Source organism: Pongo pygmaeus, chromosome 3 (assembly GCF_028885625.2).
Source record: "Pongo pygmaeus isolate AG05252 chromosome 3, NHGRI_mPonPyg2-v2.0_pri, whole genome shotgun sequence".
Lineage (NCBI taxonomy): Eukaryota > Metazoa > Chordata > Mammalia > Primates > Hominidae > Pongo > Pongo pygmaeus.
Window position 1 is genome coordinate 60,559,835 of NC_072376.2, and position 63,140 is coordinate 60,622,974.

General features: G+C 43.4%; 1 protein-coding gene, 1 long non-coding RNA gene and 1 pseudogene across 8 annotated transcripts; 1 reads left to right on the forward strand and 2 right to left on the reverse strand.

Moving 5' to 3' along the window:
* Window positions 1-118: 118 nt before the first annotated feature.
* On the reverse strand, window positions 119-671 carry LOC129034888 (large ribosomal subunit protein uL22-like; annotated as a pseudogene).
* Window positions 672-27,410: 26,739 nt separating this feature from the next.
* On the forward strand, window positions 27,411-60,012 carry HOPX (HOP homeobox). 6 transcript variants are annotated; one of them, XM_054484673.2, is made up of 3 exons: window positions 27,411-27,502; window positions 52,021-52,176; window positions 59,213-60,012. In XM_054484673.2, the coding sequence occupies exons 1-3, from the start codon at window positions 27,470-27,472 to the stop codon at window positions 59,288-59,290; spliced, it is 267 nt and encodes an 88-aa protein (XP_054340648.1). In that variant the 5' UTR covers window positions 27,411-27,469; the 3' UTR covers window positions 59,291-60,012. The 6 variants fall into 6 exon arrangements, with proteins under 6 accessions (XP_054340648.1, XP_063520594.1, XP_063520592.1 ...); XM_063664524.1 differs by lacking the exon at window positions 27,411-27,502 and adding an exon at window positions 27,645-27,900; XM_063664522.1 differs by lacking the exon at window positions 27,411-27,502 and adding an exon at window positions 28,068-28,162.
* On the reverse strand, window positions 41,115-50,101 carry LOC129034890 (uncharacterized). Of its 2 annotated transcripts, none has more exons than XR_010126214.1 (3): window positions 49,586-50,101; window positions 44,737-44,888; window positions 41,115-44,552 (listed from the first exon to the last, which is right to left on the reverse strand). It is a non-coding gene; the product is annotated as an uncharacterized LOC129034890 (long non-coding RNA). The 2 variants fall into 2 exon arrangements; XR_008502045.2 differs by lacking the exon at window positions 49,586-50,101 and adding an exon at window positions 45,462-45,559.
* Window positions 60,013-63,140: the final 3,128 nt, after the last annotated feature.

Sequence of the window (63,140 nt, forward strand, 5' to 3'; positions counted from 1 at the left end):
AACAGTTGTAGTGAGGATCTTGAGTGGTGTGGATGAAATTATGGAGAATTTTCCCATTTCTGTAGTGTTCATATTATTATTATTTTTCCTTTTAATTGCATTTATTTTAATGCTGAATTTACTCCTGTGCCATAAGTTTTTGTTTCTTCAGTTTCTTCTGGGATATCTTTTTCTTCTGGGTAACCTCCTTTTCTGGTCTAGGAACAATCTTCATTTTCAGTAAGGATCTTCTCTGTGTGGCAGGGGGAGCTCATGTATGGGTTAATCCAACCATGAGCTCTGTAAGTCCAGCGGCGCATCTTAGGTGCTTTGTTTACTTGGTTATACTCAATGACCAAAGAATCTACATCTAAACACTTGAGTTCAGCATTACTCTCTGCATTTTTAAGCATGTGCAACAAAAATTCGGCACTCTTTTGGGGCCACCGACCTTGTGTCCAGCCCCACTGCTTGGCCTGGACACACCTGCTAACTCCACCATTGTAACGTCAGAACAGTGCGCACTGTTTCTGTAAAGTGATATCTTTCAAATACTTCATGGCTTTTCATATATGCATACCCTTGATGGCCTGGGTAGTTTCACAAGTGTTCTTAAAGTGAACACGAAGATTGGAACCTCTTGATTTGCATGATTTTGTGGGGTTCTCCAGGTCATGTGAATAGCAAACCATTTTCACAGATTACCTCAGGCCACTTAGGGAAAGAGAGCATGTTCAAACTATTACAAACTGTAAAACTCCGTAATAATAAGAGCCAATATTTTATTGAGGGCTTGCTACCAAACACTATCCTCTGTTCTTGGCATGCATTACTGCCTTTAGTTATCTCAGTTGTCCTTTGAAGCAAGTTCTGTTATTTTCTGTGAGGAATATGAGGCATAGGTGAGGTTGAGTGTCAGACAGCAAGACAGTAAGTGGTGGAGTTAAAATTCAAACCCAGATCCTGACTCAATAGCCACTATATTCTGGGGGTTCACACACACACACATTCTCACACACAGAGAGTGCAGTTAAAATCTTTACAAGGGCAATTACAAACAATAAAAATGCCAACGATATAATATTATCTGAAAAAGTGACCCACAAAATGTGTGTGCACTGTGATTTGTGATTGTTCCATACATAATATTCATCTGCAAAAGGACTATAATCATCTGCATTATGGCAATCTTTTTTTTTTATTTGTCAAATTGCAAAAGTAGGCACCAACCACGAGCCGAGAGTTGAGCTCATTCATACACAGTTCAGATGGGCAGGCGGGATCAGCTTTCCTCTTTCCTACACCACCACCCTGGGCTCATCATGCCACAGCATCATTGTCAGTGTCATTGTTAGCCTCCCCAAACAGTACTCCAAATTTTGAGGGAATCGAGGATCAGAGAAGTAAAGTGTCTTGGATAAGGGGGCACAGTGAGGAAGGAGCCAAGCATAGATTTAACCCAAAGATTTTCCAGGTTTGGCTCCAGTTTTTCTAACTCCTACTACAGTTGCTGTTTCATTTCATCATATTTCTTCTTCCTCTATCTAAGAACAGGAGGCTATTCTCTCATATTCTTCTCCGAGTTTCTCTCTCTCCCCTTACTCCTCCTCCCTCTGCACCTCTCCTTTCTCTCTCCTAACCTGGCTCCACTGCTTCATTGCCTTGCACATGCCTACATTGGCCACCCTGGCTCATAATCCACATAATTTAGTATGCACCCGAACTTCACTCCGCTTACATTCCAACTCATGTATTCAAGTCAACCCCTGCATCACATGGGTGTTAGTCAATGAATTCTGATAACACTTGGGCCTATTTTCCATCCCAATCAATACTAAAATATATCTATTACAATGTTTCTTGTTATTACCACAGAAAATTCTATTTATCTATGATACAAATTTCCACAGATTTTTAACAATAGCCTTGTTGGAATCCACTCATAAAAAATTAAAGGGAGGTGGCCGGGCATGGGGACTCACCCCTGTAATCCTAGCACTTTGGGAGGCCGAGATGGGTGGATCACCTGAGGTCAAGTGTTCAAGACCAGCCTGGCCAACATGGTAAAACATGGTAAAACCCGGTCTCTACTAAAAATACAAAAATTAGCCGGGTGTGGTGGATGCCTGTGATCCCAACTACTCAGGAGGCTGAGGCAGGAGAATTGCTTGAACCCAGGAGGTGGAGGTTGCAGTGAGCCAAGATCATGCCACTGCACTTCAGCCTGGGTGGCAGAGTGAGACTCCATCTGAAAAAAAAAAAGAAAAGAAAAAAGAAAAATTAAAGGGATGGGATCATCAGAATGGAATTTTTAATTGTTGAGGGAGAACTAGAAGAGAATAAAATCTCCAAGCATTATTAAACACAGAGTTGCAGATACTCTACTTCAAAGGATTTTGGACAAACTGTCAGGAGGTCAAACATTTCCAGTTTCGGTGGAAACATAATTTAGCTAATTTCCTAGAAAAGAAAGCACATAGCTAATCCAAATCTGCTAATTAATCTAATAGAACACACTGGCTCTTGGTGGCATTTTCCCCTTTGGGAGAGGAAAAAATAACCCTGCTTATAAATTAATGTTTTCTTAAACAGACAGACTGAAATTTATTGAAGCTCTTCGGGATTTTCAGCTTCAATAAACCAGTGGGAAAGTTCTCCCTTGCTTGCATACATATGCTCTGTTGCCCCATTGGCAGAGGCCTCCCTCCCTTACTTTCCCTTCTTCCTCTCTTCCTTCTCCTTTCCTTTTTCCCTTCCTCCTTTCCTTCACTCCTACAACAAATACTTACTGAACACCTACTACGTGCCACATACTGTTATGTCCTGGTATACAGCAGTGAACAAAAAGTAGTAAATAAACATGTTAGATATGTTAAGTACTTTAGGGAAATACGAAGCAAGAAGGGGTCAGGGAGTGCTGGTGGGGTGATATGGTTTGGCCACGTCCCCACCCAAATCTCATCTTGAATTGTAGTTTCTTTCCATAATCCTCAAGTGTCACGGGAGGGACCCAGTGGGAGGTAATTGAATCATGGGGGCAGTTACTGCCATGCTGTTCTCATGATAGTGAGTGAGTTCTCACGAGATCTGATGGTTTTATAAGCGGCTTTTCCTCTTTTGCTTGGCACTTCTCCTGCTGTTGCCATGTGAAGAATGACGCGTTTGCTTCCCCTTCCACCATGTTTGTAAGTTTCCTGAAGCCTCCCTAGCCATGCTGAACTGTGAATCAACTAAACCTTGATAATTTCTTCATAAATTACCCAGTCTTAGGTAGTTCTTTATAGCAGCGTGAGAACGGACTAATACATGAGGGCACTCTGAGATTTTAAATAAATGGCCAGGGAGGATTCATTAAGAAGGCAACATTTGAGCAAAAACCCAAGCAGGTGAGGGAGGAAGATTTTCAGATATCTGGGGCAAAACCAACCAGAAAAGTGCTGCTACTGGAGTGTGGCTGGAAGTTTGAGAGCAGCAAGGATCAGGCCTGGAATTAGAGGGAGGCAGAAAAGGCGAGTTGAGCAAGTGCAGGGTTGGATCTTGTCTTTCTTTCAAATTTTTATGATTTGTATATCATGGATTTTTTTCACATTAATTTTGATATTGCATTAAAATATTACTGATCTTGACTACTGAGGTTTTGGCATCTTGAAGCAAGTACTCACTAGCTTCACTCTAGTTCAGGCCCAAGAGCCAAAGTAGGGGAGTGGAACAGGGGTGAGGGTGTGAGTTAGGGATAGTGGTAGGAAATGAAGTCAGAAAGGAGCAGGGGAAGATGCTGAGAAGCTTGGCTTTTACTCTGAATAGGATGGAAAGTCATTGAAGGGCTGTATTCATTTGCTGCCATAACAAACTACTATGAATTTAGTGGTTTAAGCAACACAAGGCTGGGCGCAGTGGCTTACGCTTGTAATCCAGCACTTTGGGAGGCTGAGGGGGGCAGATCACGAGGTCAGGAGTTCGAGACCAGCCTGACCAACATGGTGAAACCCCGTCTCTACTAAAAATACAAAAATTAGCCAGGTGTGGTGGTGGGTGCCTGTAATCTCAGCTACTCAGGAGGCTGAGGCAGAAGAATCACTTTAACCCAGGAGGTGGAGGTTGCAGTGAGCTGAGATTGAGCCACTGCACTCCAGCCTGGGCGACAGAGCAAGACTCTGTCTCAAAAAAACAAAACAAAACAAAACAAACCCACAAATATGTTATCTTACAGTTCTAGAAACCAGAAGTCCAACACAGGTCTCACCAGGCTAAAATCAAGCTGTTAACAGGGCTGCTTCCTCACTGGGAGCTTTAGATGGGACTCTGTTTCCTGCTCATTAGGTTTGTTCACAGACGTTAGGGCCATGCAGTTGCAGAACTGAGGTCCCCTTTCCCTTGTAGTTGGCTTATGGCTCCCTTCCTCCATTTTCAAAGCCAGCAATGGAGGGTCAGGCTCTTTTCATGTCACATTCCTCTGACCCATTCTTCTGTTTTCCTCTTCTAGTGCTGACGATTCATGTGATTAGACTGGGCTCCCCTGGATAATCCAGGATACTCTCCTCATCTCAAAGTCCATACCCTAAGCACATGTACAAAGTCCCCTTTGCTATGTAAGGTAACATATTCACAGATTCCAAGGATTAGGATGTGAACATCTTTGAGGAACCATCATTCTGTCCACCACAAGGGCTTTGAGCAATGGAGCAACTGCTAGCTCTGCAGCCGAGAATGCGTCACTCTAGTTGCTCTGTTGAAAATAGTTGAGGGTGGGAGGAGGAAGGCCAGGGATGATAGGGCAAGAAGCAGGAAGCTGGTGTAGAGGCTAACACGATAATTCAGGGGAGAAATAATGGTAGTTTCGACCAAGGTGGGGGGTGACTGTGGAAGAGTCAAGGCTAGATAAGGTGACAATAGGTTTTAGGTGTCAAGTTGGCTAAGCTACAGTCCTCAGTTATACAACACCCAGTTAATCTGGGTGTTGCTGTGAAGATATTTTATGGACATGATTAAAGTCCCTAATCAACGGACTTTCAGCCAAGGAGATAATCCTAGATTGAAGGTGGGCCTGATCCAATCCATGGAAAGGCCCTAGAGGACCTGAGGGTTCCCTGATGAAGAAATTCTGCCTGTGGATGGTAACTCCGCTCATGCCCAAGAGTTCCAACCTGCCCTTTCTGACAGCCTGCCCTATGGATTTCCCACTCACCTAACCAGCCCCATGATTATGTGAGGCAGGAGAATTGGGCCTGGAGGCAGGGAACCTCAGGGCTTCCTAGAACTAAATCAAATGGAAACACTTCAGCTATGACAGGAACTATACTTGTCATTTACATAGAATGTACACCAAATAAATAACTTTGTAACCTCACTTTAGCCTCTTCATTTACATAGGGCGTACACCAAGTAACCGATGGAAACCTCTAGACGGTATTTAAACCCCAGAAAATTCTGTAACCGGGCTCTTAAGCCCCTATGCTCAGCCACTCCCACCCCGTGGAGTGTACTTTTGTTTTCAATAAATCTCTGCTTTTGTTTCTCCATTTTTTCCTTGGATTGTTTGTGTGTTTTGTCCAATTATTCGTTCAAGATGCCAAGAACCTGGACACCCCCAACTGGTAACATATGTAGGGCAATTCCTCTTAATATGACTCTCCTACTGGTTCAGTTTCTCTGGTTGAACCCTGCCTGATACATCCTGAATAAGTTTGAATGTGGAGCTGACCGGCTAAGCTAGTGTATTGGAAGTGGGATGTGAGAAAGGGGAGTCCAGGATGATGCCAAAGTTTTTGCCCCGAGCAGCCAGAAGGATGGCTTAGGTATCTCCTTCTAAGGTAGGAATCACGAACACAAAAGCCACCTACAAAAGCCTGTTCAAGGGATGGCAAAGGAAGATGCCCAGTTTTCCCCAAGGAAGCACTTTCAGAGGGGGGATGTGTATAGGCAGGAATGGGTTGGAGTGCCTGGCCAGCACTGATGTGGGCAAGCTCCAATTTAAGGGGGGTGAAATAGGTCACTGCTATGCTCCATGCCACTCATCCAGAAATACTAGGGGTTTTCCAATGCATTCTGGAATCCTCAGGAAATCTGGAGCAGATCTTTTTACTGTTCTTTGCTGTGAACCCCACCTCCCCTGCTGCTGTGTGCTCTGGGAATGAGTTAGCTGAACCCTGAGCCAAAAACTAACAAGGGGTGCTGAATAGAAACTTTATGGAGTTGTTCTGTGGGCTTTTTTTCTTGTGAAGGAACAGGGTGTGCTTGAAAGTAAAAAGTGAGTTCTTTGGTTTTGTTGTTGTTGTTGTTATTGTTTTTTAAATCTTCCGGGAAGGAAGAAAGAAAGAGATAAAAAGGAAAAAAACAGCATTTGTCACTTATAGTGCTCTGGTTAGCACAGTAGCTGGGCCCCTGAACCCTCTCCAGGCCTCCCAAGCTGGCACTGAATAAAATGTGAGAAATGAAAGGAACTTTTCCATGAGTCTGGCAGCGCAGACAGACACTGAGGTGGCAGAGCTGTCTGGTCCCAGTCCACATGCAGAGGCCTGCAGCTCCTCCTTCCAGCCCGCACCCACCAGAGCTTCTCAGATGGGCCGTGCCCTGAGAAGGTTGTTGCCAATGCAGATGTTTGAAAGGCTCACTGATGAACAAATCAACAGAGCAGATTTAATCTGAAGATATCCAAATATTGTGCTTCTTTGGACTCTTAGAAATGGCGAAAGGTTTAACATCAGGGAGTACCTAAGTCAGCTAATTTCTAGAGCCTTCTTCCTCCCTGTCACTTGATTCTAGATTGGATCACCAGTTAGACGTCAGAACCAGATCTTTTTATCCAGAGAAGTACCAGTTGGTTGTTTTTCCTTCCGAAGCCAAGCCCTCGAGTTTCAGATAGACTTCAGTTGATTTCTGCGAGGTCTTTGCTTTCTCTCTGCCAGAATACTCACTGCTGAGGTAACTGCAGACAAGGTCCTTAGCACCTTAGATCGGTGTAGGAAAGAAAATGAAAAATGTTTGTCTCACCTCTTTTTGCTGCTGATCTCTACAGGAAAGCAAAAAGCCCCGAAGAGCCTGGCTTGGAATAAAAACATGCACCATACAAGATTTTTATGAGGATAAAATAACTTGGGCTAAAATATTTTGGAAGCTGCCAAGGGCTCTACAGATGAGCTATACAGAGGCATTTGCTGAAAACTGGCCTGGATTGACAAGCGCAATGCAAACATAAGGAGCTGAACAGCCTCTGCAGTCGCGGGGGGATGGCAGCCAGACAAGGCATGTACGATACTGGGATGATGAGAAAATGGGTGTCTCAAGAGGAGACTAGAAGAGATTCTTGGCCCAGCAAAAAAGCTAAAGAGGGGGAGAAATTGCAGGTATTAAAGTCAAAAGTAATAGTGATGTAAGATCTGTAAGGTTTCCCCTTTCTATTCACTAGGACTGTAGATGTATGAGAGACACATTCAGGGTTAAGGTCTCATTGGAGGGCACATCCCAGAGGCCTGTGGGAAACCAACCCAGAAGGGTCCTTGTTACCTGCATCTCAGAGCACGCACGGGGTGACAGACATGCAGAAGTAGGGGATTTGGGGAGTATAGGGAATTTGGTTTCTAGATGTATTTCCAGACTTTCCATTGGCCAAACTTCTTTTCTGATAATCTGGTGGTATGCAGGCTAGCAAGATACTTGAATTGGCCATGTCTGTCTCACATTTCAGCCATTCCCGGGAGGGCTTGGCAAAGGAAAATGTGGGTGAACAGTTTGACAGCAAATTGCCTTGGAAGCCTGCAGAAGGGTATACTCCTAGGGAGGATGATAATAAAGCTAGTGTGTACTTATTGATTATTATGATGTGGGCTAGGCACTGTTCTAAGTATTTTATGTGTGTCAATCCTTTTGATCCTCAGTACAATCCTATGAAGTAGGATGATTGTTTTTCCCTTTTAATGGATAAGGAAGCTGAGGCACAGAGTAGTTAAGTAATTTCCCCAGGTCATACAGGTAAAGCCAGGTTTCAAACTCAGATGGCCTAGCTGAATCATCTTCCAGTAAGTGGATAGAGCATACTTTCCAATCAGAAAATGGAGCAGTAACATGCTAACAAGGGTGAGTATTTGTTTGGACTAAGGCAGCTTGTAAAGATAGGATGTTGCAGCTTGTAAAGATAGGATGTTACAGCTTAGAATGCTAAAATGCTTTTGGCCACTGCATCAGTAAGGATGCTTTTGGCCGCAAGTAACAGAATAACTAAACAAAAATAGTTCAACAATAAGGACATTTATGATTTCACGTAGCAATAAGCCTGGATACAGTCCAACATTTTAAGGTCAGGGATGTCATCAAGAATCCAGATATTTTCCATCTCTTGACTCTGTATTCCTCAGTATGTCTGCCATGTCTGCCTCACACTTACAAGGTGGCTGCGGCAGTTCCAGGCATCACATGGTAACAAGATCACATCCAGTGAAGACGGAATTTCTCATAAGACAGTCAGCAGACTTTGCAGGTAAATTGGACAAAATCAGGTCTTATATCTGTGTCCTAGCCTCAAGGGAGCTCAAAATGTGAATAGCTAGAATTCTCAACTCTATAGAAAGAATAAGCTACTCCAGCAAGTAAGAAGAAGGTAGGATGAGAGGTGTTGGGCTACTGATTTGACCATTTACTTACTATATTTCTTTTTCCCTTTTATTTACTTTTAAGGTGAAGATACACAAAGGATAGATCAAGGTCATGATTTAATGCAGATGGCTGAATTATGACCAAAAAAAACATCCGTAGTCAGCTCCAGCCATATTTCTGACCTGAGGCTGGGCTTAAGGTCTACACAGCTGGAAACATCCATTTCTGATGCCAGCTACATCATTCCCTGATGGGAACAGTGCCAGCAGTGAACCCCTCACCACTCCCCACACCCAACCCCCACCTCAGTGTTCCCAGGGTATTATGAGTTGTGTCAGCCTAGAGTCTCTGAGTTTGGTCTGGCTCTGCCCCTCCCCCTATCCGTTTAGAAAGAATCTATTTCTGTTTCTCTCTCTCTCTCTCTCATGCTTCAATCTCATGTCCTTCTGCTGACTCTAAAGAGACAGCTGATTGTGGGAAAGATTTAAATTGGGTTATTCTCTCAATATAAGTTTTGTAAAATACCATAAATGAATTTCTTCATGGCCACCAAAGAGAAGTGCTGCTATTTCTAGCACCAGACTGACAGCAATGGTGCCTGTTAGGATTAAGTTAAGCAGCAATGGGAACATTAAATATGGCTTAAACAAGACTGGGCTGTATTTCTTGCTCGTATAAAAGTCCTGGTATTGTCACCAGAAAGGGGTCCTGATGCAGACCCCAAGAGTGGGTTCTTGGATCTTGCACAAGAACCAATTCATGAAGAGTCCACCAAGTAAAGTGAAAGCAAGTTTATTAGAGAAGTAAAGAAACAAAATAATGGCTACTCCATAGACAGAGCTGCCCTGAGGGCTGCCATTTGGCTACTTATATGGTTATTTCTAGATCACATGCTAAACAAGAGGTGACTTAATCATGAGTTTTCCCAAAAAGGGGCAGGCAATTTCCAGAACTGAGGGTTCTTCCCCTTTTTAGACTATATAGGAAAACTTCTAGACGTTGCCCTGGCATTTGTAAACTGTCATGGCACTGGTGGGAGTGTCTTTTAGCATAATAATGCATTATAATTAGCATATAATGAGCAGTGGGGACCATCAGAGGTCACTTTTGTTGCCATCTTGGTTTTAGTGGGTTTTGGCTGGCTTCTTTACCCCATTCTGTTTTATCAGAAGGGTCCTTGTGACCTGTATCTTGTGACATGAGCCCTGCTCACCTCCCATTTCATCCTGTGACTAAGAATGCCTAACCTCCTGGGAATGCAGCCCAGTAGGTTTCGTCTTCATTTTACCCAGCCCCTATTCAAGATGGAGTCACTTTTGTTCGAACGCCTCTGACAGTGTAAGCAGCTTAGGCTGCTCTGGGCTTCTGCTTTGTGGCTGTATCACAGTCCACAGAAGCCCTTCAGTCATCACATCTGCTTTCCAAACAGCAGGATGGGTGAAGGGGGGATGACAGGCCAAACAGCATATGCCTCCTATCATTTAAGGAAATTTCTTGGAAGTTATCACACAGCATTGCCACTTACATTCTGTTGGCCAGAACATGGTCACATGGACACATCTTGCCACAAGGGCAGCTGGGAAATAGCATTGTATTAGTTAGGGTTCCCCCAGAGAAGCAGAACCAATGGATGTGTGTGTGCGTATATATATATAGATAGATAGATGATAAGGAATTGGCTCACATTATTACAGAAGTTAGCAAATCCAAAATCTGCAGGGTGAACAGGCAGGCTGGAGACCCAGGAAAGGCTGGTGTCCTAGTTTTAGTCCTCTGTAGAATAAGAAAGAGCCAGTGCTGCAGATGAAGTCTGAAAGCAGGCTGCTGGAGAATTCTCTCCTCAGGGGAGGAAGATAAAATATTCTATTTTATTCAGGCTTTATGATCTATTCTTTTCTTTTTGGTCTATTCAGGTTTTCAACTGATTGGATGAGGTTCACCTACATTATGGAGGACAGTCTGCTTTACTCAAAGTCCATCAATTTAAATGTTAATGTCATCTAAAAGTACTCTCACAGAAACACCCATAATAATGTTTAACCAAATATCTGGGCACATTGTGGTTCATCCAAGATGACACATAAAATTAACCATCACGGGCATCTTTATTTGAGGCAGCCAGTGGTGTCTGCACTCTAGGAGAAGGGTGGGCAAACTACAGTCCACAGGACAAATCTGTTTTTGTAAATAAAGATTTTGGGAACTCAGCCACACTCATTCATGTACATAATGTCTATGGCTGCTTTTGCACTACCATGCCAAAGCTGAGTGTTCTAATGAGAACATATGGCCTACAAAACCGAAATTATGTACTGCATTTGACTCTGTCTGTACAGAATGGCTGATCCCTGTTTTAGGCATTTATGTGCCCAGTTAAATACTGGGATTATTTAGAGAGAGAGAAAGGAAATTGTGGTAGGCAGATAGCAATCTTGACCCACAGCAGCATAAAGGACTTGCTGCTGGGATCTTCTAAGAAATCTCCCAGCCATTCAGCAGCAATTTTTTGTGCAGTCTATGAGACACTGAAGGAATTATAAAGAAGTACAAGCCATTTCCCCCAATCTCAGGAACTTAGTGGATTAACTTTGTGGAAAGCAATGGTCTTTGGACCCAGAGAGCGCTGAGTTTAGGCTGAATTATTAGCCATGTGATCAAACTTCTCAAAACTTCAGTTTTCTCATCTCTAAAATGAGCATGGCCCTATTACCTCATCAGGTTGCTATATAAATTAAATAAGGTCGTTTATATGGTGTCTAGCATATCATAAACCCTTTCTTCTTGTCTGATAGTGAAAACAATGATGACTAATAGTAATTAAACTTTATCTGTGTGCTGGGCTCTGGGCAAGGGTTCTTCATGTATTAACTCATTTAATCCTCACAACAGCTCTACACGGTAGGAACAATCATTGTCCCCACTGTATGAATGAGAACATTGAGAGACGAGGTATCTTGGCAAAGAGTGCCTAGTTAGAGCAGAGCTGTGATTCAAACCCTGCTTGCCTGATTTCTGAGCCCAAGGGCCTGCCCGCCAGTCTGTCCCACAGCCTTCCCATGTCAGAGCACTCCTGCCATCATCTCCTTCCCCCTCTGGCTGTAAGACATTCATAGTGTAACTGAGAAAGCAGAGCACATTCAAATAAAAAGCAAATTCATAACATAAGGCAGTGGAGGTGAAGTGCCAAGTGCACTGAGTGAGCAGTATCACTCAGATACAGAGAGGTTCCAGTCCCCCACAGCGGTCAGGGGAGGTATCAGAGCAGGGATAGGGCCATGTTGGGTCATGATGGACCTACAGGATTTAGAAGACAGGAAGGCACTGTGCAGCCATGGGGAGTGGAGTGGGTAAGGCTTGGAGGTGGGAAAGAAATAGCACAATTAAGGAATAACAAGTAAATAATCCTGGCTAAATCACAGGATTCTTACTGGGAGTCCCGAGAGAGCAATTTGGAAATGAAGATTAGAATTAAATGAAGGAGCTTGGATGTCTGTCTAAAAAGCTTCACTGTATTTGGTAGACACTGAGTAGTCATTGGAAGGTTTTGAATGGTGAAATCATGTGATGGCAGCAGTGTCTTTAGGAACAACGTGGTGGTTTTGGGAGTGATGACTGAGGCCCGGGGGCTGGGAGACTAGTTGAGAGGCTTTTGAAATGATCTAGACATGACGTAATGAGAACTTGAAGTGGAGTGTTAGCACAGGCATGGATGGAATGGCAGGAAGGTAGGAGACATCACATGAGCAGAACAGGGGCACTTGGTGACTTCGTCTGGGAGTGAGGAGGGGGAGGGACAGGATGACTGCCAGGCTTTCAGCCTGGGTGATGGGAGAATTTTATTCTAAACAGAAGCAGAAGAGGTAGAGGGGAGCTCCATCTGCCACCCCACCTCCATGAGGTCTCTGTCTCCACTGAGCATCTTCACTTACTAGCTGTCACCAGATACCTGTGAGCAGCCAGCCATCTCCTCTTTCTTCTTTGCTGCAAGGTGCCACTTCCATCAGAGAAGAACCTAGGGCAGTGAGGAAGCATGGCCTTTGGGTCAAAGAGGTAGGAATTTACATCTGCTCTGTCCGTCGCTGGCACTGTAACCTTGAGCACAACTCAACTGCCCTGAGATTTAGTCTCTTTAAACTAGGGATGACAATACTTACTTGATAGAGTACTTGCGAGTTATATAACAAACTCAAATCATTTAGTATTGTGGCTGGCACGTAGTAGATGCTCAATCATAATGGCTAACACACTGTGCTTGAAACAGGCACTGCTCTAACTGCTTTACGTCGATTCACTCAGCTACTCCTCTCAACAATCCTGCAAGGTGGATACCACTCTTACCTTCAGCGCACAAAGAAAGGAGGTATACAGAAGACACAGAACTCACCAAAGTCAACTAGGTGAGGATGAACCAGGCTGCATCCAAGCAGCCCAGCTTCAGGGTCTGTATTCTTTGCCACTACCCAGAACTTTTATCAATAAGCAAAGCTATTGTTTGCAATAACAGGAAGCAAAAATAGCAAAAAGTTCCCTCTAAGGGGGAGTGTTATAGTATACTTAACAATCAGAATGGCTAAAGCACTGATCTGTGAGAGTGGCTACTGGTCATAGCCTGGAGCTGGTCTTTTAGGTCCTCTTTGGTTACTGGATCCTGGGAGGATGGATGAGGAAGTGGTCCCAGGCAAGGGGTGGAGTTAAGTGGCTGTGGAAGGTACTTTGGAGGCTCAGGCAGCAGCTTTTTTTCCCCTTAAACGTTTAAGTTCTAGGGTACATGTGCAGGATGTGCAGTTTACATAGGTAAACGTGTGCCATGGTGGTTTGCTGCACAGAACAAACCATCACTCAGGTATTATTAAGCCCAGCACCCATTAGCTATTCTTTCTGATGCTTTCCCTCTCCCAACCCCACCCAACAGGCCCCAGTGTGTGTTGTTCCCCTCCCTCTGTTCTCATTGTTCAGCTCCCACTTATAAGTGAGAACATGTGGTGTTTGGTTTTCTGTTCCTGCGTTAGTTTGCTGAGGATAACAGCTTCCAGCTCCAACCATGTCCCTGCAAAGGACATGATCCGATTCCTTGTTATGGCTGCATAGTATTCCATGGTGTATATGTACCACATTTTCTTTATCCAGTCTATTGTTGATGCACATTTGGGTTGATTCCATGCCTTTGCTATTGTAAATAGTGTTGCAATGAACATACATCTTTATATATGAATATATATGTAACTTTATAATAGAATGATTTATATTCTTTTGGGTATATACCCAGTAATAAGATTGCTGGGTCAAATGGTATTTCCGCTTCTAGATCTTTGAGGAATTGCCACACTGTCTTTCACCATGGTTGAACTAATTTACATTCCCACCAACAGTGTAAAAATGTTCCTTTTTCTCCATAACTTTGCCAACATCTGCAGTTTCTTGACTTTTTAATAATTGCCATTCTGACTGGCGTGAGATGGTATCTCATTTTGGTTTTGATTTGCATTTCTCTGATGATCAGTGATGTTGAGCTTTTTTTTTTTTTTTTTTTTTGAGACGGAGTCTTGCTCTGTCACTCAGGCTGGAGTGCAGTGGCACACAATCTCGGCTCACTGCAACCTCTGAGCCCCCCTCCGTCAGGTTCAAGCGATTCTCCTGCCTCAGCCTCTTGAGTAGCTGGGATTACAGGCACCTGCCACCATGCCCAGCTAATTTTTGTATTTTGAGTAGAGACAGGGTTCACCATCTTGGCCAGACTGGTCTTGAACTCCTGACCTCGTGATCCACCCGCCTTGGCCTTCCAAAGTGTTGGGATTACAGGCGTGAGCCACCGCACCCGGCCTGAGCTTTTTTTTAATGTTTGTTGGCCGCATTAATGTTTTATTTCGAGAAGTGTCTGTTCATGTCCTTTAGGGCAGCAGCTTTAAACAACTCATACAGAAAGTTCAATATCTTAACTTCCAGTGTGGCAGGATGGGTGTGCCCTGGGTGAATACCAGAACTGGTTGTCATTTTTCAGTGTTTCCTGATCAACCTGTGGACAAAACAAACTGATTTTTAAGGACATTCTCATTGTTGAATGTTATATTGATTTTAAAAATATATTTTATTATTAATACCATGCTTAAATTGTTTTTTAAAAAGACTTAAGGCAGCTTGTAGTTTAAAAAACCCCTTACAAATAAAGTCATTAAGATATGGATCATAATAAAAGTTGTATATGTAAAAGTTTTTGTTATGGGCTAAATGCTTGTGTCCCGCAAAATTCATAGATTGAGATTCTAACCCCCCAAAGTGATAGAAGTGGGAGATGGGGCATTAGGGAGGTAAGTCAGTCGCAAGGTTGGAATGCTATGAATAAGATTAGTGTCCTTATAAAAGAGACCTGGAGAGTTCTCTAGCCCTCATTTTGCCATATGAAGACACAGTAAGAGGATAGCTCTCTAGGAGCCAGGAAATGGCCCTCACCACACACTGAATATTCTAATAATTTGATCTTACACTTTCTAGCTTCCAGAACCGAGAGAAATAAACGTTTATTGCTTATGCCACTCAGTTGATGGTATTCTGTCACTGCAGCCTGAACTAAGACAGTTTATGCTTGAAAACAAACTAAGAATGCATAGTGAAACTGAGCACTAAATTTGACTCTGAGATTCCTAATGGCCAAGATTAAATGAGAAATAGGATGAGTTTCTTAGTTTTGACTATGCAAATAAACCTAAACGCTTCGATCTTTATGCCTAGGATTTAGGGGTGCAGGACCAAGATGGCATTTTGATGTGAAAAAGACAAGCTTCAAATTACTATATTCTTGCCCCAAAAGGGGTCCACTTTGTCTTTTACTCCACATGAGAATCATATTACCAAAGCAAAACACAACACACCTCACCAGCTATGCCTTTGCTGAGTGAAAGACCAATCCCAGCTTTAAAGTAAATGAGTAGTCTGGGCACGGTGGCTCACGCCTGTAATCCCAGCACTTTGGGAGGCTGAGGCGGGTACATCACTTGAGGTCAGGAGTTCGAGACCAGCCTGGCCAACATGGTAAAACCCCGTCTCTACTAAACATATAAAAATTAACCGGGCATGGTGACACGCCTGTAATTCCAGCTACTCGGGAGGCCGAGGCAGGAGAATCGCTTGAATTTGGGAGGCAGAGGTTGCAGTGAGCCGAGATTGCACTGCTGCATTCTAGCCTAGGCGACAGAGAACGACTCCATCTCAAAAAAAATTAAAAAAGGAATAAATAAAAAAGTAAATGAGTAAAGAAAAAATTAGGGAAAGAGAAGTTTGGTATCAGGAGAGGAGAATGTGATTTTGAGGATGAATTTTGCTTCAGTGACCTGCCTAAGTGTAAAATGCTGGTCTAGGTGAGCACCTTAAATAAGATAATTTCCATCCCATTGAATTCCCCTTCACTCAAGTATAAGACCAGCCAATTACATGCAATTTTTTTTCACCAGAGGAAAAAAAAAATGAGAGCTTTGCAAACACTGAAAGGTGGTCTGGTGCCTCCCAGCATTTCTGGGGAGGCAGCCACATTAATGCCTATGATTCTTTCTTGTAGCATCTTCCTAGAGTTAAGGAAAGTCCTTCTATTAATGCCTCCTGGCTTAAGACGAGACTGAAGGATTTCAGGGAGCTTGTTTCTAATAAATCCTATGATCAAGAGGATTACAGTTTAGGACCAGAAGGAATACCTTCCACATCTTTTTCATTATTGTTCATGTGACCCAAATTTCCCAGATCTTACCACTCTGTAGTACAAAAGAGATTGCTTTGGAGTCCCATCCTCTGACTCAGAGTTTAATGTCCCAAAAGTTCGCCTTAAGATTTCTGAGATCTCCAGGGAGCTTTACAAGCACTAACAACATGCCTGCTCCCAGTGGGCATCTGCTGGCCATGGTCCTTGTGTGCTTGGCGTCTGCTCACGCTTGCCTGTGTGCTGCTCCTTGAAGGACTCCAGAGCAAGGGGAAAAGTGGGCGTTTGGCTTTCGGGAAGAGGAGAAAGGGATAAGGCTGTGACAGCCTGTCTCTGGGTTTACACAGGACAAACTTTTAGTTCATAAAATGCAGCCACCTGGGTCTGCTTCTGATTTGTTCTGTCACCTTGCGCAGGTCACCTTGGTGCTTTCTACTTCAATTTCCTTTACTGAAAATGGCAAGAATTCTCATATCTCACAAAGATGTAGTGGGAACAGGCTATTTAATGATTAGTTGGTATTTTGAAAACATCAAGTACAAGATAAGTGCCAGGGCAGGAAAGCCAAGTATTTGTGGCTTACCCAGTGAGCAGTTGGTTGTGCTTTTCTTTTTTTTCTATAAACATTCAAAGGAAATAAATTGAGAGAGAACAATCTCCAATCCCCAAAGCCAATAAATTGCTCTTTAAGCCTCTTTACTAAACTAGGTTGCTGCATAGGTGAATCCCAAGTTACGAGGGGATAGTCATAAAAAAAATCCCATGCAACCTGAAGTTATTTAACTAGGGGCACTAGGACTATGGAAAGTTTGGGAAGGGATGAGGCCCCATAACCAACATTTGATAATTACATTTTAATTAAAGGAACATTTAATCCTAAAATACTCTAATGACATTAATCACCTTAATGAAAACCTTTACTTAAAATGTAAAGAAGGTATTTAGGAGGCTGGAGAGAATGTCAAGTGTCATGAAAAGGAAAAGACAGATATAAAATTGGAAAATTTTACCTATTCCAATTCATGTTCCCAGAAACCATATCAAAAGAAGCTTCTTCCTTCAGAAAATAAGAGACACGTTATGGGTCACATTGGGTCCCTTTAAAAATCATTATGTTGAAGTCCTAAAACACTAATACCTCAGAATGTGACGTTACTTGTAAATAGGGCCATTGCAGATGTAATTAGTTGAGTTGAGATTATACTGAACTAGGCTGGGCCCCTCATCTGATATGACTGGTGTTTTTATATAAAGGGAAAATTTGGACACAGATGTACACATTCCGGGAGTACGCCCTGTGAAGATGAAGGCAGAGATCAGGGAGATGATTTTACAGAACAAGGAATGCCAAAGATTACAAGTAAACCACAGAAGATAAGGAATAGACATGGCTTCTCTCACAGCCCTAGAAAGAAGCAACCCTGACAGCACCTTGATCTCAGACTTCAAGCCTCCAGAGCTGTGGGACAATACATTTCTACTGCTTAAGTCTCTGGGTCTGTGGTACTTTGTTATGGCAGCCCTAGGAGACTTATATTACATCCAGTTGTTCTAGTCTAAAGAATCAGAGGTGGCCGAGCACAGTGGCTCACGCCTGTAATCCCAGCACTTTAGGAGGCTGAGGCAGGCAGATCATTTGAGGTTGAGCCTGAGCAACATGGAGAAACCCCGTCTCCACTAAAAATACAAAATTATCCTGGTGTGGTGGCACATGCCTGTAATCTCAGCTACTCGGGAGTCTGAGGCAGGAGAATCACTTGAACCCAGGAGGCGGAGGTTGTGGTGAGCCAAGATAGTGCCATTGCACTCTAGCCTGGGCAACAAGAGCAAAACTCAATCTCAAAAAAAAAAAAAAGGTAATGAGAAGAAGGGATTGAAGGCAGTTGACACAGGTTCTTCAATACCTATTCTACTAGTTTAAAGATTTGCTTGGGTTAATATATTATTTTCTTAAAATATAAATATTTCCTTAAAAGATTATGATCATCAATTATTTATACCTGATTGCATATTGTATTTTCAAGAGATGGCCACAGTGATATCTCTTACCCCACATTGCCCCTCTAGAATATCACCATTCTCTATTAAGAAGTCACATCAAATTCCCCTTCTCTTGAATCTAAGTGGGCTTGTAACTCCCTTGTAACCAACAGAAACTTCTGAGGCCGGGTCATGAAAGTTGATGCAGCTGCTGTGTTGGGAGCTGAAATACTTGCACTGGAGCATTTCACTACTCTGAGGCTGCCACATAGTGAAGAGGCTCAAACTAGCTCTTATAGAGAGACCACATGGAGAGACCATCTGTGAAGACAGAGGTGCCTAGCAAGACTGCAGCTTCTTCAGCCCCTCTGCTGTTCTGGCTCCAGCCTTTCTTCTGACAACCACTTGGGAGACTCCAAACCAGAATCTCCCCACTGAGCCCTCTCTGAATGCCTGACCCACAGAAACTGGGAGAGGTTAAAAATGACTGTTGTTACGTCACTGTGTTTTTGGGTGATTTATTAGGCAGCAATGGATAGCGGACACACCTTAATGCATTATTCTGATAATGAAATTTCTTGACTTCTAAATTAACTGTTCTAGAATTTAATTTTCTCTAGGAAAGGATGGAAAGCACAAGAAAAGAAGATGACTTTCGTAACCTAGAGACACCTACTTTGCAGACTTCCCCACGGACTCGTGGGCAATTTTCTATGGCACTAAGCACCATCAGTGTTGCTCCCCTTGGCATTCTGCCCTATTTATTATCAATTAGAATGTGAATGACAAGGAAGTAACTTAAGAGTTAAAACCACTAATCACACTAATGTTTATGTAAATCAGTCAATTCCAGATTGGAGGGTCCTTTTTTACTCCCTACTTCCAAAGGTGTTCTAATTATGCAAAATTGTGTCATCAACTGCCGTGGCCAAGAACAAGTTCATTATCACTTGTGCCAGTCTTGCATGTTGAATTTGCCAACTTCTGAAGACCTCTATTTTCAGTCAGAATCTGGCACTGATTCTAATGATTCTTACTTCATTTGTGATGGGGGTGGGAGGACCAGGATAATAAAGGTGTTTGCACTTTGAATAATCCCCAACCCTTGGCGCATAGCTCTGACATGGCTCCGCTCAATTATAAAAAGGCCATTTCCCCTAGTCATTTCCTTTCCTTTAGCAAAAGCCTGGATCCTTTTGACACTCTCATGTTCCAAATATTCCCTATCTGCCTGTGGCTTGTTTTCTATGGTGTCTTTGATTAGGCCTTCTTCTATCAGGGCATTTGAATAAATAATCCCCCTGCCTCTCTTTTGTTAAGGGAGTTCTTGCCTGCCACTTCTGGTCTCCAAGACAGCCCTCAGCCATTACTGCCAGGAATTAAGATGCCTGTGAAATCCACTCGCGCCCTGCAACTGCCTTGCAATGGAGTTCTTAGAAAACATTGACTTCTTTTCATTTTTCAACCATGAAACAGTGGTTTCTGGAAAACAGTCATTCTGAACATGGCTATTAGTTAAGAATCTCTGCAGACAGTAGCCAAGGGGCAATAAAGAAGCCTAAAAGAAAAGATTTCATAATCTCTTATTTGTGATTTGCAAGTGGTAGCTGCTAAAAGTGACTTCTGCAAGCAGGCAGTTGCTTCTGCCATTTACACTTAACCACATAATCCTAGAGCTGGGAGAGCCCTTAATTCATGCTCTGCAATTGCCAGGGCCTGCAAGGCTTCCTGAAGAGTGTTCCAGAATCCTCAAGTGCTGTCCTCACACCTCCACTTGAAACAGTCAAAACACACCGGGGAGAGGAGACATCTACTCCTTCTCAGAACAGAAACAGAAAGACCATTTTGTCACCTAAACTTCTAACTTTCTTGATGAACAATCTTTGAATGCATATTGACCCTAGTCCTCAAATACCATTTGATGTTGTTATCATTCCCCTAATTTCACATATGAGGAAACTAAGGCTCAAAGAAGGGAAATGACTGGCTAAGGCCTGAAAGAGCTAGAATAGGGTGACCAAGCATCTGGGTTTGCCCAGGACTTAGGAATTTTCTGGGATTTAGGACTTGCAGTGCTAAAGTGAGGACAGTTATGGGAAAATTAAGAAAGTTGATCACCCTAGGTTTGAACCAGGTCCAACTTGTCCCCAAAGCCTTTTCCTCTGAACCCTGACACCATACTAAGTTGTCTTCAGTCTGAGATTTGGCTCTGGCACAGATGGGGCATTGAACGGCTGCACCATGAAGAGTCCATTTCCCTCTGTCAGAGAACAAAGTCAGGGGTGTCAGCCTCACAGGATCAACCCAGGACCCTCTTGCAGGTTATTCAGAGCCCACTAGAAAGACTAGTTTGGGAGCTGACTCTCTAGAGAGGTGAAAGCCAGATGCAAGCATGTGCACCACCATTTATATAATGTGCCACATCAGAAGACATTCTACAAGGGACCCTAAATTATCACCCACAGAACTGCCAGGGCTTGCCTGGTTGCAGAAACCTCAGAGATGGCCACAAAGGAGTCAGGGTTTTCCTGAAATACACAGAAAAGAATTTCACTGAATTAGTTAACAAAAGCTGACCACAGCATATTTTTGCCAAAAGCAGAAATCAAAACCTTTAGACATTTTTCAAGGATGATTTATAGTTCCTTCTCTCCCTCCTTCCCTCCCTCCCTCTGTCCCTCCTTCCCTCCCTCCCTCTCTCCTCCTTCCCTCCCTCCCTCTCTCCCTTCCTCCCTCCCTCCTCCTTCTTTCCTCTTCCCCCTCCCTCCTTCCCTTCCTCCCTCCCTCCTTCCTTCCCTCCTTCCTTCCCTCCTTCCTTCCCTCCTTCCTTCCTTCCTTGTTTCCTCTCCACCTCCCTCCCTCTCCCCCTCCCTCCCTTCCTTCCTCCCCCTCCCTCCTTCCCTTCCTCCCTCCCGCCTTTTTTCCTTCCTTCCTTCCTTCCTCTTCCCCCTCCCTCCTTCCCTCCCTCCCTCCTTCCTTCTTTCCTTCCTTCCTTCCTTCCTTTCTCTCCACCTCCCTCCCTCTCTCTCTCCCTCCCTCACTCCCTTCCTTCCTTCCTTCTTTACTAGCCCACTCCAGTTCTCCCTTTCAGGATGTCTCCCTGGTCTGCAGTGAAAAGGCAGGCACTGAGCAAACACACTGTTAAGAGGGTTGTGGCTGGAGCAGATCCTGGTTGCCCGCTTCCCTGCACACACAACTGTGCCAGGTATTGTCCTCTAGTTCCTGGACCCTAAAAGGTCTGGGGAAGGCCAGGTGGTTGGGGAGAGAACTGGGAGGGAGGCATGGGGGCAGAAGTAGTGTTTCAATGTTGGAACAAACAGTTGGGAAAGCTGCACTTGTGCATTAGGCTTTCTTAGCCCTGAATGGGAGCAGCTGTCCTGCTCATGTGGCCGCTCTGAGGCCCTCCTCCACATTCACCTGCCCCTGACCCTCTCCCCTTGGAGGACAAGAGATTAAAACTGAATGGATCTCAGAGACATCACCTCTTGTTCATCAACTGGCTCAACCTTTTCCTTATACAGATGAGGGGCTGAGACATGGAGAGGAAATGTGAGATTTTCTAGGTCACCCATGAGCCTTGTGAGTCTTCCTTAGTGCTCTGGGGTAGAGGACGGAGGAAGAAAAGAGTCTAGACTCAAATCAAAACTCTTTTTCTTCCTTCAGCTTCTCCATGATGTTAGTCCAAATAATTTTCAACCCTTTCTTTCTCCACTGTGTCATGTCAGGCACACAGGTTTTTCTTTTCTTTTGTTTTGTCTTCAAACTATGTTTTTGTTAGCTCAGTCCTCCTTTCCTTCCCCTCTCTCTATCCAAGTAAAATCATTCACAGAAGTCAGTGTCTTAAATAAACAGTACTTGGGGTTGGGGGCACACCATGCAGAGGAGGTGGTACCTACTCTTCCCTCCTACCTGGGGCTCCTGTGACACTGTCAGAAGTAGCTACAAAGGCCATGCAGTGCAGTGATTAGACCATGGACTGTGAAACCAGAGTGCCTGGGTTTGGTGCCCAGTCAAGCAAGCTTTTTAACCAAATGATTTTGTTTTTCTTGTCCCCAGCTCCCCACCCCCTGCTTTCTACTAGCACAGGGCCCATCCCTGAAATTTCAGTAGTGGGTGTGAGGACTCTGTCCTCACCCTATGTGTTAGGGGATTACAATCAGGCCAGGTGGCCCCAGTCTGCAACATCTTTCCATCAGTCATGGAAGAGGCCACCTCTTAGGTGAGGCACCGCCCCCACCCCTCCTGAGAATGTCACCACACTGCTTCTCAGGCAGCCCCAGCTGACAGCAGTGAAGTGAAGCATTCATTCATGAGTAAAGAAAGAGGCCTCCTCCCCAACTCCTTCCACAGATGAGTGACGCCCGCCTACCCCCTGCCTCACAATTGCCAAGGGCCATCCCCTTCTCTAGCCAATCACAGGAAGGGAATCAGTAAGGAAAACCATACTTGAGGCCTCCTCATTCATTAAACCCTGGATGAATCTAAATGGAATGAGAAGAAACTGTGTTTCTTAAGTAGAAGAACAAACGCAACAGGGGCCACACCAGATGCGACAACCCTACCCAGGCACAGACGCTGTTGATGGGACGCAACATCTAACTCCCAGTCACCAACTCACTTAACACTCCATAGGACCACAAATGAATTAGAAAGATGGTAGGATCCACACTTAGAATCTACTATATACAGTAGGCCAGGTGCAGTGGCTCATGCCTGTAATCCCAGCACTTTGGGAGGCCAAGGGGGGGGCGGATCATTTGAGGCCAGGAGTTCAAGGCCAGCATGACCAACATAGTGAAACCTTGTTCCCATTAAAAATACTATATATATATATATATATATATATATAAATATTATATATGTTATATATATTATATATATTATATATGTGTGTGTGTGTATATACATATATGTATATACATAGAAAACTATTTTAGCTGGACATGCTGGTGGAGGTTGCAGTGAGCCCAGATTGCACCACTGCACTCCAGCCTGGGTGACAGAGCGAGACTGTCTCAAAAAAAGAATCTAGTACATACAGTGCACCGAAAGGATGATCTAATTAATTACCATGCCTACAACAAACTACAAAGAATACAGAGTGTGATTATGTCATAACTTCCACTCCCTTCTCACCAGGAAACCTGAGAAATCCTTTGCCGGGAGGAGCCAAGGGAAACGTCTCCATCCTCAGTCGGTTGGTATCCTTTTCTTTGTCCAGGTTCTCTGCCATTGGCTGATCCTCTTCTGCTTCCCACACCGTTCTACGTCCCAGCCAGGTTGGGCCAGGAAGGGCTCTCTGGGAGTTCGAACTGCCACAGCATCTGCAGAATTCTCGGCCTCTCTGCTTGCAAGTTCACACCTTGGGGGCAGAATTCTCAGCAAGCTCACCTCTATCCTCTGGCTACCTCTTCCTCATTTGTTTCTGTATAGGTCAGATTTGGGCCCTTGGGAGGCTTAGTTGGAGTCTTCATTGTGAATTTACCGAAATGTCCTTTGTAGTTTTGTGTTCCCCAAGGAATGGCTTCTCTCTCTTTGCATCATTTCTCAGGTCCGCATGCTCCCTATTCGTAAATCAACTTCCTGTACTTCAATAATCTCTAGCTTTTGGTAGGAAGAGAATAGCTGTCCCCACTATCCAGACATCCCTGCGTTATATGTGGCTCTACCAATGCCCTGTTTGCTGTGGCACCTGGAGGTTTTGGGTTTAACTATTTTGCGTGGGTTCCACAAAGATGACCAAGGATGGGAAAATCCAGCTTCTTCTTGTAACTATTAGCAGTAGCTACCCATTTATGGAGCGCCTACTATGTTCTGGGTATTATGCTAAGTGCTTTACATATCTTTAGTCCTTACAACGAACTTGTGAGATAATTCTCATCGGTCCCATATTACAGATGAGAAAACAGAGAGAAGTTATATAAGTTACCCTTGATCAAATTGGTGGTAAGCAGAAGTAGTGGGACTTCATGCAAGTCTGCAGGATTGAGAAGCCCACACTCTTTCCTTTCCACCATTTGTCCAGTCACAGTAAACACTTACTGAGCCCCTTTCCTCCCCCAGGCATTGTTCCTCTCTTGTGGAGGAACATCTCATGACCCCATTCTTCCTCCTAATTCTCTTGATTTGAGCCAATGAAGAAAAGAGTTCCCAAAACCTGTGTCAAGGAAAAGGTTTAGAACAGCAAATAGAAGAAAAATAACACTTACTGTGGGTGGTAATTTGAAGTTTGTTAATCACCAGGAGAAAAAGAACTATGTGAGAATTACCATCTCAGCCATATGTCTCTAGTTTACATAACCCAGGCAGTAGCTGGAGCTCTCAGGCAGAGGCAGAGGCAAAAATGTGGGATTCTGGAATTCCACTGAAATATAATAGACAACAGGAGGAGCAGGAAAATGAGTCATGTTTTTATAATTAGTTGTGGTATTGGATCCAACTTCTCTAAGAAATCAACAGCATCATCCAATCCCATCTGGCACAGGAGAAGACAAGAGGCTGACAGGTTGTGTGACAGTCCCTGGAAATCAGTGGTGATATAAAGACCTAGGATCTAAACCTGCAGGAAAAAAATTAGTGGCCAGCTACCTCCCTTATTTGCAAGCTGTTGAAATACTCTAAATTTTACTGAGAGCCAAAGCAACCTTATCTCACTGGGAAAAAAAAAAAAAGCATAGAAAGAGAGAACTGATATAGTAAAACCCAATTGCCATGGCTCGACTGGTGCCCAAGCATGAAAGCAGTTTAGGTTATTGTATTTTAAAGGATCTCTTAGATTGGCAAAACTGTGGGTAGCACTTTTCTGCTTCTTCACTAATAAATGAATCTTGATTTTGTTCAGATGATCAGAGCAATTTGTCTGGAGAAGGTGGATTCTTCCCTTAGGCCCAGGAGAGGGACCATGATCAGCCTGATCCCTTTCCTCTTTGCAAATGATGGATTTAGCCAATTTGTTGGCTAACATAACCCAGTGCTCAGCAAGGAGACATAAGTGAAAGACTCCTAGTGACTTCTGAAAAGGTTTTCCTCTCTAACAAAGAAAGACACTGAGGAGAAAGAAAGCCTGGGCCACTTTTTACCTGTCTTTGGATATTTTGTTTAAAGATATGATGAATGGAGCTACTGTAGCCATCTTACCACCATGAGAAGAGACAATGCTGTCACACTGAGAGCTACAAAATGAAAGATAGAAGAAGCTAGAGGTCTTGGTTTCATCATTGCACCCCCAAACAACCGGAATCATATACCTGCTACCTGCAGAGTCAAGTGATGTAAAAACTGCTTCATAGTTTCAACCACTTTTTGTTTAATCTCCATGATACACTGGATAAAGAGAAATAGCTTGAAGCTGACACATTATGCAAGAGAAAAAGAAATGTGTCATCTGAACCAGGATGAGACTCTGTTGATGCCAGGACCTCTATCTGTTGGGCTCTACTGCCTCCACAGGAATTTAGAAACTGAACAAACGGCACACGTTTATTGAGCACCTACCAAGTACCAGGCACTGTGCTGGATCACAGGAGTAAACAATGCAGAAAGGTCATTGTTGTCATGGAAATCACATTCTGGAAGACAGATGATAAACAAAAACACAATTAAAGATAGGTGAAAACACTCTTAGGCAACTTTCTAAGTATTGGTTCAAGCCAGTCCTGAGTGAAACCCTGACTCTAGAATCAGATAGAACTGGATTCAAATTCCACCCCCAGCATTCACTGTGACCTTGGGAAAGTTATTTAGTCTTTCTGAGTATCAGTTCCCTCATCTGTAAAATAACGATAATAAAAAAACTCACTCAGCCGGGCGTGGTGACTCACAGCTGTAATCCCAGCACTTTGGGAGGCTGAGGCAGGAGGATCTCTTGAGCCCAGGAGTTTGAGACCAGCCTGGGCAACATGGTGTAATACTGTCTTTACAAAAAATACAAAAAATTAGCCATGTGTGATGGTGCGTGCCTGTGGTCCCAGCTACTCAGGAGACTGAGGTGGGAGAATCATCTCAGCCCAGGAGGTCAAGGCTGCAGTGAGCCAAGATCGTGTCACTGCACTCCAGCCTGAGTGAAAAACAAAAAACAAAAAACCTCATAGGGTTGTTGTATTACATATTAAATAAGCAAACAAACTCTCTGTACAGTGCCTTACATGGAGCCTGACACACAGTCAGTCTTACTAGATTATGGATCATCACCATTGTCATCATCATCATAATTTGTGCTGTCATAATAATAATTTGTGCAACAACAATAATAATAATAATAATAATAATAATGCTGTAGGTATCAAATGATAAACAAGACATAGACCCTGCCCATTCAAAAAATCGTGGCAGCAAGCATCCATATTTGGCCATAGAATGGTCAGAAGTTAGGCAATGAATTAGGCAGGAAACAAAAGAATTCCTCTGGTAACCAAGGTTGGGTTAACCTGGGCCCCCTGTCTCTGCTCTTTCCCACACATGTTTTATAACCGTCACCCTCTTTTCCAAGAGGGAAAGAGGTATTCTGAATGAGCGCTGCTCTTCTTTCACATATGGCTACTGTTCCCAAGAGACTCAAGTGGGCTTTCTCTTTCTCTGGTGAAGTGAAAAATATAGGGTGTGGCTCTCTGGATGGCACTTGGTAGGTTTGTGCTACAAACCAGCAAATACACACAGATACTCCCATAGATGATCTCACCAGATCTTGTCTCCCTTCCCTCATTCCCTCAAAATCATACCCACCTAATGTTTAGTGTACTGCAATTGAGTATTAGCTCCCGTATCTAGCTAATAAAATACATAAACATCCAACGGTCGGGTCCTCACACCCACACACATACCCTCACCTTTAGAAACATTTCCACGGATTGTCACACGAGCCCCTAAACTCTCTGTCACACTCTGCATGCATCTTCCCACAGACTTGCTCACACACTGGCTTTTTATTTGCAAGCCCATGGGGAATCTTTCACCTCTTAGACAGGAAGTTCATTAGCGAAGGGGAGGGGATGGTAAGAGGAAAGTATAGATGCAGGGGAAATAAATGAGAATAGTTTTTGAGGGAGACCTAAAATTGTATCATCCTAGCCTGAATCTCTCCCTTTTAACTGTTCTTTATGTGTACATTCTGTGCCCAAAAGAAAACAACCTTTCATTAATTGGGCAATTGTCCAGGCTCTTAGCTTGGCGTCCAGGCTCTTAGCTTGGCATCCAGCTCTCAGAGCTGTGAAATCAACCGCACCAGATCTACGCTTTGAAATGAGGCAACATCTAACTGGAAACCCGCTCAAAGTAAGGAAGTGGGTGAAAAGACTCAGGGTCCCTTTTCTCTTCCCCGTCTTCTCTCAGCCACATCTCTCTTATCCTATCTTGGTGAAGAAGCTTGCTTGGCTAGGAGAGAGGTCAGGGACGAGAAGATAGTGATGAGAAAGTTCCATGAGACTCTCAGAAGTCCCAGCCTGAACATCAAACCTGAATAACCAGGAGAGACGTAACCTCGGCATACTTTCAGTGGTTTACCTCCTGCCCACGCTGCAGGTTTTTCAGGTCCTTGCTCGAGTGTGCGCTCACAGGCGTAAATAAACGTGCTATCAGCAGCCTGCGTCAGCCAGCCCAGCTATTTAAGCAGGCTGGCATCAGCAAACACAGCTTCCAAACCCAGGGCTTGCGCTTGCCTTTGCCTCTTCCACGTAAGTACCTTTCAAAGGTCTGCCTTTTATGCAGAGGAATGAGTTTGTGCAGGAACTAGACCAAAATGCTATCGTTACCGTATTTGCTCTTCTGTTGGAAAACAGTAGAGGTGAAAGGCAGAGTAGGAATGAAAAGCTTACCCCCAAGCAGAAGCTAGGAAATGCTGCTGGGTGTAAGACATCAGTCCCTTACAAACAAAACTGCGTGGGGTCGAGGGGAATTTGGAGGAAGGGGAGTCGGTGTTGGTCTTTTGGCCAGCAGGTAAGATGTTTTTCTACTCGCTTCTATTTTGGAAAGATAACTTTGAAACCAGCATTTATCAGATGCCTATGATTTTCTCATTTAGAAGCAGATTATTGTTATTCTACATCCCAGACTTTTATCTAAAATCAGACATAGTATCATTTTAAAATATGTTTTATGTTTGACAAGGGGAAATGAGGGAGGTGTCTCTGGATTGATAAGTGGCTTGATTTTGAATTTGCAGTTTATTGTTACTTCTGGTTCTCATAATACTTATTTATAACAACAAAAACAGTGATTTTTTTTTTTTGAGATGAAAAGGAATCCCAGGCTCTGGGATTTAGAGAAAATACAGGTTTGTGATATGTGAGTGGCATCCAAGTATTCAGGGTAAACTGTTAAGTAAAGTGGAATAAGAATCATTGAATAAAAAGGTACAATCTATCACATAGTTCAGATGAGAAGCTCTTAAACAGAAGAGGAATGCAAACAGTTCCCATGAAGTGGCACTGCCACTGGACAGGGCCCTGTAGTGTGTTTAGTTAAGTAGGGTTAAGTATAACCAGGGCAGGCGGAGAACAAAACAAAGGTGCTGGGGAGGTGGGAAGGGAGGAGAAGGGAGGAGCAGATAGTAAAGGATTTATAATTAAACAACAGATTCATAAAAAGCAGATAGGAATAGAGCAGGGCATTAATTCCATAGTCTATCCCTTTGTATCAAGAATCTGGTGAAAGCCAAGGACCTTTCTCAGGTCCCCGCATCCTGAGCCTCCCCTTCCACCCCACACCCCAACCCACACCTTGACCCTCACTTTCTGGACTCCTAGAAGTCCACGGACCTAAATGAAGCTCATGTGCTTATTATTATTTTTTTTTTAACTGGGCTGAAGCTGCCGACTGAGGAACCTCTCCAGAAGTGGTGGCGAGTTAAAAACCTTCAACATGGCAGGCACTTCTTAGCCACCAAACTGAAGCTTGGTTTTAAGTTCCTGAAGGTCTTATGTCAATCAAGCAAATAATGATTAAGGGATATATCTGAGAACAGATAAGTTGAAGGCCAAGAGGAAGAGAAAAGAAAAAGTGGATCTTGTTCTCAAAGAGCTTGAAATCTGAAGTCCAGGGAGATAATTAGAAGTTATGTCCATGCACAAAATAGGATGTGTTGAGTGATTACATTTGTATAAAATGATAGAAAATGCAAACTAATCTATAGCAAAAAGAAAGTGGCTGGGTGTGGTGGCCCACGCCTGCAATCCCAGCACTTTGGGAGGTCGAGGCGAGCAGATCACTTGAGGTCAGGAGTTTGAGACCAGCCTGGCCAACATGGTGAAACCCCGTCTCTACTAAAAATACAAAAATTAGGCGGGCATGGTGGGCACCTGTAATCCCAGCTACTCGGGAAGCTGAGACAGGATAATTGCTTGAACCTGGGAGGCGGAGGTTGCAGTGAGCTGAGATTGTACCACTGCACTCCAGCCTGGGCGACAGAGCAAGACTCTGTCTCAAGAAAAAAAAAAAAAAAAAAGGAAAGAAAGAAGATCCATGGTTACTTGGGAAGGTAGGGGCAGGAGAAAAAATGTTTGGGGGGATTCCCAAGGGACACAGGAAAATTTTGAGGGTGATGGATATGTTCATTATTGTGACTGTGACCATTTCTTATATGGGAAGATTTATCAAATTGTGTACTTTAAACATTCAGTATTATAGCTGATTATGCCCAACAAACAATACTTTAACAACATTATTTTTATTTTTATTTTTTTGAGATAGGATCTCACTCTGTCACCCAGGCTGGAGTGCAGTAGCGTGATCTCAGCTCACTGCAGCCTCTGCCTCCCAGGCTCAAGCAATCCTCCCACCTCAGCCTCCCGAGTAGCTGGGACCACAGACTTGTGCTACCACACCCAGCTGTAGAGATGGGGTTTCGCCATGTTGCCCAGGCTGGTCCCAAACTCCTGAGCTCAAGCAATCTTCCTGCCTCGGCCTCCCAAAGTGCTGGGATTACAGGTGTGAGCCACTGCGCCTAACCAACAATATAATTTTTAAATAAGTAAAAGCATTTCTAAAAATCAGCCTATGTAACACACTGAACATAAAAGATGAGTATTTATGGAGAAAAAAATAAATTCAGTAAAGCACAGAGACCAGACAGTAAGGATCATAGACTTTTATAGAACTAGGAGGGTCCCTGGAGATAATCTAACCTAGTGGTTGTGGGGCCTGGAGAACTTAAAAAAAAAAAAATTCAGTGACTGGTGCAGGGTGTGGTGGTTCATGCCTGTAACCCCAGCACTTTGAGAGGCTGAGGTGGGTGGATCACCTAAGGTCAGGAGTTCGAGACCAGCTTGACCAACATGGTGAATCCCCATCTTTACTAAAATACAAAAATCAGTCTGGGCATTGTGTTGAGCACCTGTAATCCCAGCTACTCGGGAGGCTGAGGCAGGAAAATTGCTTGAACCTGGGAGGCAGAGGTTGCAGTGAGCGGAGATCGTGCCACTGCACTCCTGCCTGGGTGACAAAGCAAGACTCCATCTCAAAAAAAAAAAAAAAAAAAAAATTAGTGACTGGGCCCCACCCTGGACCAATTAAATCAGAATCCCCAGGTATGCAGCCCTGGGATTGGTTTTTAAAGTTCCCCAGGTTAGTCTAATGTGCAGCTAGGGATGAAAACCAGTGAAATCAAAACCATTCACTTGACAGATAAGGACAGTAAGGGCCAAAGAGAGGATGTGGATGGCCCCATGCCACCTGGCCACCAAGTCCGAGGGCAGGATGAGGCTTGGGAGGCTCAGGGAACACAGCAACAGAAGCTCAGAGGTAAAGAAAGAGGCTGCTTCTGGATACTCCCAGCTCCAGCGAGGACGGGTTATCCAGCACCTTCCAAGCGAATCCTTGGAACCCAGACATGCTGCAGAGCAGCAAACTAGAATTACTCAGGGCCTCCAAGGTGCATTATTAAAGGATTGTGCTAATGAGTGAGAAGGGATGTTTCAAAACTAAAGCTTCCTTTTGTTCCCGATTAATATCTGGCATAAGCAGAGGATTCTAATTATTGAAAGGAATCCCAGTGTACACACCAGGCACTCTGTTCTGGGGGACAGCCAAGTTGTTCTTTCAAGAAATAGCATGTGTGCATTCCCAGCATTGGGATGAGTCTATCTGGCAGTCCAGGGTCTTTTAATTAGGACTTCCAGGTCAGGCACAGGCAAAAGCATGAGTGGGTGAAGTTTGTCTTTGTGACTCCTGTCCTTCCTGTGTGTGGCTCCTTAGCTCTCCCTCAGCACCTGTATGGGTGCAGGTGTCAGTTCAGAGGTGTCTGTGGGACCACAGAGCCTCACTGGCTCCACCCTGGCCATGTTTCCAATTGGTTTTTACCTCTCCTTCAATCCAAATGTGCCACTTTCCAGGTCTCATTCTCTCAGGGCTTGTTTTCCCCATCTCTGGAAAACTAATTAAAATTAGGATGTTAATAGACAATAATTGTTTAATGAATTATGTCCCTCCCTGGTATAGTAAGTAGGTTCCAGCAAGATAACATATCTAGGAGTTCCTTGAAATGTTATATAAATATAGTTACCATTTGAATTTTTAAATGGGGCAATCAGGCGAATCAAAGTTTTATGCAAAATATGTCCTCCTTATTGGTCAGAATTCCAAGCAACTTGCTGGGCAAAAATATACCAAGATTGCGGGTTTTCAGTATAATTTTTCAAACCATATCCAGTAGGCAACCATCTATAGGTTGTGGGCCCTGTTAGATTGTTTTTTCTGAATTAGTCCATTTTTTGTCAATGCAGTCGAACTCATCAGAAGTAGCTGCATTTCCTGTGTCTTTCTGAAAAATGGAGAGCCACCTTAAGGTTACTATAATGGAGACAAAATGTCAAGAAATTCTGCTCGTAGGGATTTTAAAATATTACCTGCTTCTTTCTCGGGAGCAGAAGGCTGGCACCAGCAGAGTAGCTTGCCTAGTCTTAGTGGCCAGGAGCCTCAATCTTTGGGGACCCAGTTTTGCAGCTGGGGCAGCCCCCCCTCCCCTTCAGTGCATGTGGCCACGGGCCCATTCCGGCACTTTTGCCCAGTTTGAAAACCAGATTGCGGCAGCTCTTGAAAACAAGTGGCAGCTGCCCTTGGCCAGTCCTGTCTCTGAAGAGGGGCGTGGCCAGGTGTGTAATTAACATCCCTTCTGGGGAGGCAGTCTGCAGGCAGTCGGAGCCCAGAGCAGCCCTGAAGCCAGAGGACACATTGTGACAGCAGCAGTGGGGAGGAGAGGGTGAAGACGAGCTCCATCTTGAGTCCCTGGGAGCCCTGGCACTCTAGCTCTGGGGAACGGATTAGGCCGTTGGCATCAGGGCAGCAGTCAACACCAGTTTAATGCCCCTATTTGGAAGCCAAATGCTTTTTCCTGTTATTCAGAGTTTCTCCAAAATAAAAAAAAAAAGAAAAGAAAAACAAATGACAAGTTTGCAAGACTGATAAAACAGGTTTGTATGACCGATAGAATTTCTTCCTTCCTTGGATGACTTTTCTTTGAATAGTTCTCCTTCACCTTCATTTCCAAATTCTCTCATTATACAATGACTTAGTTCAAGAGGTCACTTGGACATTTTTTAAGGCTGTGTTATGACCTAACTCAGCTTAATTTCTGGATGTTGTTGATGGCTTCCTTAGACTTTTTGTTGTTTTTGAGACAGAGTCTCACTGTCACCCAGGCTGGAGTACAGTGGCACGATGTCGGCTCACTGCAACCTCCACCTCCCAGGCTCAAGCAATCCTCCCACCTCAGCCTCTAGAGTAGCTGGGACCACAGACACACACCACCACGCCTGGCTAATTTTTTGTAGTTTTGGTAGAGACAGGGTTTCACCATGTTGCCAAGGCTGGTCTTGAACTCCTGAGCTCAAATGATCCATCCACCTTGGCCTCCCAAAATGCTGCCATTACAGGCATGAGCCACCACACCCGGCCGGCTTCCTTTGACTTTTAAAACATCAAGTGAATAGGGACCATGGACTGTGCTATAGAAAGATGACATTGTTGGTAGAAGGATAACCTATGGCTTGGAGTGGTTTATAAAGCAGTAACCTGCCCTTTTAAAACCCAACACCTGGGGATCCTGAAGCAGCCCCAGCTCTGTCCTGGACCATACCCATCCTGCCCACTCACTTGGGGAACAGGGGAACAGGTTTGATAGAGGGGCAGCAAGCCTGATGCTGCAAATGTAAGGCTCATGTCTCCTGGTGCAGGAGGTGCATGTATCTGCTGTCTTCCTGGGCAAGGGCCCTGATGTGTTTTTGGCCTTCCAGTGCTGTTGATTTTGAACACACAGTGCAATAAAGCAGGTGCAGGTCAGGCTGTCCTTTTTATTTGCTGGGAAAGTGCCTACATCTATCTTTTACAATATGCTGAACAATCTTCCCCAGAACTCCAGGATGAGCTATCTCCTGCCAGGGGAGCAGAGGACAGGTCTGGTGAGCAGGAACCTGGGTCCTATTTTCTCAGCTGTAATGGAATTTTAAAGCAGCTGTGAGCCTGAAAGATTCATTGTCCCAGTGGAATTATTAATAGCACCCCCTTTTACTCTAAAAAATACCTGGCCTGAGCAATAAACTATATGGTCATCTGTGAGTACAATCTACTTTATGCAAGAGCATAAAATGACTTGCTTGGAATCTTAGGATGAGCTGGTATCTGAGCTGGCTCTTGAACTTAGGCAGCCCGAGTCCTCATTCTGACCTCCGTGCCAAGTCATTTACTCTCCCCGTGACTCAGGGTTCCTGTGGGAAGCATTGTATCCCTCCCGCCCAGGCTGAGAACTGGTATATTTATGTTGGCTAAACCAAAAAGAAGTTCAGTATAAATGTTGGGCATTCAAGGAATTGTTCATCACAAGGTCAGGTGCTTCAGCCTCTTATTTAGCCACGCTTAGGTAGCAATAGAAGCTCTTTTAAATGTAGAGAAGTTGGCTGGGCATGGTGGTTTGTGCCTATAATCCCAGCACTTTGTGAGGCAGAGGTGGAAGGATTGTTTGAGCCTCATCTCTACATTTTCTTTTTTTTTTTTTGGTTAGCCAGACATAGTGGCACACACTTGTAGTTTTAGCTACTTGGGAGACTGAGGCGGGAAGGTTGCTTGAGCCCAGAAGTTCGAGGCTGCAGTGAGCTATGATCACAACGCCACTGTACTCTAGTCTGGGCAACAGAGCAAGACCCCATCTCTAAAACAAACAAATAAATAAAAAGTAGAGAAGTTAATTTTACCCATCTCCACATAATTTCTTGTAATTTGCTTCTGGTAGTTTTGATAAAATGTGACCAAATGTGAAAACACTGCCAGATCTTTCACAAATGATCTACTCTGTCCTTGTATGTTCAGAACGAAATGAAACAAAAACCTGAGGCAGACATTGATCAGTTCTAATCTCTTAGTGTATACTGGGCAGGAAACTAGTGGCAGTCATTTTGGCTGTTAGATCTAGTCATTCCATCTAGGATCATGAGGAAAATTTCCTAGGATTCTTAAGGTCATGACAGATCTGCTTAGATAGTCTAGTCGTTGTTGATGTATTTTCACTTCTTCCTTGTGGCTTCTCCCTAAGGAAATGTACATAAACAATCTTCCTTAGCCCTGATATCCCCATCAACCCTTTCCAGATTTTCAGTTTGCTGGTGCCAGCAGTGAAATCTGTTATACAAAAAACTTTAATTCAGTGGCTAATATTTAATTCAATAACTAATGTTGGAAGTATCTATCACTTTATTATATATGCCTTACCCTCTTCGTGGGACATAGACTAGCATCTTTGGAGATGGCTGGAACTGGGATTTATGAAACAGGAGGGAAGAAAGCAGGAGGCCACCCCTACTTTCATTAATACGCTGTACCTGGCTCAGGGTTCCACAGTTGAAAAGGGAGGAGAGTCCTTGGAACTAACTCAAGAGTTAAACAACAGTTGACTAAACAATGGTAAAATTAGGGCTGGGTGCAGTGGCTCATGCCTGTAATCCCAGCACTTTGGGAGGATGAGGTGGCCGGATCACCTGAGGTCAGGAGTTCAAGACCAGCCTGGCCAACATGGTGAAACCCCGTCTCTACTAAAAATCCAAAAATTAGATGGGCATGTTGGTGCATGCCTGTAATCCCAGCTACTCGGGAGGCTGAGGCAGGAAAATCGCTTGAACCCGGGAGGCGAAGGCTGCAGGGAGCCAAGATCACAGCACTGCACTCCAGCCTGGGTGACAGAGCGAGACTATGTATAGTCTCTACTAAAAATACAAAAATTAGACAGGTGAGACTCCATCTCAAATAATAATAACAATAATTTTTTAGCCAATCAAATTTAGCAGTGGGGGGTTGCATTCATGTCATCTTCTTTTCTTTCTTTTCTTTTTTTTTTAAGACAAAGTTTTGCTCTGTCGCCCAGGCTGGAGTGCAGTGGCATCATCTCGGCTCACTGCAACCTCCACTTCTCGGGTTCAAGCGATTCTTGTCCCTCAGCGTCCAGAGCAGCTGGGATTACAGGTGTGTGCCACCATGCCTGGCTAATTTTTGTATTTTTAGTAGAGACGGGGTTTCTCCCTGTTGCCTAGGCTGGTCTCGAACTCCTGGCCTCAAGTGATCCTCCCACCTCAGCCTCCCAAAGTGCTGGGATTACAGGCATGAACCACTGTAACCAGCCAAATGTAATTTTCTTAAACTTGGCTTTATAAATTCTAGAAGCATTTTATTTCTCGATATTGGTTATTGATTACCCAGAAAAAGCAAATGAAATGTTCTAAGAAATCTTATTAGTCATGAGGTTGAGTGAAGTTTCTAAAACGTTTTGCCATTTTAATGATTGCAAAACCTGATGTCATTTAGTTGCCCAATTATATCCTGAGTCACTGGGAATGCTGGATTAGAACCTTAATAATGGTATCTTGTATTTATGTAGTGTTGATAATTTATAGTGCCATTCATAAACATAATCCATCTCATTGAATCCTACAACATTGTGTGACAGGTGGAGCAGGTTAATAGCTTCAATAGTAGATGATGAAATGGACGTCTAAAGCAAATAAGAGAGTTATCCAAAGTTACCTGGAGACTATGTGATAGAGCTGGAAGGAGACTCCGGGTCTTCTGAAGCTTCACTCAATCTCTTTCTGCAGTATCACAGCTGATGCTCAGAAAGTGATCTATTGTAGGTTCAAAGCTGTCCCCTGAGCTGGACATTCTGGTGTATCTGTCCTTTTCAATTATTTCGTGATGTTAATGAGCTGGCTAAAGCTGCACACCCTCTGTTTGTCCTATTAGCTGAACACCTGCTCATAAAAACCACTCAATTGGGGAAAAAAATCAGGTCCATATCACTGAGTAGCATGGCAACAAGCAGCATGGGTGGTTGGACTTTGGCATAATTTGGAGCTCTGCAAGGTACCAGCTGTGGGTCATTTTATCCATGACCTAATTATAGTCATAAAATAAGAATGGTAGTTGGACCATAAAAATAATAATCTATTAATATATATTTATGCAAAGAGATAATTCCATTCTGTCAAAGACTCTTTTCTGGACTTTTCAAAATACACAACTAACCTGAGAAAGTTCTGTCTGCTTGCAGTAGACGGTCTAATGCCCTAAGGAAAGGCATGTGATTGGGCAGCTGAAAATCTAGCCATGGTGCATGTGCAACACCACACACGTCTCTAATGTATCTTGCTATGTAATTTGAGCTCAGGCAAAAATACTGTAGAACCCAGCATATATTTTCAAAAAAACCAATCATGATGTCACATCCCCAAAATTACAAATGAACAGTTCTTTTCAGAGTCAGGCACTGGGAATGAGAACATTTTTAGAAAGAATATTTTAATGTTCTAAAGTGATTGGATGTCTACAGAGCAATATGCCAATTTTATCTACTTGATTCTCCATTGTATGTGTAGCTTATCTGTATTTGATTTCTTTTTTTTTTCACCCAGGCTGGAGTGCAATGGCACAATCTCGGCTCACTGCAACCTCCGCCTCCCGGCTTCAAGTGATTCTCCTGCCTCAGCCTCCCGAGTAGCTGAGATTGCAGGCGCCCACCACCATGCCTGGCTAATTTTTGTATTTTTAGTAGAGCCAGGGTTTCACCATGTTGGTCAGGCTGGTCTCGAACTCCTGACCTCAAGTAATCCGCTCACCTCAGCCTCCCAAAGTGCTGGGATTACAGGCATGAGCCACTGCGCTCGGCCTGTATTAGATTTTTTTAAATTACCAAACTGATTTCTATTATCATTTAAGTTTTCGAGCACCCTTCCTCTTCCATGCAACAAATACATCTCTCTATCCTTCAGCGTATTGACCTAATTAATCTAATTAATATTCTCCTAAACAAAAGAAGTTAAATGGGCAATCAAAAAGTAATAACATACTCCAAAACACAAAAGGAATATTTATTAGCTGTCATTTAAACTTATTTGAGCCATTTTTCCTCTCTACAAACTATTTAGAAAGTTGATCCTTTTGTTATTTGCTTCCAAGCTTAGTAGTACACATTTCTCTTCTGGTTTAAAGGTTCTCTTTAGAAAATATTGAGACATTTTCTCCATATCAGAAATCTATTTGCCTCATTTCTTGGTGTATTAGGACATTAGACATTTTCAAAGAGATCTGATAATTCAATTTGTTTGACAAATCTGACCCCTTCTCTATTATCTGGTTTGAAAAGCCCTGAGTGCGTGGCTGTGCCACATGGAAATCTCTAGGACAAACCGTTTTTGTTTCTCTGTTTATATTTGATCACAGGACTGACTGTTGGAGATGTAATGGATATTCGCACTTACTGAGCATTAGCACAACCATATTGACGATAACCAAAGCAGGCAGAGGCCCAAGCATAACTCAGGCTACCAGACAGATTCCTATCCTACATATTCAAATTGCAATAAAAATGAAAGATCAGGAAATTTGAAGCTATTTTCCTCTTACCTTTAACCGCAGAGCTGCAACACTATGTGTTTTTAAGAGTGAAAAACAGCCTCCTGTTCATCACTGTGGTTAAGTATATGTTGTTCTTTCCTCCAACATCCTAACAGACCTGCATTTTGCTAATCCCTAACAGCAGTAGTGATACCTAGGTGCAACCGGAGCATTTTTACTATTCTCTACCTGAGAGAGAAATTTAACATTTTATGTATAATAAGGGGACCAGATATCCAGGTTTGCCTGGGACACTTCTGATGTGTGCCTGTTGTACTGGTGTTATTATTATTATTATTATTTTGAGACAGAGTCCTGCTCTATCACCCGGGTTGGAGTGCAGTGGTGTGATCTCGGATCACTGCAACCTCTGCCTCCTGGGTTCAAGTAATTCTCCTGCCTCAGCCTCCTGAGTAGCTGGGACTACAGGCCCCCACCACCTCATCTGGCTAATTTTTGTATTTTTAGTAGAGATGGGGTTTTGCCATGTTGGCCAGGCTGCTCTTGAACGCCTGACCTTAGGTGATCCACCTGCCTCGGCCTCTCCTGTTGTAATTATTAATAGCACTCCTTTTATTCTTCAGTGTTCTAGGTTAGGTGACAAATTATATGATCACATTAACTCAACAGCCAGGTTGAATACTAACAAGCACCTTGGTTCCTAGTGTTTCATGGGTTCCTCTGTTGTCCCTTGAAGTAGAAACTAGGCACAAAGTGTTCAGCAAATCAGGAGCAGAGCCTAGAATAGGCCTCTGTGTTCTTTCTTGAATCAGCGACATCAGCAAACTGTTGATGAGGAAGAACATGATCACTTAAAACCTAGGCCACTCTGACTGTCAGAATTTGAGAAGAGAAACTCCCTCAGAAGTCATCTGGCCTACACCTTCACTTTTCTAGATTAAGAGGTAAGTATAACACTTCGGGAAATGCATATGCCATTTTACACTAGAAAAGTGCAAGGTTGTTTCATGAGCATAATCTCACTGGATCACAACTGGAGTAAAGAGGCAAGGAAGGACATTCTTAGCCACATTTTACAGAGAAGAGAACTAGATTTTAAATAAGTTAAATAAAGCAGCCAAGGATATGTGAGTATGAAGTGGAGGCGTTAGAACTGAAATCCAGCCCTGACTCCATACCCAGTGCCCTTCCTATGACTCCATACCAGTTTAATATTTTCATTCATTAGTGAGGATTTAAAGTGTATTTCCTACATATAATTTATCCATTACAGATACACAAACATTCCCTCTGCAACTAATGCCATATACTCAAGAGTATCTTCTTTCAGAGCCAGGCATAATGGCTCAGACCTGCAATTTCAATGACTTGGAAGGATCGCTTGAGGCCAGGAGTTCAAGACCAGCCTGGGCAACACAGCAAGGCCCCATCTCTAAAAAAACTAAAAAAAGAACAGGCACTTTATTTCTACTTCTCTGTCTTCCCATATGCCAAGAGCTCTGGCCAGCAACTAAACTGTTCCTGCCTGACAGCACCACTTGGTGGTTGGGTAGGGAAATGAGAGGCCAAAATCTTTCTATCTCCTTTCTGGTGCCTTGGGTAGAAGGATGAGAAGAAAATGCAAAGTAACTCCTGCTTTTTCTTTATTGTTCACAATTAACAACATTAATCGTTTCTCAACCTATTTCTCACATTGATATTTCCATTCTCCTTTGTTCGCTTTCTTTATTTCATCTATGACACAAGTATATAAATAGAATCAGTTTGGCCGGGTGTGGTGGCTCACTCCTGTTAATCTCAGCACTTTAGGAGGCCAAGGCGGGTGGATCACCTGAGGTCGGGAGTTCGAGACCAGTCTGGCCAACATGGCAAAACCCCGACTCTACTAAAAATACAAAAATTAGCCGGGTATGATGGTGGGCGCCTGCAGTCCCAGTTACTTAGGAGGCTGAGGCACAAGAATCACTTGAACCTGGGAGGCAGAGGTTGCAGTGAGCCGAGATCGCACCACTGCACTCCATCCTGGATGACAGAGTGAGACTCCATCTCGAAATTATTAATAATTACACCAGTACAACAGGCACACATCAGAAGTGTCCCAGGCAAACCTGGATATCTGGTCCCTTTATTATACATAAAATGTTAAATTTCTCGCTTAGGTAGAGAATAGTAAAAATGCTCCGGTTGCACCTAGGTATCACTACTGCTATTAGGGATTAGCAAAATGCAGGTCTGTTAGGATGTTGGAGGAAAGAACAACATATACTTAACCACAGTGATGCACAGGAGGCTGTTTTTCACTCTTAAAAATGCAGTGCTGCAGCTCTGTGGTTAAAGGTAAGAGGAAACATTTTAGTTTCAAATTTCCCAATCTTTCATTTTTATTGCAACTTGAATACGTAGGATAGGCATCTGTCTGGTAGGCTGAGTTATGCTTGGGCCTCTGCCTGCTTTGGTTATTGTCAATATGGTTGTGCTAATGCTTAGTAAGTGCGAATATCCATTACATCTCCAACAGAGTCAGTCCTGTGACCAAATATAAACAGAGACACAAAAACAGTTTGTCCTAGAGATTTCTATGGGGCACAGCCACGCACTCAGGGCTTTTCAAACCAGATAATAGAGAAGAGGCCAGATTTGTCAAACAAATTGAATTATCAAATCTCTTTGAAAATGTCTAATGTCCTAATACACCAAGAAATGAGGCAAATAGATTTCTGATATCGGGGGGGAATATCAGTGTTTTCTAAAGAGAACCTTATGCTTTTATGTCAAGATAAAGGAAAGTCATACTTCTTGAAGGGAAGATGAAATTCAATCAACATGCATTTAATAGATATTCACTGAGTACCTACCAATGTTTCAGTGACAATTCTGGATACCTGGACACGTTGAAGTTGTGCTATAAATCTGTACAGTCCTCAACAGTTCCTTGAAACCCTCTTCAATATCTGCACCAAAACCTCATTTCCCTAAGCAAGATTTTAATTAAAACTGAATTTTCTTAAGTATTTTCTTTTAAATAACTTCTTATTAAATTTCACCAGGATATTTCAATAGGATTATTTTATACTTTTTTCCATTACAGATATATAGCAGTTTAGTATCTATGTAACCTTTAGTGTGTTAGCCTGGGATCTTATCTACACACTTGCAATATTCTTTCTCGGGAAAACTTTTTCTGAATTCATAACAATCATCATAGAGTTACACTAGACCTTTAGAAAAGCAACCTGTTTACAAAATGGAGATCTCCTATATGGAAATTATGGAAATGGAATTGCTTTCTTTTGTTTGCCCATTTATTTCTACGAAAGTAGACTAAATACTCCACTTATTTCATAGCACATTCAAAGAAGAAGCCTAAGGTTTTAATGAGCATCTTTCACTATTTCCCCAGGTTTCCACATACAAGATTAGAACACGAATTGGGCTATCAATAAAAAGAACTCAGGGCATATGCAGAGTTTTATGTCCAGGGTTGACTAATCATTCATTCACTGCTGGAAGTCATTCACAGACACCCTTTCCTCCAATGGCTTTTCATAATACCTTCCTGTTTTCAGTAAGTGGCTACAGAAAGTCTGGACTACTGAGAGACTTGTTTCAACAACAGTTTCAGGAGGATCCTTAATTCTACAAAACTCTGTACCTCTAGGGATTAAGTGGCAGCAATCATCACTGAGCTCCAGCTGGTCTGGTTGAAGCCAGCCTTTCTATTTTATCAGATGCTGTAATGTTTCTTGTTTGTATTCTGTATTATTCACATAATGCCATCTTTCAATGATGTCTGCATCAATTGAAGAAGAGCGTGTGGGGAAGGAAAGCCAGCCTGGCTGGTAGTGCTGGTGGTTTTAACTGAAATCACTGTGCTAATCCATTGAGCTAGAGCAGAGCCATGTCTGGTCACCAACATTGAGAAATATGCCGCAGGGAGGGAAGTACTCAGACTGGCCCCACCCCACAGGGAGCCAGGGCAGACACAGGGCACTGCCTTTCTTCTGTTCCTTGAGCCCATCTGGCTCTACTGCCCCTTTTACCACAACTTCCCATCAAGGATCTGCTGTCTGCAGAACTATTCAGTGCAAAGAGGAAAGATGGTGTAGTGATTAAGAAAATGGATGCAGAAGTTAGATTTTCTGGGTTGGATCTCTGCTCTGTCACATACTAGATTTGTGATTTGGAGGAAGTAATATCCATCTCCTTGGGAAGGGTATATAAGTTTCCATCTATATAAGTTTCTACATATATAAAATGAAAATAATAAGAGCACACAGTGTTGCTGCTCCTCTGATGATAAAGTGAATGAATGCATCTAAGTCACTTAGACAGGACCTGGCACATAGTAATTATTCAATAAATATGTTGTCACTATTGTTATAATAACAGAGGTGAGGTTTCTGTAGGTGATTCAGCAATAGGAATCAACTCTGTGTTGTTTGGGGGCACTGAGGATGATATCAAAAGGCTAGAGTGTTATTTTCTCCAGTTTTACATTTTGGCTAGTCCTTGTTGAACACAGAGCAGTATTTTCCGAAGTTATGTCCTAAATCAAGTCATGTCAAATGCCATTTAGGTTCAGTTCAACAGCCATCCAATGAGCACATATTAAGTGCCAGACTCTCCTAATGAATACTGGGGAGATTTAAATGTACAAGAAATGACACATCCCCCATAGAAGTGCATATAATTTACTGGGGAAGACAGGCTCATGAACAAATTATTTCAAAACAATTTCAGCCAGGCATGGTGGCTCATGCCTATAATCCCAGCACTTTGGGAGGCCAAGGCATGAGGACTGTGCTGAGCTCAGGAGTTTGAGACCAGCCTGGGTAACATAGCGAGATCCCATCTCTACTAAAAATAAAGAAAATCAGCTTGGCATCGGGGTGCTTACGTGTAGTCCCGCCTACTCAGGAGGCTGAGGTGGGAAGATCGCTTGAGCCCTGCAGTTGAGGCTGCAGTGAGCCATGATTGGGCCATTGCACTCCAGCCTGGGTGACAGAGCAAGACCCTGTCTCCAACAAAACAAAACAAAGAATTTCCATTTGGTCATTACTCTCATAGGCCATGACAATCTCAAAAAATTGACTCACCAATTCATAAAATATGTGTTCCTCCTTGTTATCACCTTCCTCACTACTCATCTTCTGTCCTATTTATGCCTCCTCATTAAGAGATGAGAGGAGAGGAGGAACTGGGGAGTGGTGGTGAGGAAGGAGCAGAGAAATTATTATTTTAGTGAAAATGCTAACAACTAAGTATAAACCAATGCGCAGTGTTCAAGTGCATAATGAGAAAACATGCTTAAGATATCACATCCCTCCCTGCCATGCCATTCTTGAGAAGTGCCACGCAGGGATACATGTTATGATAAAGCAATGTACAGCATTGGATTTTTTTTTAAAGGGGTCTAATTTCAACCATTGTGCTTTACCATTCCAGAAAGATAAGAGATTGTAACCCAGAAGAAGTGAAATTTATAAGCTCTTCTTACTGGTTTGCCATCCAGGGGATACTTTACTGAAAGCCTAGCTCATAGCTATTTAATAGTAATATCAGGCTGGGCATGGTGGCTCACACCTGTAACCTCAGCAGTTTGGGAGGCTGAGGTGGGTGGATAACTTGAGGCTAGGAATTTGAGAACAGCCTGGCCAACATGGCAAAACACTGTCTCTACTAAAAAAAAAAAAATTAGCTAGGCATGGTAGCACACGTTTGTAATCCCAGCTACTAGGGAGGCTGAGGCAGGAGAATCGCTTGAACCCGGGAGGTAGAAGTTTTGGTGAGCTGAGATCGCGCCACTGCACTCCAACCTGGGCAATAGTGTGAGAGTCCATCTCAAAAATATATATATATATATATATATATATCTTCCAAGCAAGCACTTTACAATTGAAAGACATGTTCCCTATAATAACATCATAAGAACTTTACCATAAAGCTGTGAACTAGGTAAAGGTAGACATTATTATATTCCTTCTTTACATAAATGAAATGGAGGCTCAGCAAAGTGACCTTTCAGGTAATTAGTACAGAAGACTTCTCATTATTTGACCTTTTTTCTATGTTAATTCTAATTTCATTTTGTTCTTAATTCTGCCGTGTTTCTAAAACAGAGTGGTTCCTAAGGCAAGAGGAAAGCCAACCTAGAAAGGAGGACCTGGGAAATAGCAAGCTGGTTTAGCAACTACACAGAGCACCTACAAAGGCACACATCAGGCAGGGCACCATGACTCACGCCTGTAATCCCAGCACTTTGGGAGGCCGAGGCAGGCAGATCATGAGGTCAGGAATTCATCACCAGCCTGGCCAACATAGTGAAACCCCGTTTCTACTCAAAATACAAAAAATTAGCCGGGCGTGGTGGCAGGTGCCTGTAATCCTAGCTAATCAGGAGTCTGAGGAAGGAGAATCACTTGAACCCGGGAGGCGGAGGTTGCAGCGAACTGAGATTGTGCCACTGCACACCAGCCTGTGCGACAGTGCGAGACTCCATCTAAAAAAAAAAAAAAGGCACACATCACATATGCAGAACTGAAAAATTTCAAAAGGCAGCACTTTGTATTTTGAAGAGGTGGATTAACTACTGAGATATATACCATCCCGTAGCAGGGCTGAAACATCAAGAATCAAACCTGATGACACCTTGACCTGACAAAACTTGTAGGAATAAGAGGTACCTAGGAGGGTGTGGTCACTGGTGACCAGTGGGAATGGCATGAATTCAAGTATAGTTGTCATCTCAGTCTTCCTGCCTCATCAAGTCAAGTGCAGTGTGTTCTAGGAGAACAGCATGCTTGCTTGTCCTGACAGCAAGTGGTTCGGCATGTACCTGTAATTGTTACATGGGGTCAAAAGTTAAGAGCTTGGACTTTACAGAACAAAGGAACAAACTGCCCAAATCATCTGCATTTCAGTTTACTCATGTGAAAAATGGAATCAGAACAAAACTTGAAACGAGAGATTCCATTATCTTTATTGCCTAATGTCAAGTAGATGTTAGGGCTTTTTGAAGAGATGCATGAAAGTCTGAAAGAATGTCACCCCAGTAGCCAAGTAATGAAGCAGGAAAAGGTTAACAATGGCCTATATCCCACAGTGGGAAAGAAAAGACGGGCTGCCTCCAGCGCCAACTCTTCGCTAAAGGGATCCACGATGATTAAGTTAGAGCTTAAAGAGTCAAATAGGTGATTTGGTGATATCTTAGAACCTCTGACATCAATAGAGCATAAGAAAAATGTATCTGGGGGCCAGGCACAGTGGCTCATGCCTGTAATCCCAGCACTTTGGGAGGCGGAGGCGGGCAGGTCACTTGAGGTTAGGAGTTCCAGACCAGCCTGGCCAACATGGCAAAACCCCGTCTCTACTAAAAATACAAAAATTAGCAGGGTGTGGTGGTGTGCACCTGTAATCCCAGCTACTCAGGAGGCTGAAGTAGGAGAATCGCTTGAACCCAGGGGGCAGAGGTGAGCCAAGATCATACCACCGCACTCCAGCCTGGGCAACAGAGTGAGACTCTGTCTAAAAAAAGAAAGAAAGAAAGAAAATAATACATTTGGATGAATGAATCAATCTTGATGCTCATGAAATCAAGAGCCTTTACTGCTATAGCCAGAATAAAAGGTAAAATTCTGAGTCTTCCTCTGATGCTGTAGACAATTTAACTCTTTAAAAAAAACCTCAAAATAGAACTAACTCCATTCTGATTTCTAAGAGAGAATTGTGAGAGAAATGAAAATAACTAATAGCAAACTGGTTTTGAACTGGCACTTAGCTGTTTAAACATGTAAGCGCATTATTTGAGTTTACATGGATATCCTAGTTTAAACCCACAGCCTAACAGCTTTCTGTCCATCTTTCTTTCACACTTTCTTTTCATTTTTCTGTTACACTTTCCATCTCTCCCTTATTTCTTCTTCTTTAATTGGTCATTTTCAATCTATCTCTGTGGTTTTCATTTGGAGACTTTGATATTTACTTTTGTGGGAGGGACCAATAATTATATGGCTAACATATTTTAAAGTGCAAAATCAAATCCTGACTCCCAGGAGTTCTGTAGAAGGGAAAATGGTAACATTTTTAGCATGATACAGACAAAGGGTCTTAGTAATTAGTTTTCCATACATTATATTTGTATTGTTCTTGGTGACCAATGGAAATAACTGGGCTAGCCTGGAAACAGAGTCCATAACTCTCACAAAATACCTCAACTCCCGTTTTGGGCTGCAACAGGAAATATTTTTACACAGTAAACAGTAAACATGTGGAAACTTTTAGCCCCAAGATGTCATCATGCAGGCTGAAAACATAAATAGCTTCAAGAAGGCCTAGATACTATTCATGGATAAAAAGAACACACAACAACTTTGGCAAAAACTAAGTTTGACCGTACAAGTGTTGATAAGAATTTGGAGCAAAGGAAATGCTATACACTGATGGTAAGGGGGGTAGTTTTGTTCAACAACTTTAAAATACAGGTTGACATTATATTGTAAAGCTAAACAGCACACACTCTATAAACCAGGAGTTCTACCCCTACTGTATACCCTAGAGAAATCCTCATAGAGAGGCTGCAGAAGGCATATACAAGAGTGTTCAGAGAGGCAGTGTTCAAATAGAAAAAAATCTGGAAACAACCTAGATATCCACCAGTAGGAAAAGACATCTACTACATAAATTGTATATTCACAAAATAAAAACAGCATTGAATATGAATGAACTTCTGTATATGCAGAATGTGGATTTGTTTTGGAAACACTGTCGAGTGAAAAAGGCAATTTGCAGAAAAATTATATATGGTATGACACCATTTTTAAACAACTCAAGAGCAAAACTAAAAAAAAAAGTTCTTTCAGGGATCCATACATATGCGATAGAACTAATTTAAAAAGCAGTGGCTGGACGCAGTGGCTCATACCTGTAATCCTAGCTACTCAGGAGACTGAGGCCTGAGGATTACTTGAGCCCAGGAGTTACAGTGAGCTATGATCGCACCACTGCACTCCAACCTGAGGGTGACAGCGAGATCCTGCCTCTAAAAAATTGAAATAAAATGAAAAGCAAAGGAATGATTAATACAAAATTCAGAATTGTGTTTTTTTTCTGGGGGCAGGTCAGCAAGGGGATGGGACTCGGGGAGAAAAACGGATAGCTTCCATAGTCTTGGTAATGCTTTAATTCTTAAATTGAGCGGGGTTCACTAGTGTTTATTTAATTTACGCTTCATAACTTGCATGTACATTACATATATCTATTTGATACCTAATAATATTTGCATGAAAAATGAAAATATTTACTTCCCTAATCTTCTAAATAGTCTTGGAGAACAACTCTCACACTTTTCCAAAAATGCTATTTGGTACCAATAATCAAATAAAACTTTGAGCAAGGTGGACAACTGGTCTGATTGAGGACATTGTTATATAGGGGAAAAAAATTTTTTTTTCAAATCCCAAAGTCATAAATGCTTATTATAGAAAATTTGAAAAAGCAGAAAAATATAAAGAAGAAAATGTTTTAGATTGTGCAAATCCATAGCTGCACGATCTAGATATAACCACTGTTAACATTTTGTGGTATTTCTCTCCAGTTTTTTTAAATATGTAAAGTTGTAATCAATATAACATTTTAAAATGCATTTTCCTATTTAGATTTGGGATCTTGTTCCCGTAAAGGTAGCAATGATGCTATGTATTTGGTATGTATTCAGAGTAATGTTTGGTTCTAAGTTCTATTAAATATGTTTTGTACATAAATAATAACTTAAATTTTAGCATTTTTCTCATTGGGAAATTTAAGGAATTAGAGGAGAACAGTAATACTTAAGACTGTCAAATCTTTGTGACTTTTGGCATCTAAGTCATTTACTTAAAATGTGTGTGATGAACTGGAAGGAGTTTTCCTTTCAATGATTTGCTTTCTTAAACTGTGATCTCAACACAAGAATGCATTTTTTCTGAAAGGTTTTTAAAAGGGTTTTATTTCATTTCTGAACTTTTGAAAGCATTGGAGAATATCTGTTTTCTTTTGCTAATTTATAATTTTAAAGGCATTTTCCCCATTTCTGACCACATATACAAAAGATTAATAGCATTAGGTTTAAATTAGTCATTCTAATATCTACTTCTAAAAGCTTATTCCTTTAAAATGACTTCAACCTACCATCTACTTAAATGTTAAGATGATATACAGTATTAGAGCAGGTATAAGGCATAAGAATATTTAGAATTGATTTTAATGATTAAATTGCAAATCTTTTTAAGAGCTGAAATACTTTTTGTGTCTCTCTCGTGCTAGGTTTCTAAAATGCATTTCTGGTTCAAGAGGTCTATGGTGGGCTTAGACATTTCCACAGGTAATTCTGAAGCCCATCCAGGCTTGAGAAGCACTGCTGTTAGCTTAAAGACACCAATCTCCAAGTTTATACTTAAAAGAACAATTCTCTCTCTCTCTCTCTCCTTCCAGCTCTTGTGCTAGCCTGGAGAGGCAGATGAATACTCGACTTCTGTTTTTCAATTTCTGGGGGGCCTTGACAGCTTGGGCAATGCCCCCTTCTACCCCCTTCAGAGTAACTGAATAAGTGACGAAGGGGAAGACCCCATCCCCTTCCAAAGACCCACCACTTCTCTTGCGGAAGTGGCCACACATCATTTTCCTCACTTAGGAAAATACAAAATGTTTCAAGAGCCCATTGCTTCCAGGAAGTTCACAGTGAACATAAAAGAAATATAGGCTAAAGAATAATCCACTGGCTTGTTTCCCTTTTGGCCAACTCACCACAGGACTCTGGGTTTATTTGGAGAATCTGCCATTGATAACCTTTTGTTCTTGGTTTGATATTAGCGCTATTACAAAGAGGTCAGAACGGCTGGGAGAGGGAGGATAAGATGACAAATGTGAGCCCAAAGCAATTTTTTGGTTACTACAGAGGTAACCAAAGATTCCCAGTTGATAGTGCTTTTTGTGAGCTAGTTTATAAAGGTAGATATTTTTAAAATAAATGATTACACGATTAGGGGACAAAAGTAGAACCATTGGGTTGACACAACTGTCTACCCCAAGCATTGGAATTAATTTAGAAAAAAGCCAGCAGTTTGCATTTAACATCTTGAAAACGCTTATGCAATGTCTTCCCAAAAACACAAAGGAAAAATATAACCACAGGACAAATTACTCCTTGAATGTTTGATGAGATATGAATAGCCACAACAATAAAACTTGTGCTAAGATTAACGTCTGAGTAGCTTTAAAGTATTTTTAGTTCTTTTAATCTGAAATTGTTTAGACTATCTTCAGAGAAACTTCTCAACTGTTTTTTTACTGGAAATAGTTGAAAAGCTTTATAAGGCCAAGGTTACCCAGGCAGTTTGATTTATATCTTCTTTAAGAGAGACAGAGTGAGAGAAGAAACGAAGTAACAGCAAGCATTTGTCAAGCCAAGGGCTGAGAGCTTTGCAGAGAAATAACAGATACATTTGACTATAGAGATCTTCCACCTTCGTTTCTAGAAATCAGGTTTGCTTGGTGTACCTTGGAGAAGTAGGCGCTTTCAAATGGTCCTCCCACAAGTCTCAGCAGCCAACCAAAGCCAATGGTTCTCAGCCAACTAACCCAAGGAGTTCTTTAAAGTTAACCAGGACCTCTCCACAAAATCTCATACAAAGTCCTGTAACAAGAAGCCACAGAAATCTCATAAAATAAAATGCACTAAATTAAATGTAAGACCAGTAGCAGCCCTTGAGTTTTATAACAGGAATTAAATAACCAAAAAAGAGGGGAAAGTATATGCAGAACAGTCAGTTTAGAAATTAATATTTCTGAAGGACTGAGGATTCTTCAAAGAAAAAGCCAAAATTTTCATGGAAGAGCCGGCACAACTATGTTACACAAAATTAGCTGGAACCTTTCTAAGGCAAGAAGTAAAATCAGAGGCAGCTGTCTCCCAGCCCTTGTTTTCTTTCAAGCAAAGCAAGCAGTGGTGGGTGGTTCCCGTGGGCAACTTTGGCTAGAATTGATGTCCTACTAGGACAGTCTATGCCCATTCAAAATGGCAATGAGCTCCTGCCTGCATTATGACTACTGCCCTCCTGATTTTTCCTACCAGACTAATGACAGACTGCCCCACTGAGAGGGGTCTAGTGGAGCACAGGTCACCAGAAAGTTAGTCTAACATTCAGAAAGTTAGTCTTCCTATGCTCATTTTCCTGGGCTGTTAGAGAAGAAGGTTCTTCCCAGCTCTGAAGTTGTGTGTCAAAGGTACGGGCAATGGGTGCACACAGAAGAGGAAGTGTTTCTGACCTGGTGTGACCCTCTCCTTCCTAGCACCGTGACGGGAATCAGTGCTACGATTTTTAGGTGGGAAAGCACAGAATCTCCTAAAAACATGGGATTTCATGGTGGCTTGGAAAGTGACTTGAGCCAGACTCTCACAGTAGAATGAATTCCCGTTGTGCCTGAAAGCCCCTTCAAAGTGACCCAAAGGAGAGGTAAAGACATTTGTTTAGGAAGTAGAAGATGCAGGTCACAGTGGAGAAGGTTATAACAGCATTGGGTACATTCTGCCGGCACATCAGTGAAGTGTGGCTCATCCCAGGTACAAACCACATCACAACCTACTCGGGATTGTGCTGGATGATTTTGCAATTGTTTGTTAAAACAACAAACCAACGTGATTCCCACACTTGCCCTTGTCTTTTACTGTCAGCGACAGTCAAGTCCTGACAGGTGTGCCAAACCCACAGCCAAGGATATCTTGAAGACTCCAACTTTCTATACCTTCATGCATCTTAAATTAGCAGAAGGAGGTGGATGGGGTTACATCTGCCAATTTTTAAAATTTTTAAGTTTTTGGTCCCAATTCAGAGACTTTGTAGGTATGGAGAGAACCCAGCAGGAAGTCATGTTGCTTCAAATTTGCTAGAGTAATGGTTGGCTCTAAAGTAAGGAGATACAAGAGATCTTGAAGCTTGTGATGGGCCCATTTTCCTGACTTTATAGTAAATTTTAGTACAATCACAGGGAAGTCTGAAATTTTAAAAGACAGCTGACTGGATCCTCTTCAGTTGGATTTTGGCTCCACCTTGGAAGTCCTCCCCTCGGGGAGCACACAGTGAGGCAGGCTCTTTACCGTAAATCGTGGAATAGCGGCCTGGTGACTGCAGGCCGGGGACTCACTAAAGCATACGTAGAAAGAGCGGGGGCGGAGGGTTGAAGGAGGAGGTTGCAGAGCGGCAGAGTGGCACATGCAAGCCCACAGGTGGAAGTTTCTCCCGTGTCTCAATTCCCCGCCTTAAATTACTTCTCTGCGGACCTATCTCCATCTCTGTAAAATAGAAAGACATTAAAAGCACGGCCTCCATCTCCCCAACTTTGTCTTGAGAAGTAACTTTTCTTGCGGGGAACTTTTTTGGAGGAAGGGTGGGGTGTGCAGCCCTGCCTGGAGAGGGCCCCAAAGCGCCAACCCACTGCAGAGAGAAGGCTGCCTACCGGGAGGGCCGGCTAGCCGCGGACTCGGGCGAACCCACCCTCGCGATCTGTCAAGTCTGTCCCCAGGGGAGGTCCCCCTTTCGGGAGGAAGTTTTTAAGGGGATTTCTCAAAATCACCTCCGCGCTTCCTTCATTCCTTCCTTAGAGCCGGCGGGCGGTGAGGGCCCGCGAAGTCATTTCGCCCCCGTCGCAGGCAGGGATCCAGTTGCTGCAAGGGGTCCCGGGGGCGCGGGAGGCGCAGGGCGCTAGGCTCTGCAGTCAGCCCGCAACAGCGCTCTGTCAGGGGAGGGGGGCCCGGGTGGGGGGCGGCCGTAAGCCCCCGCTCAGCCTGCAGCCGCCGGGGACTTGCGCGGCCGTGGCACCGCGGGAGGGGGCGGCCCGGGGCTGGGGCTGCCAGGCGGCGCCGCGACCGTCTCCCTTCGCTGCGTCCCGCCCGCCCCACGCCTCGCTCACCGCCGCCGCTTCTCCCTGCCCCGCAGCGCGCAGGGACCATGTCGGCGGAGACCGCGAGCGGCCCCACGGAGGACCAGGTGGAAATCCTGGAGTACAACTTCAACAAGGTCGACAAGCACCCGGATTCCACCACGCTGTGCCTCATCGCGGCCGAGGCCGGCCTTTCCGAGGAGGAGACCCAGGTGCGTCCCCACACGCGCCAAGCGCGCCCCGACCCCTGCCTGGGCTGAGCCTTCTCGCGGCTGGGCGGTCCTGGTCGTCCGCGCCTCCAGCCGGGCTGGCCTCCCCCCGCCGATCTCCCATCGCTTCTGCCCGCATCCCAGGGGCCCAGACCCTGCATGGCTCCCGCCGCCGCCTCCCCGCTTCCCCGCTCCCATGGGCGCCCGGTCTCCCCGCCACCCCCATCCAGCCGTGGTTCCCCGGGAGCTGCGCAGAAACCCCTCGGTCACCAGTCCTTGCCTTTCCACTCTCCCCGGCAGCCCGGGATACACGCTTTCTCCCTCTGTGAGTTGGGAGCAGCGTCTCTCGCCTGTCCCTGTCTCGCCTTCCCGGCTCTGTCCCCTCTGGTCTGTCTGCGAAACCTTCGGGAAGATCTGTTCTAGGCGGGAATGTCAGAGCTGGAAGGCGCCCCAGAGACCAGCTAGCCATAAATTCAGTCCTCCGGTTTGGCGAACCAGGAGGCTGAGGCCGGGAGGGAGGGCGCTGTCAGGATGGCAGGAGCCGTGAAGCATGCTCTCTCCACCACATCACACTGCAGCGTCCCCCGAGCTGCAGAACTCACACTGCACGAAGCCAGGGAGATTTGGTTCCGATTTTTAAAAAAATTCCCCAGCTCTAAGATTTAGAGGTTTTTCCTGGCGTTTTAAAGACGGTAGATAGCTGACATTTCAGCTGACGGGAGCGGCAGCCGATGTCCCCCTAAGTGCATTCATTGACTTATCTATTTTTTAAATGCTCCTGTATTATCCCGAAAAATGCCAGGTAAAGAATGCAACACTGCCTGTGGTTGTTAACCACAGGTACAATGTTGGAGCCTTTAGCTGACTTTTAAAACCCTGTCTAAACTCCGACTTCTCTTTTCCCTTTGGTCATGGAAAGACAATCCTTTTGCATGATAGACTACTTGGAACTGATCTAGCATCTCTCCTGTGGGTCCCCAAAGCACTTCACACTTCTAACCTCAACTCTAAAGCAGAGACATTCTTATTTTTCCTATTTTATATACCAGAGCATCAGGCACTTGTCCTGTCACCATGAACCATGCTCAGTTGAGGTTTAGAAGCTTGTAATGGATCCAAGTAGATCCTAGGACCGAGACCCTGGACCCCAAGTCCAAAATTATTTTTACTAATTAAGCCAGGGGCACTCTTTGGAGAGTTTGTCCATAGATGATCCTGTCATTTACAGGTCAAATAGAAAGGCAAACATATCTATTTTTAGCAAATGGAACAGCTGTCTGGCCAACCAGAACCAGAACTTAAAGGAAGGTGACTTACTGTAACCTAAGTCTAACAGCTCATGTTTCTTGGCATCCCCTGAGAAGGCAGCCTGCTGAAATTTTATCATTTGAAATCCCACACTGTGCTTAGAAAAGAGGAGTGATCGTGGAGACAACTTATCTTTTAAAAAACAAAGCTGTGAAATATTGTGGGCACAGCACCAACAAGAGGTCCAACCCCTTCTCGGCCTCTGATTGTGCCTGGCGAGTTGCCATCAGTCACCTTACCTATAAAGCAGCATAATTACGTAGACCTTTGTAATGGCTAATACTTGCCAGGCATTTTTCCAGGCACTGTCCAAGTAGTAAATCATTTATTTGTCACAACAATGCTGTGAGGGTAGATACTATTAGCCCACTTGTCCAGATAAGGCAACTGAGGCACAGAAAGATTAAATATACTTGCCCAAGACTGCAGCCAGAAGGCAGCAGGACCAGGATTTGGACCCTGGAAGCCCAGACTCTTAACCACCATGCTATGCTCTCTCCACAAAGGAGGCATAGAAATCACTAGATGAGCAGGAGGAAAGAACTGACAACTCACTTGGTGCTATCTTTCCTCTGCATTAGGCAACAGTCCTCCCAGGCTATATTCAACCTTTCCTCAAGATTCACATGATACTAGAGAATTGAAATAAAATCTGGCTAGGGGTAGGAAGAAGAAAAGGGCACCTGGTTTTTTTCTGTGACTGAGTTCAGCCAATTCAGACCTCTGCATAGCAGGTTCTTCTGCACCTCTCAGGCAGTCCTCCCATTTCCCCCCTTCTGCCATTCTCAAATAAACAAGTGATAGACCCAGCCCCAAAATGAGTGGATGTGGGGTGAGTCAACCTCTTAGCAGGGCCCCTGGCTTCCTCTTCCTGCCACAGGACCGACACCTTCTTCCTCCCTACGGCTACCACAGCTTGGCTCGCCCCTCTGTCTTCCTGCCTTGACCTGCAGGGAAGCATCTGGAACCCCAGAGCTTGGAGACAGGCAGCACTTAGCAAGCTCAGAGAAAGAGACTTCCTGGGAACCACAGGCTGTCTGCTTGCCCTTACTGGATTGGGTCTCATCTTTCAATTTCCCATTCTTGCCCCTCTCACCCCACTACCCCCATGGGTACTGGTGAATGAGAATGATTTCTTCTTTCATCTTCTCAAACAACATTTATATTTTTAAAGAGTATCTCCTATGAAAAGGAAAGTATCCGGCTGGGCACAGTAGCTCACACCCGTAATCCCCGCACTTTGAGAGGCTGAGGCAGGAAGATTGCTTGAGGCTAGGAGTTTCAGACCAGCCTGGGCAACATGGCAAGACCTTGCCCATCTCTACAAAATATAAAAAATAAAAAAATTAAAAAATCAGCCAGGTGTGCTGGTGCGTGCCTGTAGTCCCAGCTACTCTGAAGGCTAAGGCAAGAGAATCCCTTGAGCCCAGGAGTTCAAGGCTGCAGTGAGCTATGATCATGCCACTGCGCCACCTAGCCTGGGTAACAGAGGGAGAACCTGTCTCAAAATAAATAAGTAAATAAAAATAAAAATATTAAATATTTAAAAATATTACAAAAAGAAAGTGTCTTCTGGAGACATATGCCCAATGATGAGCTTTCAGTCATTACAATTATTTTTGTTTATAGCAGGTCTTGAGGACCCTTTAAATAACTCCATGAGGCTAGGGCCTGCTGGGCCTACATATAAGTAGTGTCTGGTATTGACACTTCCCCTGTTTCTTTTTCTTTCTTTCTTTCTTTTTTTTTTCTTTTTTGGAGAGAGTGTCTCACTCTGTCATTCAGGCTGGAGTACAGTGGCACGACCATGGCTCACCTCGTCCTTGGCCTCCCAGCCTCAGGCAATCCTTCTACCTCAGCCTCCCAAGTAGCTGGGACTATAGGCATGTGCTACCACCACATCTGGCTAATTTTTAAGCTAATTTTTAAATTGTTTGTAGAGATGGGGGTCTCATTATGTTGCCTGAGCTTGTTTCGAACTCTTGGTCTCAAGCAATCCTCTTGCCTTGGCCTCCCAAAGTACTGGGATTACAAGCATGAGCCATCGCACCCAGCCTCCCCTATCTCTGTTCTTACTAGTGTTGCTCCTTTCCGTGGGAAAGGGTCACTAAAGCCAAACTAACATTTGTTTCATATGCCTGAGTCCTCATCCCACCCCAACACCACCCATCTCCAGAAATGGAATCATATTCTTAACTTCCCTAGAACAAGTAATACTTCAGTACAACAAAAAGAAGCCTGAGCTGCCCAGTGCTCTTGCAAGATAGTTACCAGAACTGATTCACAGGGCTGATACTTGGGCAGGGACAAGCGGGACTAAGAAGTTGAAACATTCTCTGTCTTGGGAGATTTGCTGACCTCTTTGTAACTGTCCCACTTCAAGACAAAATTCTCTGTGGGGGTGGAGGTGGCACCCATAAGAACTCAAAGTAAAGTGAAGGGTGCTGTAATTGAAATAACTTTCTAAGTTGCATTTACTGGGATGTTAGAATGGGTTTTTCTCATAACAGTAAATATCTCCTAGATTTAAATTAGATGAAAACTTACAGAATCCCAGCCCTATGTCTTTTATTTTGAAGTCAGTTTTAGAAGAGGCTGGGAAAGCTCCTTCCTCAGCCCCCTGGGAGGTTGGGATGATCTGGTGTTTTCTATTATTTCAAACACACACACACACACTCTCTGTCTCTCTCTCTCTTCAATTCAAGCACAATGTAATTGGAATTGGTTCTTAGGGAGGTCTCCAAGTATTTTTATCTCCTCTTGATGTCCTGAGCTTGTTCCCAGAACCCAGTGGTTTTAGTCACTGGATGTTTTATCGGTGGAATAAAGACCTCTAAAGATCTCTTCCTGAAAAGAATGAAATGTTAGTTACTAGAGAAAAGGACAGGAACAATGTTCCTTTGCCCCAGCCCCTTCCCATCACAGTGTCTAATTATCATCTGTTTACTCAGAGTAAATAAATCTCCATCAATGGGCAAGCCTAATGAGGGCATTCATTTATAAGCAAGCAAAGGAGGAATGTCTTTCCCAGTGGATGACTGAAACAAAGAAGAGAAGGATAAAGCCAGGTGGAAAATTAGCACTGATGTGACTGAGATTGATAAGATATAGCTCTAAAGGGAAAAAAGCAAGCAAGGTATTTAATGATTTCTGTTGGATTGCAACTGGTTTTGCTAAATTATTATATATATACTTGATTTAAAATATGCATCTTCAAAAAATAGTCGAGCTTTTCTTGAGCTCTTCCCATCCCCCAATGTTAGGGCTCAGTTTGTTAAGCATTTGGATACCAACTCACAAAACCACAAATGTGGTCCCTGCTGAAGTTATTTTCAGTAACAGTCCATCAATATTCTGCTTCATTACATAGTGTAAAGATGTGGGTGGCTCTTTTAAATGAGACCAGCTCAACCATTTTGTCTTAAATGAAATCTGATAGAAAGTGAGATTTTCCTCCTCCAGATTTTAATTAGTCAGTCTTTACAATGCTGCCATTTATTCAGCTGTAGTAACTGGAAATCCTATTTAATCAGACCTTGTATCCTTGAAACCCCCCACAGAGCCACCTCATTAATGAAACTGGAACCTTGCTGCTCTCATACCAGAATCCAGAGTTAACTAAACACACGCACACAGGTTACAGAAGAAAATGGGCCCACCCTTAGCAGTAGAATTTCGATTGAAGCTGCCAAAGTTACATGAGTTCTCTCTTCTCATGAAGGGTAGTGATCTCCAGGAGCAAAATATGGCACCCAGAAAGTAGCCCCCAAAGAGAAGTCTACCCCCATGATAGTCTGCTGTGCTTGGCTTTAGATTACTTTTCTCTACTGCCGCCCCAGTGTAAAGGTATGTAAGATCTTGACAACTGTGTAAGGCATTTCGGTGTGTAAACTCTGCTGTACAGGTGGGTGAGGTGTAGGTGTGTTCCCATGCTATTTGGCCAGCTTAGCATTGATGTGGAGCCCAAAGCAGTCCTGCAGAGCCTTACCCCCATTCAAGCTCAACAGCCTCTCCTCTAGGCCTTGCTCCTTCTCCCCCTGTGATTCTCACACTTTCTTCTGATCTTGGGCTTATATACTGAATTCCCTTTCAGCTTCCTAGAGCCCATCCTGTTCATTCTGAGTATCTGTATAGGCATCAAGCCATGCTATGTGGGGAGCCCTCCAGAGGTTTCTCATCATCCCATCTCCATCAGCACATCCCAGATCTGGCATCTCACAGCTGTGCTCTTTCTGCTTCCTTCCTGTTCCTCGTCTCCTTACCCCTAGAACAGGTGAATTATAGAAATACCAGAAGGGACAGTAGAAACCCCCTAAGCTTACGTTTTTATTTACAGATGATTGGTGCTCTATTTTTAGGGACTTCCTCAAGTTCTCATAGCCAATTAGTTACTCTAGAGCTTCCTGTTGGCAGAGCCCAGGACTGCAGAGCCCTGGGGGGTCACCTACCACACAGCCTGCCTATATACCAGTGACACACAAATATCGTCCTTCTCAGTGTACCCCATGACATGTGAATGGTTGGGAAGCACAGGAGAACAGAGCTTGAGGGAGGTGCTGACTTCCCATAGAGCTCTCTCCTCATCCTTTCCAATGTAGGTCAATGCTTGCTTGTCTGTTTCCTCACTAGTCTCTCTTCAAAGTTGTTTTGCTTTGTTTTTTATTCCCAGTTTCCTCTTGATCAACCTGGCCCAGACCCTGGCCCTATCCCCAGCATGGTTCTCCTGTTGTCCTCTTTGGGGAGCTTTGTACCACCCCAGTTAGCAAGATAAAGGCAGCCACTGATTTCTCAAGAGTATACCACACTGCCTTACAACACATAAGCATGTTCTAGGCCTCATACGATACCATGTCTAGAAACATCCCATCTGGGGCCTTCTGTACATCCATGGTCACTTCTGTAAGGTGTGAATATTTGGGACATACGGAGCTAAGAGATTCTGAGTAAAGTGGTAGGCCCACTTTAGCTTCTCTCACTGCTCAGTGGCCCTGGAGCAGGATAGATTGGGCTGGCCTACTCCATGCATCCCCAAGGAGTGCTCTGAGGTTGTGCAGTGCTCATTTACCTATTAATCTTATTCAACAAATTCTTACTAACTGCTACCAATGAGGAAGGCCTTTGGTGAGCTGAGCATACATTGATGAAATACAGCAGCCATAGAGATCTATCTGGGGCATTAAGGAGATGCTTTAACTTCTTTTATTTATTCAGCAAATATTGATTAATTTCTAACTCTTAAACCTTTGTACTAGGGGCTAAGGATGCAATGGTGATAAGTTGAATACAGTCTCTGCTTTCATGTATCTTACATTCTAGAAGGGAATATAGATTTAAAATAAGTGAATACGCAAGTAAATCATGACAGATGCTAAAAGTTCTGTGAAAGTAACAAAATACTAAGTTGGGAAGTAAGGAGATGAGTGGGAAACCCACTTTAGATAGAGTGATCAGGGAAGGCTTCATTGAGAAGGTCCTGTTTAAGCTGAGATGTGAGGATGACAGGGAGATCATCAGATAAAGAATAAAGAGAGAATATTCTAAACATAGGAAATAGCATGTGCAAAGGTCCTGAGGCAGGAAAGTTTAGTGTCACAGTGAGAACCATCCCTATGGAAACATTCCTTGATTCTCTCCTTTCCACTTGTGCCACAGAGGCTACCTTTTAGAAAGGAAACAGGCATTTCAGTTTTTCTGTATGTGACAAATATTTTTTCTCATTTATCTCTTCCAGAAATGGTTTAAGCAGCGCCTGGCAAAGTGGCGGCGCTCAGAAGGCCTGCCCTCAGAGTGCAGATCCGTCACAGACTAAGGAGATGGCAGGCATTGACAGCTTTACTCCATGAAGACGATCTCTGTTTCTCTCCTCCGCTTAACCAAGCTGTTGTGGTTTTTCAGCATAGTGTTGTATGTTCCATTGCTAGCTGTCCTGCTGTTTAACACAGTGTTGTATTTTTTTTCTAAATGTACATAATTAGAAAAGAAAATAACAATAGGAAGCTATGTGTATCTTCTGTGTAAAGCAGTGGCTTCACTGGAAATATGGTGTGGCTTGCATTTCCCTTTGAGTCATGATGACAGATGGTGTGAAAACCATCTAAGTTTGCTTTTGACCATCACCTCCCAGTAGCAATTTGCTTTCATAATCCATTTAGCAATCCAGGCCTCTGTTGAAAAGATAATATGAGGGAGAAGGGAACACATTTCCTTCTGAACTTACTTCCCTAAGTCACTTTCCTTATGTTTCATCTAATACAATGATGGTTGAGTGAAAATACAGAAGGTGTGTTTGAGTATTCAGATTTCATAAAACACTTCCTTGGAATATAGCTGCATTAACTTGGAAAGAAGCCTGTTGGGCCAGAAGACAGAAACTCCAACTGGCAAAAAAGCAAGCATCTAAGAAAAAAAACCACCAAAGGTCTTCAATTTACTATATTTAAATGCATTGGTTAAGTTTATTTTGCTAAATAAAGTGAAATGCTTTTTGTCTCTAAAATGATATTCTAAATAAAACCTTAACTTTTTGTTGAAGATGCACTGAGTTCTCTGCAGGTTTTTAACCAAATAAGAAACATATCAAAGAGAAACAAAATAATAGCTCCTATGTGGTAGGAGCTGACTGACCAGGAGAGCTGCCATTTGCTAAATCCTTGCTACTCAAAGTGTGGTCCACGACCAGCCTCATCAGCATTAGCTTCAAGCTGGTGAGAAATGCAGAATCTCAAACCCTATTCCAGACCCAGTGAATCAGAACCTGCATTTTAAAGAAGGCCCTCAAGCGGTTTATATGCATGTGGAAGTTGGAGTAGCACTGTTCTAACAAACTCTACAGTCAATTTGCATCCATTTACTATCATAGCACACTAGATGTCTGCTATGGCCTGAATGTGTCCCATCCCTGCCGCCCACATCCCGGCCCCCAACAAAATTCATATGTTGAAACTTAATTCCTAAGGTGGTGATATTAGGAGGTGGGGCTTTTGGGAGGTGACTAGGTCATGAGGGCTCCACCCTCATGAATGGGATTACTGCCTTATAAAAGAGGCCTGAGCAAGCTTGTTTGCCGTTCTGTCATGTGAGGATACATAGGAAGCACCTGGGAGGAATGGACCCTCACCAGATTGAGGGCTCACCATAGTCTGCTGGTGCCTTGATCTTGGAGTTACCAGCTTCCAGAACTGTGAGCAATAAATTTATGTTGTTTACAAATTACCCAATCTAAGATATTTTGTTATAGCAGCCAAACAGACTAAGACACCATTTTAATAGTCTATCAGTTAAGACTGTGTTTGATTGCATGGAAGAGTGACTTGATTACAATGGATTAAACAAATAGGCTTGTTTCTTTGTTTTCTTTTCCTTTTCTTTTCTTTTCTTTTTTTTTTTTTTGAGACAGAGTCTCACCCTGTTGCCCAGGATGGAGTGCAGTGGTGTGATCTTGGCTCACCGCAACCTCTGCCTCTCAGATTCAAGCGATTCTCCTAACTTAGCCTCCTGAGTAGCTGGGCTTACAGGTATGCACCAACACACCCAGCTAATTTTTGTATTTTTAGTACAGATGAGGTTTCGCCATGTTGGCCAGGCTGGTCTCAAACTCCTGGCCTCAAGTGATCCACCTACCTCAGTCTCCCCAAGTGCTGGGATTACAGGTGTGAGCCACCAAGCCCGGCCGTTTCTTTGTTTTCTTGATTGTTTTTAAGTAAGACATCACCAGGTAGGTAATCCAGGGCTGTTAGAGTAGCTCCCTAATGTTGTCAAGGAGCTGGGGTCATTCCATCTTCCCCTTTTACTATCTGTAGTACACAGCTTTTGTATTCGTGGATACTTGGACACTGCATCTTCCTTTCAAACAAAATGAAGAGAAAGAGGGTGGGAAAGCATAGGGCAAATGCCAGCTAAGACTTTCCTCTCTAAAAAGATTTCCTGGAAGCCCCCACCTAACAACTTCCACCTACATCACATTGGCCAAAGTGGGTCACATGGCCACTCCTAGCTGCAAGGGAGTCTGGGAATTGGGGCATTTGTAAATGAGCATAGTGCTGCCTAGAGCAAAATTAGGGTTCTGTTCGTAAGGAAGAAGGGAAAGATGGATATTGGAAAGGCTGCTAACTACACCTGCTAATCCAGCCTGGGATGACCAGGTATATACTTCTGAACTCCTACCTCCAGTTCAGGAACAGTCTTTCTGATTCTCTAAAATTAAGAAACCAAAAGTGGAAACACTAACAATTATTTATTTAGAATACAGATGTTTACAAGATCCTATTAAACATCCCCGGGCAAGCTTCCTCTTCCTGTATCTTAAAACATTTCTTCTGAAAACAAATACACAGTGCACCAGGGTCTGAGCAAAACAGCCTCATGTCTAGCATCCTCTCCTGCAACCTAAGTAGTGGTGATCTAAATTGTGGACAAAGCAGACTGAGTATGGTGATTAGTCCATGTCAGGCAATGAGAGGAATACTAAACCAGGTCTAAGATCCAGGCCAGAAGTCTTTCCAGCACACTAGAGACATGATTCAAGAACAATCCAGAGCAACAGCCAGGCGCGGTGGCTCACACTTGTAATCCTAGCACTTTGGGAGGCTGAGGCAGGCAGATCACTTGAGCCCAGGAGTTCAAGGCCAGCCTAGACAACATGGTGAAACCCTGCCTCCATTAAAAATACAAAAATTAGTGGAGACTGGTGGCATGCACCTGTAGTCCAACTACACGTGAGGCTGAGGTGGGAGGATTGCTTGAGCCTGGGAGGCAGAGGCTGCAGTGAGCTGAGATCATGCTGCTGCACTCCAGCCTGGATGACAGATTGAGACCCCGTAAAAAAAAAAAAAAAAGAACAATCCAGGACAAAACCAGCTGGGCAGAGAGTGTGCCTTTAGCTTGGGCCCAGAAGCCCCATTTATGGTAAAAGAATCACTTCCTCTGCCCAATAGTCTAGAGTCCTTGAATGGCATGTGATGGGAGGGAATGAGGGTTCAGTGTCCTTTTAAATGCAAATATGTTACCAGTACTAATCTCCTTGAGTTTGCTTTTTCAACTGTGAAACAAGCATAGCAACATTCTACTAAATTTTTAAAAAGCACTTTGTAAATAGTCATAATAATTGCTACTGCTACCAAGTACTAACAGACAGGGCAAGGTTTACTTTGATGCCTGAGATAAGTCTTCACAAGAACCCAGAGCTCTAAGTTTTATTGTCAGGAATCTCTTTTGGACACCCAGGGTGATACACCAAAACAATAATGCCCACCCTAGACTGAGAAAAACTGCACAGTGCCCTGTCTCTTCACCTTGTATCCTAGGTGTGCAGTTGCAGACACTGTAGGTTAGCTGGACCCACCATCATACCCAAGCCCCTTCTCTGTTGTCACATTTCTTTCATGAGGCTGTAAGGGCTGGAAACACTAAATCCTCTCTTTTCCATTCTCCCTTGAGGCTGTGAGGTCATGCGACACAGTCTATCCAACAAGAATCAGGTCGAAGGCTGAAGGTCAAAAAGCCTTTGGGGAACGCTTTTGCATTTCTTGATAAAAGGGACTTAAGCAGCAGATTCTGTTCTTTACTCCTTTCTTGCCTTGTACCATTTTCAGTTGTTCATTGTAGAAATAGAAATAAGCAAAAAAAGAAAAGAAAGAAATGATAAAACCAACAAAACTCAT

What these genes read in the sequence shown, in the direction of transcription:
- HOPX (XM_054484673.2), top strand. Translation starts at nt 27,470, where the DNA reads ATGAGGCAACATCTAACTGGAAACCCGCTCAAA. An exon ending in TAACTGGAAACCCGCTCAAA is followed by an intron (nt 27,503 to 52,020) that starts GTAAGGAAGTGG and finishes CCTGCCCCGCAG; the next exon opens with CGCGCAGGGACCATGTCGGC. An exon ending in TTTCCGAGGAGGAGACCCAG is followed by an intron (nt 52,177 to 59,212) that starts GTGCGTCCCCAC and finishes TATCTCTTCCAG; the next exon opens with AAATGGTTTAAGCAGCGCCT.